Source organism: Peromyscus eremicus, chromosome 8a (assembly GCF_949786415.1).
Source record: "Peromyscus eremicus chromosome 8a, PerEre_H2_v1, whole genome shotgun sequence".
Lineage (NCBI taxonomy): Eukaryota > Metazoa > Chordata > Mammalia > Rodentia > Cricetidae > Peromyscus > Peromyscus eremicus.
The window spans coordinates 66,354,855-66,426,534 of NC_081423.1; the positions used below are offsets into that span (position 1 = coordinate 66,354,855).

At 43.1% G+C, this 71,680-nt stretch overlaps 3 protein-coding genes and 1 pseudogene across 3 annotated transcripts; all 4 read right to left on the reverse strand.

Moving 5' to 3' along the window:
• Nucleotides 1-4,378: 4,378 nt before the first annotated feature.
• On the reverse strand, nt 4,379-10,047 carry LOC131917045 (schlafen family member 2-like). Its single transcript, XM_059270686.1, has 3 exons — nt 9,946-10,047; nt 7,484-8,489; nt 4,379-4,938 (listed from the first exon to the last, which is right to left on the reverse strand). Exons 1-3 carry the CDS (start codon nt 10,045-10,047, stop codon nt 4,379-4,381), a joined length of 1,668 nt encoding a protein of 555 aa, XP_059126669.1.
• Nucleotides 10,048-46,748: 36,701 nt separating this feature from the next.
• On the reverse strand, nt 46,749-47,831 carry LOC131917046 (schlafen family member 1-like). Its single transcript, XM_059270687.1, has one exon. The coding sequence runs from the start codon at nt 47,829-47,831 to the stop codon at nt 46,749-46,751; it is 1,083 nt and encodes a 360-aa protein (XP_059126670.1).
• A 9,452-nt stretch (nt 47,832-57,283) lies between these two features.
• LOC131917502 (schlafen family member 2-like) lies at nt 57,284-62,749 on the reverse strand. The gene is made up of 2 exons (XM_059271347.1): nt 62,624-62,749; nt 57,284-58,723 (listed from the first exon to the last, which is right to left on the reverse strand). The coding sequence occupies exons 1-2, from the start codon at nt 62,671-62,673 to the stop codon at nt 57,646-57,648; spliced, it is 1,128 nt and encodes a 375-aa protein (XP_059127330.1). The 5' UTR covers nt 62,674-62,749; the 3' UTR covers nt 57,284-57,645.
• A 24-nt stretch (nt 62,750-62,773) lies between these two features.
• Nucleotides 62,774-71,680, reverse strand: part of LOC131917047 (E3 ubiquitin-protein ligase RBBP6-like) — a 13,868-nt pseudogene continuing 4,961 nt past the window's right edge.

The window sequence follows — 71,680 nt, forward strand, 5'->3', positions numbered from 1 at the left end:
CTGGGTTCGCATCCATGGTCTCTTAGTGTCTGCATAACATCTGTCCAGGACCTTCTGGCTTTTAGAGTCTCCATTGAGAAGTCAGGTGTTATTCTTATGGGTCTGCCTTTATATGTTACTTGGCCTTTTTCCTTTGCAGCTCTTAATATTTTTTCTTTATTCTGTATGTTTAGTGGTTTGAATATTATGTGGCGAGGGGACTTTTTTTTTGGATCCAGTCTATTTGGTGTTCTGTAACCTTCTTGTATCTTTATAGGCATTTCCTTCTTTAGGTTGGGAAAGTTTTCTTCTCTGATTTTGTTGAATATATTTTCTGTGCCTTTGAGTTGGTATTCTTCTCCTTCTTCTATTCCTATTATTCTTAGGTTTGGTCTTTTCATGGTGTTCCAAATTTCCTGGACATTTTGGGTCATGACTTTGTTGGCTTTAGTGTTTTCTTTGACTGATGAATCTATTTTCTCTATCATATCTTCAGTGTCAGAGATTCGCTCTTCCATCTCTTGCATTTTGTTGGTTACTTGCATCTGTAGTTCCTGTTCCTTTACTGAGATTTTCCACTTCCAGTATTCCCTCAGTTTGTGTCTTCTTTATTGTCTCCACTGGCGTCCACCCATCTCTTTCTCCACTTGGTGCAAGCAGTGTCTGTGTCTGAGGGAGTCACTCTTGGCCTGATTGATACTCTTGGTCCAGTGGGAGCTCTTGTTCTAATTGGTGCTGATGGACTCTTTGTCTCACGGAGCAGATCTTAGTCCAATTGGTGCTTGTGGGCTCTGTCTCAGGGAGTAGCTACAATCTTGGTGCATGGGTGGGTTGGGAAGGTTGGGGCTTGTGGGTTACAGGGTCTGGTGGGGGATGGTGGTAGTCTGACCTGTCTGCAGGAGGTCTGCCTGCCAAGTGGCCTGTAACTGGGACTGCAATGGGTGGTGGTGTGGGGGCACAGGATTGTGGCCCTGGGCCCAAAGCCTAGGGGCTGGGGTGTTCTGGTATGAGGATAAAGACTCATCTCTTAGTCCAATTGGGTGCTGGCAGGCTCTGTCTCAGGGAACAGTTGCAGTCTCTCGGAGGGTGGGTGGGATTTGGGGGAGGTGGGGCTTGTGGGTTACTGGTTCTGATGGGGGATGGTGGTAGTCCAACCTGTCTTCAGGAGGCCTGCCTATTGGCTTGAGACTGGGACTGCACTGGGTGGTGGTGTGGGGGCACAGGGTTGTGCCCCTGGGCCCCTCCTAGACAAGACTCACCTCTTAGTCCAATGGGGTGCTGGCAGGCTCTGTCTCAGGAAACAGTAGAAGTTTTGGAGGGTGGGTGGGATTTGGGGGAGGTGGGGCTTTTGGGTTTCAGGGTCTGATAGGGGATGGTGGTAGTCTGACCTGTCTGCAGGAGGTCTGCCTTCCTACTGGCCTGTAACTGGGACTAAAATGGGTGGTGGTGTGGGGGCACAGGGTTGTGCCCCTGGGCCTAAATCCTAGGGGCTGGGGTGTTCTGGTATGAGGATAAAGACTCACCTCTTAGTCCAATTGGGTTCTGGATAGCTCTGTCTCAGGGAACAGTTCCCATGGCTGAATTTTAAATGCTCTTAATGCTTAGCCTAAAAAGTTCTATTAAACTAACCATATATCTTATGAAAACTTCCAGGTCTCCCAACTGTTTTTAAATTTATTTTTGAGACAAGGTCTTACTAGGGACTCCTGGATGGCCACGGTGGCCTTGAACTCACAGAGATCCACTTTCCTCTGTCTCTAAACCGCTGAGGTTAAAGTTATGTGCTTTTATTCTTTTTATTTATTATTTTATTTATTTGAGACAGGGTCTCTCTATGTTGTCCCAGCTGTCCTGGAACTCACTTTGTGGATCAGGCTGGCCTGGAACTCAAAGATCTATCTGCCTCTGCCCCTGGGCTTAGATTCAAGGCCACCATTCCCTGTGTGCTGTTGTGCTTAACTGACATACAATAACTGCACAATTTGGGGTTTAATGTGATATTTCAGTGTATGAATATAATGTATAACAATCAGTAATTATCTTTTTCATCACTTTGAACCTCAGGTTGGAACCTTCAAAATCCTTTTGTACCCAGCTATTTTGAAATGCTTACTAAACTGTTCAGGGCATCCACAAGTGCTACAGAAAACTAGAACTTCTTCCCAACAAAGTCTCCGTACTCCACACCCATCTTTTTTCTATCCTTCTTCCCCATACTTCCAGATTCTATAGACTCAATTCTCTTCCCTACTTCTGTGAGGTATGTTTTCAGTTTCCACTCATCAGTGGAAGGATTTCCAAGGATTCTGCTTTAATGTATGACAAAATAAGGTGGTAGGGTTGTCAGCATATTCCAACCCTATTCTCTTTGTTTTGTTTGAGTAATTTTTATGTGTTCATTTTTTTTTATTGTGTTCTATACAGCACATGCTAGCCTTAAACTCATTATGTAGCTAAGCCTGGCCTTGAAATCCAATCCCACTTTTATCTCCTAGGTGCCAGAATTGCAGCTGTGCACCACCACATTTGAACCTATTTCTTTTTTTAAAATACATCTATTTTTTTTTCATTTGAGTGTGTATTCAAATACCCATGTGTGTGCCATGGCATACACCGAGGCCAGAGAACAAGTTGGAGGAGTCAGTGTTCTCCTTATACCATGTGAGTCTCAGGAATCAAATTCAATCATCAGGCTTGACTGTAAGCTCCTTTACCCACTGAGCAATCTGGCTGGCCCTATTCATTCTTTATATTAAAATGAGAGGAAAAGACCAAACCATGGCTTCATGCTAACATGTCCTCTTACTTCCTTGGTCTTCAAAGCTTTGAGCCACAGTTTGGAAAACCATAATCCCAAATAATCAAAACCACTAAAAACTAAAGCCTGGTCATATTATTCTGGGAAAAATAATTATTTAAAAGACATCGGTGATGTTTTGAAATGATCACTTAGTATAGAAATATAAAAAAATGGCAGAACATTTTGTTGGCACCCAAACTTTTTTTAAGTATAACTTTCCAGGTATAACAATGAAGCTTCATGAAAGAAAGATGTAAGCAGAATTGTAGTCAGAAAAAATGAAGATCTAAGAAAAAAAACAGATGACAAATGAAGTAGATTTGAACAAAAAATTGTATTGATTTAGAAACAGATGAGACAGAAAACATGGCTTAGGATGACTGGCATCTATGAGTCCTCAGCCCAAAGCCCGTGATGTAGGAATTCTCGTGATGGTCAACCTGATGAGCTCCATAAAAAGTTACAACAGGTTACCACTACATAGCTAATCACCCCTAGGATCCAAATGTTGAGAAACTTTATCCTTCACAAAGGAAGATGTACAAGGAGAACATAACTTCCTTTATGAAGGAAACATCAACATTTCAAATTATTGCATAATACTTGAGTATAAACTCAATGCTGTAAACATTTTACAGGTGTTAATCTACAGCACTCGAATATAAAACATACACACATCGAACCATAAAAGAACAATATCCACCTCATAAAACCATGTGAACAAGATTTCAAAAGGGAACATTTATGTTACAAATAGAAACTGGGGCACATGCTTTAGAGAGTACTTTCATGGCCTAATTCCTGACACCTGTTGACATTCTAAAGTCTTTAATCAACAGAAACATTGTTTTTCTTTAAGACAGAATGAAAAATTTTATTCCTGTTCTATGTGTCTTTGACCTTTTTGGAAACTTGCCGTATTTAATATATGCTGCTGTAAGCAGTCTCCATTTATTTTGCGCATAAAATGAGCCTTGCCTTTGTGACTTGGACATGTAGAAAGTCCTTACTGGGGTTGTCACATAAAAATCACAGATTTAACAGCAATAACACACACAGCTGAGCAGCAACACTGTGACAAAATGTTGCCCTATACTGCCTTCTTCATCATTTCTTCACTAACATCTCTAGGAAGAGTGTCTTCCATGATTAAAGGCATCATACATTTCCTTGGCAAGAAGGATGACTACGCAGATTGGGACACGTTTTTGTCCTTTCATTATTTACTTATTTATTTATTTTGAGGCATGGCCTCTCTTCACAGCCCTGGTTGTCCGGGAACTCTTTATGTAGACTAAGATGACCAGCTTTTCTCCAAGAGCTGGAATTAAGGGCATGGCCCACATCCCTGGCTCAGGGACACATTTTTAAAGCGCATTTTACCGTTGCCTTCTTTAGCGGCCAATCCCTTTCCTAGAATTTGTTCACTACCTTGTGAAGTTTTTCAAAGAAGCATTTTCTACATTTTTATAGACTCATAGAACATTACTAGCTATGTAAAGAGAAATATCATTGTACCATAGTCCATTTTCCATGTCAAGCAGTCTCAAAAATGATTTAGGACATTCCTTGAAAAGTAAAGTATCTGATTTCACGTATTTAAAATTTCAGTGGTAAACTGATCAGTACAGTTTTACCTTGGTACGCTGCCCCTAAGTCTTGAGCAAGAGCCTTCACTAGGTCCCTTGCTGTCTTGGTTGTTAGATAATAGTTTCTGGGGTAACTTATTATCGAACTAGAATCATATAGAGACACTGCCCTATGACCCAAGTACGTTATCTTTATCGCAAAACCTATGTTCCCGGTGTAACCACCAAGATTTACGAGCATCTGCTTTAAAGTTAGCGCAGTTTGTTTACAATAGTTCTTTAACTTAGCACCTAGATCTGTCAGAACAGCGCTGTCGCCTTCTATCTCCTCATCTCCCCGGACAAAGCTGTGCAGGGTCAAGAGACTGTCCTGAGAAATGTGAAGCACATCCAAGATGACTTCTTGCTTCTCTGGCAAGTCAATACCCAAAGCCCAGCTCTTAGAGATGACCAGCGTTCCTTGACGAAGAGAGCCCACCTCTGTATGAAGTAACTTCCCATATCTTTCATGTTCTGAGAAGAATTCCATGAAGAGGGCTTCTGGAGAGCATGTCACTTTTTTAGACACCACTAGAAAAATAAATAAATAAAAATACAAATTAAAAAGAAAAATGCCAGGAATGTACTGTGTGAGCCATCACCAAGCAGCTAGTAAGTCCCATACTGCTTCACAACCCAGAAGGTGAACACACAGATACGAAACAATAATTCAAGAACTGGAGGGCGGCAGGTGCAAGGGAGACTGAGAAACTCAGGCTCTGCCAAGAGACAGCCTTGGAAGGGGCTACACACGCACACCCCTGCCTTTTCCATAACATGGTGCATCAGAAGCTTGCTGTCGGCAAGACCATGAATGAGAAGAGTCAGAGGAGCAAGGGACAGATCTAATGCTGAAGAGTGGAAAAGTCAGACATCAGGAAGCACCAAAGAGGTGATGAGACAGGGGGAAAGCATGGAGAAAAAGGAAGGCTCCACAGAGCAAAGGAGGGAGCAGAGCACGTTCCTGGAGCTCCAGGGATCGGGAGAGAATACCTCAGAGGAGACCACAAGGCAGGCCAGGCTTCCCTGGTGAGCATAGACTGGCAATCACAGCTAGAGTGTAAACCCATGGTTCTTGAAAGTCTTGTATCCAGTACAGGAATTTGAAGTGACACTGTCACCTTCTATTTGGAAGGTTAGCATTGGAGAGAAAGTCTGTTTTGTCTGTCCTCCTGTGTCAGAATGTTATATGTAGACTGGTGCTATCTCACTGTTGTGCGCAGGCATGTGCTGGAATAATGGTGTGGGGTGGCTTTTGCTTGAGACAAAGTTAATCTAGGGACCTGAAAACAAGCATCAATCCCAGTGCAGGAACCCTGGAGACAGATTTCAACACTGAGCCCTGTTCAAGCAAGAAGGCTTGAACATAGTCATAACAACCAATGCAGGGAGCCACAGTGAACCTACCTGGGAGGTGATCACTCTGTTGCTGAATCCCTGGAATGTCATCAGCATACCAGCTACAGGGACGGAGGGGTGGGATGCTTGATTGAAGGGCCCATTTATCTTTTCGCCTGGAAAAACCTGAGAAGACAAAAGGTAACTTTAAATTTCACCTAGGCCATACTATTCACGAACTAGTGCAATGTGTAATAAAAGTCTCAGTTGAACTGTGATTTCCTAAGAGAAAATGGGGTTAGATATTCAGGTTAGATTTTGAGGTCCAATACAATCTCCAAATTAAGCTTTGATGATACTGAACGGCTCTAAACTACACTTACAGAAAACCTAACAGAAAAAGTGCACTAATAGTAATTGAATGCACTAATAACTAAATAGGTCTGTTTAACTTTGTGCTTTTCAAAATTGAGACAGGGTTTCACATAGACCATGCTCTTCACATACCCACTATGTGGACCATGGGCCACAAGTGCACCACCATGCCCAGTTTTATGATTTTACAAAAGAGATGCGATTGAAGCCAGGGCTTCTTGGATGCTAGGCAAGCATCCATCACCTGAGAAATATCTGCAGATTTGGTTGCTTTTAAAAGCAGTTAAATCCAGAAGGAATGAAGGTTGGTAAAAAAAAGTGAGTTTGTAAAGAGATGAGGAAGATCACATTTTTAGACTGTATAAGTTTCTGATGCTCATTTCAACTGAGGTGTTTCTATTCTAAAGGAGATAAAATGCCAGCATTTTTCTCCCCGAGAAAAATTTAGGGTTCTATTTTGTATAAAATGTGAGATGAAGCAGAAGGTTTTAAGGCAGAGGGGGGAATGGGAATAAAGAGGTAAAGAAGGACAAAGGAGCAGATCAGATGGTGGAGTTTCTGAAATGAACACAGGTAACCACAGGCTCCAAAGCAATGGAGACAATACATGGTGGGCTAGCACATGGAAATGCCCCAAGAAAGGAACGTTCTCTTTTCCTAGCTTCATTTTCTAATGTATTTGTCACTGTATGAAAGATTGTTGACAGAGAAATTCGACAATGAGAAATGAGATCAGTGCTGTGGGTACCTGGGATGGGCTACAGAAGCCTTTGCAATAGGAGAGATTTGGACAAGCAAGCTAGACATAGTCTGGAAAGAGGATAGGCAACTCTGGGTGGGTGCACAGAAGTTCAGAATGCAGATAGGACAGTGTCCATGAAAGGCTCTCCTGATCAGCTCTCTGATGGAAATGGGCATGCCGGTGAGGCTAGGACTGGGGACCACTTTCACTGTTCCTTGAAATAGTTGGGCTGCATTTTGCCCATGGCCTGCAACTAGGCAAGGATCTCATCTTAACCTCCTGTGGGAGGTGAGAAGACCCTTGAAGGGAATTATGAGTCCTGGCCCCTTCCTCTTCTTACTTCAGTCCTGGCCACTGGAGAAGCAGGCTGTATCACACTTGGTCATTGACAAGGAAATAGCTCATAGTGTCAATGGAAACAGCTAACATACTTTCCATAGAGAATCTGCCAAGTGGATAGAAGAAAAAAAAACCAGAAAGATTTGAACTCTGGATTGTATCTAGCAGAGATCAGTAAATTAGCTGTTGAGACATGAGGAGTTTTGATGTTGCCCAAATCCCAGAAAGCATTCCAACACCCTGAGCCAAATGTAAAATGATTGTTAATCCCCCTTCTTCAACCTGGTGGGGTGTCCATCTGGAGCTTGACCCATTCCTCTGTGGTAAACCTCTTCACACAGCCGTCTTCCACATGCCAGGAATCAGGCCCTGCAGCGAACACAGCACAGCAGAATCTCTCCACTCTCAGTGCACAGACATAGGAACACACAGCTCCAGGTCTGTGGACCTGGATGAATTTGCATGTGTACTTTATCTTCTCCTGCTCCTCACAGAAGTGAGTGACAGGCAGCTGTTGGATGCACTTCTGTATTTCACTCTTTAGATGATCAAGATCGCTCTTCTCTGCTTCAAAACCAATGATTTGCTGTTTTTCCCCATCTAAGCCAATGAACAAATATCCCCCATCAGTGTTTGCAAATGCAGACACAATTTTAGGGAGAATCTCTATAATCTTTTCTTTAGGGGACATTTTAACTTCAGCAAGTTTGGATTTAGTGAAACAGAATGTCTCCTTGTAAGTCAATTCTTCCTTGTTAAAAAATGTGGCAAGAATTTCATCAGAGTCCAATTTTCCAGGCAAACTTTGTCTTAAACATGATTTCAGTTCAGAATTCTTCATGATTTTGAGGAATTTCACTGCATCAGGCATTTTCAGTTCAACTGAGAATGAAAAGCTTCTCACATAAAAATTAGTTTTCAAGGTGAGGACATGCTGACCAAAGATATTCCCGATCCATGGTTTCACAAAAATTAAAAAGTAGTCTTTCTTCTGCATGTAGTTTAAGTATTTATGAGGAAATGGAAGAATATCACCAAAAGATTTTTCCAAATCCATCCCTATTCCATCTCTGGTGAAGCTGTAATTGGAATTCTTAATGTGAGCCTTGACCACGCCCCCTCCAGAATTCAGCAGAGTACACACAGCCTGTGAGATATTTTGGGCTTCTCTTCTTCTCGGTTGAGCGTCTTTCATTAACTTCCTATTCTTCTCTCCAAGTGTGATTTCTCCTACAGATAGAACCAGTTCTGCATAGTCCATTTCTTGATCTACGCTGATGCTCATTTTTCAATCACTCCGTGTCCCAGATGATATTCTTTCCTGTAAAACAGACAGAGCCATTACAGTAGGACCTGACCAGTGAGAACCAGCTCTGCTTTACAAGACACACAGCACAACCACCTGAGCTGCTCTACATGAGTAAGTGTGAAGGTCAGATGTGATGTTTTGTTTAGTTATTGTTGGACCCATTTTGAACAGAATACAATAACTTGTGAACTTGGCAAATTTTCAAATTTGTTGTCACGACTGTTTATATATTTTTTTCTGATTGTCTGGAATTAAGAAACTTCATTATGCTGGGCAATGGTGTTGCATGGCTTTAATCTCAGAATTTGGAAGGCATAGGCAGGTGGATCACTGTGAGTTTGAGACCAGCCTGGTCTAAAAAGTGAGTTCCAGGACATCCAGGGATGTTACACAGAGACACCCTGTCATGAAAAAACAAACAAATAAAAGAAAGAAAGGGAGAGAGAGAGAGAGAGAGAGAGAAAGAGAGAGACAGACAGACAGAGAGAGACAGACAGACACAGAGAGAGATAGAGAGACAGAGAAGGAAACTTCATTGTGCCTATTCTTCATTCACTGCCCTTTTTATTAATGGAACTTTAAAAGTCTGTAGTCTTACTTATTTTATTACATTGTGTGTATGAGTGTCCTGCCTGCATGTATGTATATGTACCATTGGTGTGCCTGGTGCTCATAGAAGTCGGAGAAGGGTGTTGGATCCCTGATACTGGACTTATTAATGGTTGTGAACCCTCTATGAGTGCTGGGAATCAGATCCAAGTCCTCTGCAAGAGGAACAAGGGCTTTTAGGCACTGAGCCAACTCTCCGGCCCCTACAGAAGGATATTTAATATAAATGAATACTCCACACTGAGTATGTTCTCCTGACTGAGCTTTCTTTGATGTCCCCATCTCAACTGTCCATGGTGTCCCCTTATACAATTTCACCTCTAAGTTCATATCTTATACACACAAGTGGTTTTATGGATGTATAATCTATACACTTTTGGAACCACAACTGAGAGAAAATGTATGAGATTTGTCTTTCTGGGACTGGCTTGATTCACTGAGTGTGAGCATATCCCATGATATCCATTCCCTGCAGTGGTTGGGATGACACTCAGGGCTTTGCATTTGTCATTAAGCATTCTCCAGGAGGCACAGCACAGCCCCTTTCTCCTGTAATGTAGGTGTCCCCCACTCTAAATCTCCCTTCCTGGTGTGGCTTTTATGTTCTGGTGTCTTGATTTTCTCTTCTCATTTCTTGGGACATTATTTTCTAATCATATGAAGTCTTATTTGTGCCATTGTTTAGGAATTGCTCTCTTCCCATCCCAGGACCCTCTGTGCTCCTGACTTTCCCTCTGGCCTGCTTCCTAGTTTCTTCCCACTATGATACAGCAATTAGTTCCCATATATGAGTCTTTCAAATGTCCTGGCTTGGCATGCAGTCTACTCCGGAGAATAGAATGTTCCTTGGACACTTGAGTTGACCAGAGGGCTCTGTGAACATTTGTCTATTCACATCTTTCACCAACACTGCGGTGTTTCCAGCCATTATTTCTTCAAATAATTTCTCCACTCCTCTCTGACTTCAGGTTTTGGGGACAGAAACAATTACCATGCTAGTTTGGGTGATGGTGATCCACACAATGTTGGGCTCTGTGTGTTTTCTTCAGTCCCTTTGCATGCTCCCTGACTTAATGGTTTCATTGGTCTTTTCTTCAATTTATAGGTTTGTTCTTCTGTCTACTCAGCCTGATATCAGACATTTCCAAATATTTTTAAAAATTCTAGTAGTGTAGCCTTAATAATCCTGTTTGGTTTCTTTATAGGATACTTAATTTATTTATTTTCCAAAGTTACCTTCCTGTTTTCCATCTATCCTTAGACTAGTCCTCAGAATCCTAGCCAGGGTAACTTCATCTTGTAGTAGAGCTTACCTTTTCTTGTTCAACATGACAGACTACAGGAAAAGCAGCCATCCTTCCACACTAGGACAGTGAGTGCTGATGTCAGCAGAACCCAACAGGGCTGGAGAGATGGCTTTGCAGTTAAGAGCACTGGCTGCTCTTCTAGAAGACCCATGTTCAATACCCAGCATCCACATGGTGGCTCAGACATGTGGTGCAAAGACAGACAGGCAGGCAAAGCACCAATACATACATACAAACAAATAAATAAAGATAATAATTATTTTAAACACAACTTTCCTGTGATGGTTATATACTTGGATTACTGCTACACCCAACCTTGTCCTAAAGAGCTTCTCTCTACAGTGGACAGTGGTTAATACAGAGACTCATCACTGTTCCACGTGTTGGGAATAATTGACTACTGAGAGCTCTTCCTTAAACGGAACATAAATCTGGCCTGCCCTGTCAAGATCTGGGAACCATGTAGAAGACAGTACATGAAGAATGTCAGAGCTGAGAGCTGGAGGCTGGAGAAATAGGTTGTGTCTAAGAGAATTTGCTGTTCTTCTAGAGGACTCAGGTTTGCTTCACTGTACTGACCTGGCAGCTCACTACCATCTGCAACTCCAGGTCCAGGGATTAGAATCGTCTCCTGACCTCTGTGGGCACCAAGCACACACCTTGGCAAAAAACATATACACATACAACCAAAATAAATACATCCTTAAAAATGTTATAAAAGTGGGAGGACCAAGAAATGCTGTGTTTGGATATGAAAAGGCTACCCAGTCATGACCTCTCTGTAGTGTCAGTACTCGCACAAGATCAAGCCAACAAAGCCACTCATTCTCCAACAGGCAGCATGCACTAGACCCAGTGGGTCACAATTAATTAATGAGAGAGAGAAGATAAGGCAGGAAAGAACAAGGAATGGACAAGGGGCGGGGAGGTATATACAATCAGAATACATTGTTACACACATGTAAACAATCCAGCTTACTACATCCTCAGTCTACACTGAGGGTTTAGTCATCCATAAGGATGAATGAAATGTATCATTGCAGGAAAATGGGAGTAACTGAGGATTATAAGTGGAGTGACACAGAAAGACAAACATTGTGTGTTTACTCTCAGAAGCAGAACACAGACTCTAAAAGGTACTAAAGTACAAGGGAGACTATGTGGGAAGAGGAGCAGGAGTGGGACGGGGAGAAGAGAGAGTACAGAGAGGTTCCCATGGTCAAGGACATCTCGTGGGTGGTAATATCATAGTGAAAACCCTTATTTGGTAAAAATTAATACCGATTAATAGTGTGAGTGGAAAACATCACCACCAACAACAAATCCGTTTTCTGAGTCTAACTTTCTGTCTGAGGTGTTTTGAACTGCAGCTGACTTTGCTGTTTGGACACTAGGGGACACTCACACACACAAAATGACAGGAGAGACAGCCTATAAGAGAGGAGTTCTAGAGATGTGGGAGGATAATAAGATGGGGCCTTTCAGTGACTGGGCCAATATCAAGTAAATGCAACTTTCCATGCCTGTCCACTGTTGTGGGATAACTCACCTCCGTTGAACTCATTTTTCTCTAGGGAACTGAATTTGTGTGAGTCTCTTGTGCTGTCCTGGCCACCTTAATGTGGATGCTCAGGATACTTTTGGCACTGTTGATTTTTAGCTCTTTGGACATATGTAGGGTACTGTGTGTGTGGTGGTGTTTTTAATTTTTTATATGGATTTTTTTAGTTGTGTGTATGTCTGTGAACCACATGCTTGCCTGTGGAGGCCAGAAGATGACATCAGAATATCTGAACTACAGGAACAGATGGCTGTGAGCTGCCCTGTGGGTGCTGGCGATGGACCCCAGCTCCTCTAGAAGAGCAGCCAGTGTTCAGAATTGCTGCGTTATCTCTCTAGCCCTTGCCTGCCTGCATTCCTTTCCTTCTTTCCTTCCTTCTTTCTTTCAATTTTAACTAATATAAATGCTGTGGGTTCAGAGTGCAGAACACACACTATGAAACATGTACATATTATTAGATGGCTAAATCAAGTTAATTGACATGTGGATTACTTCATACAAAAATAATAAAGTTGTCAATATTGTGTGAAGAACACTAAACACCTACTTCTAGAGCTAGGTCTGGTGGTGCATCCTGTAATCCCAGTACCCAGGAGGCAGAGGCAGAAAGTTCACAAGTTCATAGCCAGCTTGGAATAGAGTAAGTTCAAGGCCAGCCTGAGTAACTAAGCAAAACTCGTTCTCCAAATAAAAAATAATCAGAGGACTTGAGACAGAGTTCAAAAGCAGAGCACTTGCCCAGCGAGTCCTCTGCCCTAGCTTCTACCTTCAGCACCACAAAGAGGAAGTCTCATTTTGGTAGCTTTCAAAGTAGAACATAGTGCTGTTTGCTGTAGGCACCCTGTTCTGCAATGCTCCTCTTACCTGACAGACATGTTATAGTCTTTCAGTAACAGCTCCCAACACACAAGCCCACTCCCTGATCACTGCTACCCTAACTTCTACATCGTATCAGGTTTTTTTTATTCCTCACGTAGGTGAATTCACACAGGATTAGCTTTCTGTGCCTGGCTTATTTTACATGACATACTGCCATTCAGGTTCTTCCACATGTTCACAGATGACTATGTTTCCTTCCTTTTAAGACGCCATATCAGTTTACTGTGTGTGTACTCCATCTTCTGTATCTCTCATCCCTCTGTGTATCTTAGGTTGATTTCATATTTAGACTTTTGCAAAAATACAGCAACAACCAGTGACATGCATCTGTCTCTCTGGCATAAAGATTTCACTTTCCTTGTCCATGTCTAGTAGTGTTTCTCACTTCTTGAGACGGCACCATGTTTTTCAAGATATCCACTTTAACTCACACTTTCACCCATGCTGTACTGGGAACCCTTTACTCCATATCCTTGACAACATCGATCTTTTATCTTCTTGATAGCAGTCATTGCAGGAGCTGGGGAGAGACTCCGTGGTTATGAGCACCTGTTGCTCTTGCAGAAGGCTCAAGTTCCATTCCCAGAATGTATGTCATAGAGTTCACAACCACCCAGACTGCAGACTCAGGGGCTAGGACACCCTTTTCTAGCATGTACAGGTACCTCCATCAATGTGCACATGTGCACATACACACACAAAACACACATACACAAACATAAACTAAAATTAGACTTTCAAAATCAAGTCATGACACCGAAGGGATAACTCAGCAGTGAAGAGCACTGGCTCCTCTCCAGAGGACCCAGGTTCAGTTCCCAGGACCCACATGATGACCTAGAGCCTTCTATAACTCCAGTTCCAGGGAATCTGTCACCCTCTTTATCTTTGTAGGCACCAGGAACACACATGGTGTACATATATATATTCAAGGACAACATCCATATTCATAAAATAAAAATAAAAAGAATAAATGAACCAGTCATTGTGACAAGAGTGCTCAGGGCTTCTGGGGCTTCTGCTCTTTCAGCACTCCAACTGTGGGACCTGAAATTTATCTCTAGTCCATTTTTAGTTGGGTTGTATCTTCAGTATGAGATCAAATTTCATTCTTCTCTGTGTAGAGATCATTCGTCAGTTTCAGGTTTTAGGGTCAGGTCTCTAAGAGGATGGGAGATCCTCAAAAGGCTCTGGAGATCTACACAAACCCCTCTTCCCCTGCCTCACCAGCCAGACCTAGACCAATCATAATTGGACAGTTCACGGAGCTACCAAGATTAAACTTCATCTTTGTGGCCCTAAGGGCTAAACCCAGGTCTGAGGAACTCTGTTATTGACCAGGCATAATTCAGCATTCCTAACCTCTCCAAATCCTCCAAACAGAGGAAAGCACTTGCTTTCACCAGACTCCTAGTTCCTCAGCAGCCTGTACTTTGGGAGAAGAGGCTGTGGAGATGCCAAGGAGCCAAAGATACTAGGAGGGCCAGAAACTATCCAGGGTTTACCTGAGAGGGTGGGTTGAACCATTAACTCTTATTCATCCCAGAACATTAAATAGGACCTGCTGTTGGGGCAGACAGAACCTGCTGTTGGGGTAGGTACAGAAGAGAAAGAAAATGGGTCTACAGGATCCTGGTACCAACCTGGCTCACACTGCCTTGTCCTGGAATGTGAGTTACTAGAAGTCCCTTGTGCCCAAAAGAGTGAACTTCAGGTTGTACAGCCTCTTCCAGAGCACGAACTTTGCAAGGATGAGAGTTCCTTCAGTGCTGAATGTGTCGTTTCCTGGAGGAATATTTAACCTCTTTGAGTTATGGTTGTGGGGGGGCTGTTGTTGTTGTTGTTGTTGTTCATTTCTTTCTTTCTTTTTATGGAAGAGATAAAGTACTTTTGTTCCTTCCTCTTTTCTCTCTCTTTCCAGGGCTAACTGAGTTCTGGCCTCCAGCCTTCTTCCCACCTCAGCCACCCAAATACCTATGATTATGGACACACCCATCTCTCTGCTGTCATTTATGGTCAGAATTCAATCTGTTAACATTTGAGCCAAGGTTCTGAATCAATGATGTTCTTCAAAGCATCATTGTTGATGTTGGTGTCAGTTTACAACAGAGTCATGAAATGAGTGGGAAGCACTGGGCCACATCTCAGTGACAAAGCTCTGCCCTGACATGTGGACTGTTCTTCATAAAACTGCTGTGTAGCACATACATTAAATTACAACTAAAGGAATGGCCATTTCACTGACATGATGAGCTTTATTTCCACCATGGCAGAGTTCATCATGGTCTGCCATCTGGCAGAAATCGAAGTAGAAAGTTCAGTATCTTATTTGATATTGCCATCACATATCATTTACAATTAGTTTGTAAAATAATGATTACCAGTTTCTGTAAAAACCCTGAAAATTGCAGCTTTGTAAATGAATGTTTTGCCTCATGCATGTATATGTACCACACATTTGTCTGGTGCCCACAGAGTTCTGAGGAGGGATCCCCTGGAACTGTAGTTAGGAATGTTGCTGAGCCACCATGCTGAGAACTAAACCTAGGTCTGGTGCAAGAGCAACAAGTGCTCTAAACATCTTCACCATCCCCAGTTCCTGTAAACTGCTACTTAATTTCATATTCTTATTAATGTACCAGTTCTTAGTAATATCAGGACAGCTGAGGTGAGAAATGGCTTCTGAATGGTTAGGGTAACATACATGAAGGTCAGGCATCATTCTGACTGAAGCTTGAGAATACTAATCACGTCTACAGATTATTTATTTATATTTTATTTTTATTACTTTTCTTTATGCTTTTTGAGACAGGGTCTTGCTATGTAGCTTTGTCTGGCCTGGAACCCACTATGTAGAGCAGACTGGCCTGGAACTCACAGAGATCCACCTGCCTGTACATTCCAACTGTTGGACATAAAGACATGTGCCATCACTCCTGGCCACAGCTACTGATTTTTATTAGGCACATAAGTTCTCTCATAAATTCCCTCAATTCCACACATAGATGTAGTTCAGGCATATAAAGATCTGTTAGAATGGAAGGTGGGAATCCTGAGAAGATAAACAAAATCTAATTAAGTTGCAGAAGGGAAAAATAGAATACTGAAGAAAAATCTTACGGAAACCAGTTTGACTCTAGGAATCCAATACAGATGAAAACATGAGCATGTACCTGATTTATGACTCCTTATACAAGGAGGTGCTGCCTAGAGGGGGGCAGTTTCCTTTCTTCCCAGTTAGAAGCCTCAGCCCCACCCTGTTCTACGCACTCCTGAGCAGTCTCAGGTCCTCATTCCTTCCCAGGACTTCCTGTCTAGCCCCCTCCTTAGGCCCTGACCTAAGCCAGCACCCCTGGGTAACTCTCCACAAGGAAAGGGGACAGAAGTCACATCTCATACCAAAGTGCAAAAGGAAATTGCCCCTGGGATTATTAAAACTAAAGGGTGCTACTCTGCAGGCACATTTTGTTGTGGAATATTAGTTTGACTAGGCAAAGATGTGTTATATGTGTTTATGATGTGGAATATTACTTTAACTGAGTAAAGCTGTATTACATTTGTTTATTCTGCATATGTTTAATTGTGTAAAGATGTGTTGCTGTTTCACCTTGCCTGCCTAACACACCTGATTGATCTAATAAAAAGTTGAATGTCCAATAGCTAGGTAGGTAAGTGATATGTGGGGATGGCAAGCATAGAGAATAAGCATAAGCCCCCCCATATCTATTTGGTTAAGAACAGGGGGCCTCAGATCTGTATTGGGGGTGGAGAGCCCCTCATCTGTTTGTGGTCAACTAACACTGTTTCCTTGGGAAATTTGTTTGCCTTTCTGTAGAAATGTCCTGCCTGTGTGCATGTGTGAATGTGTGAGAAGTGTGGCCACAGTATACATGTTTTATGCCTAGGCTTGTGTGTGAGTTGTGATTCCTGTGGACATCCTATGGGGCTGGATGGCACAGAGAAGGGACAGAAGGCCCTTTTGGTTGAACTGGGGCAGACTAAGATACTCCCCCATTGCTTCCTTGCTCTCTGACCGGGAGCACAGGCAGCAGCAAGCAGGGGAGCCCACAGCTGTGGTGTGGCCAGTCAGGTGGGCATGGCCGGGGCAGCCCAGGGGCTACTGTGTAGACCCAGGGTGTCACCAAGAGGCTGGGAGCTAGGGCAGGCCAGTAACACCATGGCTTACACATGGCAGGTTCCAGGCTGGCCCCTGAATGGGGAGCCATGCAGTGGAGTCACATGAGTGCAGCACAGATTATGTGACAGACAGGGAGGCCCAGATGCTACCATGGGGACTAGGCATGGCCAGATGCTAGGGTAGGCCATGAGCACCTCAGGCCTGGACATGGCAGGTTCAGGGCCAGGCCCTGAGTGAGAGGCTTCAGGGTGGAGCAGTAGGGGCCTCGAGTAGTTGGGAGCACTTGACCTAGACATGCTGTGGGACTTGGAGCTGATAGAGAACTGCCCCAATGAGGTCACAGCTCTGGAGGGGCACGGGAAGGGCACAGAGTCCCTCCCAGGCTGCCGTTCTCATGCACTTGAGAATCTGGGGTTAACAACCATCTTTTGTCCCCATGCTTTGTGCTGTCCCCTTCCTCTCCCATGCTGATGGATGGGGCTCCCAAGGCCTTCCCTGGGGCTGCCACCAAATCTGTCTGAGGTTTGGCACCAAGGGCAAAATGGAATGTCACTGCTTATGGTTGCTAAGCTATGGTGGCTATGTTATAATGCTGTAGCCAGGGCTGCCTTGATCATTCAGATCCAGTAGATTCTACATGCCAGTACAGAGTTGATGCAAATTTAGAGTTATTCTTGCTATGGTATATGCATGTATTTCTACTATTATTTAAAATATTGTAGCTTTACAATATATTCTAGACTACTGAGGGAAATCACAAGAAAGACTTTGGTAAGAGTTTTTGTGTTTGAAAAAGGAAGAGAGAAATTTGTCTGAAGTAAATGTCTGAGGAATCAAAGGAACAGACTGAGGGTACATGGAAGGTTGTAGAAGGTCAGGGGGGATGTGATGTGAACTATGTTGTGGTTTCTTATATGGAAGGTTATAGAAGGTCAAAGGGGATATGAACTATGTTTGTTGTGGTTTCTTATACCTGAAAATACTGGATTTAAATGTTAATTATGGTTGGTTTTAATTTCAAAATTAGCTGATGATTCTGTAAACTGTTTATGATAAAAAATATATATATATGTATATGTATATATGGACATGTATGTGACTTGGATTTAACTACATGGGTGAATGTAAGCTAGCTTTAAATGTATGTATGTGTATGTAACTTGGATCCAACCGTGCATATGTGTGCAAGTAACTATTGTTTACAAAGACATGTTTTAAACAGCAACCACGTGTTTTTCCTAAATTTTGACTGGTGACCTCATCATGATGTAGGCAACCATGTGGCTGGTAGCCATCTTTTGCTGAAGTTACAAAGATCTATTCAGATTAACAAAAAGCTAACTTAGAGATTTACACCTAAGTACTTATGTCTTTGCCAAATGTTCAACAGCAAGCTTCTAGAGAATTTAAATAGATGGCTACATGTGTTTAATAAATAAGGTATTTGATAAATATTAAAGCTTCACCTCAATGCATTTATACACAAGAATGTACCCTGCTCTGGCAGCTAAATTTTGTAATCTAAGTGACACCCAGGTGATAGTCACCAGAAGCTGGGATATTCTTTTCTTGTGATGTAACAAGACAATGACCTAGGCAAAGGCCTTGGAGAAACTTCTGACTCCATGAGTCTCAACACTTTGGGGGTTGAAAAACCTTTTTACAGGGGTAGCCTAGTGCCACCTGTATGTCAGATTGAGATTCAACAATGGCAAAACTGCAGTTATGAAATAGCATTAAGAAAGTTAAGAACCAGTGACTTGGAGAATGCTTGTTCTTACTCAAGGTCTATTCAGGCTTAAGAATGTATGCCTAGCCTCCTTGTCTTTGCTAAATTTGTTAAGCTTAAGCTTTTTGGATAAACTGAGTCATATAAATGTTTTATATTGATATTTTGTTTTGGTTTCTTTACTGAACCCATATATGATACTAGAAGAGCTTTAATTTAAAATCATTTTTTAAGGCTACTTTATTGTAGACTGTTGGAGAACATAAGTAAATAGTCAGTCATCTTATAAATGATCAAGTTTTTTCATTGTAGTCATGCTAAGTACAAATGTAATTAGTTACAGGGATAAGCTTTACTCAGTCCCTTGCATATGTTTTCAGGATTGAGCTTAAAACAAGTAACTAGAAACAAAGTTTGTCTATTCAGATATACCTGGACAGCCCTCATACTTCAAAGACCTGAAGAATATGGCATTTAAAATGTTGATCTAAAAGCTTATTATATCAGACAGACTTCCAGCTCCTAGCAGTGACCTAAGGTCTCCAAAGAAGATTATGAATGGGGCACCACAACGTCTCCACCTGGATTATGGCAATGCTGACTACAGGGTAAGATGCCCCAATGCAATGCCTGCCACTAGGATCTGGCCCAGACTGTGGACATGCAGCAGGACACTGGAAATTGATTGTACCTTTTCCTAGATAAAGTAAGATCAGTCTTCCCTGGGTCCCTCTTCTACATAAAATAAAACAACTGCCTTATGGGCCTGATGGCCAAAGAAGATCGATGCTATTCTAATACTTGTGCCTGCAATGCTATGGAGACCTGGGTATGGACTGGTCCCTGTCATTTATAGAATCAGAAGCTGCTTGGTCTGCACTCAGATATAATTTATCCTTCTCAGATCTCTGAGTACTGACAGCTAAGCTAGCTATAAATTTGTCAGCTTGGCAGCATCAGACAACCAGATCCTTCCACAAAGCTATAGTCAGCTTTTTAGCTCCTTTTTGAGAAAATGTCTTAAGATATATAAAGATCTGAGGATATAAAAGCTTATAAGCTTTGAGGGTCTCAGAAAATGATTTAAGATATAAATGCAAGTTGTAAAAAGATAAATAAATGATTTACATTATGAGAAATGTTTCAAATTGCTCTCCCCTTCTATGATATAACAGTTCAGAGCTTAACATCTAGTAGAGTTCTGATAAGCTGGTAGAACAATGACTACTTACTGTTCAGTCACAAGCTCAACATTTTAGATTGATTTTGGTTGTCATCTAAATATAAACTTAAAAGTGCTTCTCATCGGGCCAAAAAAAATCTCTGTTCAATTTATACCTGGCTCTCTGGATAGAAGGAAAAAATATTTTTAACCTGTAGTTCTTCCTAGGACTCAAAGGTATGAGTCCACTTCTGATGTTTTACAGATGCCCATCACCTGCTTTGTCTATGATGTGGATTTTGATGTAGATTGGTAATACTAAGGTATCTAAAACTTTTATGTCATTTTATAAGATAGATTGTCTAGGCCTCAGAGGATTAAAGGGGTCATAAAACCTAGATCCACTTCACAGGGGTTGGAAGGACTCCAGATAAGTACAGCTTAAATTTACCCCACTTGTCCATTCCTAAGGATTGTATTTTTTCTCTCTCCTAGTCTTGGGACTCCTGCTCTAACCAGTTACTAAGAATATGAGTCTAAGGGTTCCAAATAAGTTCATAATTTTTAACTTCTGTTCCTAGTTTAAATTTGTCTCAACAGATTTCCACTTGGCCGGCAGACACCTCCAAGCTTCAGTTGCTGACCACATTGCTCCAGATGATTATGAGCTCTGGACTTGCTAAAATCTGACGTGGACCAGTCCAGCCAATGTGATAGTTCCCTGTCTCTACAGCTGGGTCAGATGGCCACATGCTGCTGACAAATGCCCCATTGTCCAGCCTATGACCAGCCTTTGAACCTTTTGGGGGGCCCTGACAACAATGCCCCAATGCCAGCTCAAAGCAGTCCCAGGAGAGATTACATTATCCCATGTTCCCTGTTGTAGAATAAGGCTGAAATACTGGGTCAAAAGGAAACTCCCTGGCATAGGGGCAAGATAGCCAACTATAAAGCTCATTGACATACCAGGAAAACACATTTAGAGTTGTCAACAGATAAATTTATTAACTAAAATGGTTCTGCAATAAGATAAGACACTTGAACTTCTTTGTGCAGATCCAAAGAGGTATTATATAAGATCACCATCTGGTTGTACTCAAAGATCAGAACTCCAGGGCCTTAAGAATCACAATAGGTATTGATGTTGCTACCCTACAAAAATCTGTTAGCTGATGGTTCTTATGTCCCAATACTTTTGAACCTCTGGACAGGTAGGACTCATGGTTGAGTCCTGTCATTGAAACTTGTGAAAAGGGGAAATGAAGGCAATATAAAGGCCTAGACTTGACTTTACATACTCTGTCTTAGGGAAGAGTCACCATCTTAGATCACCTGGTGACCAGGGCTTCTACTTAGTTCCAGGAAGAACCTCAGGAATGTGCCATGACAACTGAAACAGATACCCTAGAAGCAGCCAATTAAGAAACAGGACAGTAAAGGATCTTAATAAGATCCAGATGCTCCTGCAGACATCCTTTTGGAGGTTTATGGCCCTTGAAGATATCCCGATAATCCTGTCAGTAGGTGTGGTTCCCTGCCAAAAATCTAGCCCAATAGTTTCAAATGTGGTTTCATGCTGAAAGTCTAGACCAATAGTTTCAAAAAATCGCCTTGCCCCATATCTCTTCTACCCAATCCCAGAAACTGCCAAGGCATGTAATTCCTGGCTTGTAGTTTCTTCCTTTAAAAACCCTCTAACCCCTGAGCCTGGGGCCACTGCATTTCCCTCCATCTGTCAGGCAGTGGCCCAAGTACAAACCCGACAATAAAAAGACCCTTGTGTGTTTGCAACAGAAACCAGGTCCTTGGTGGTCTCTAGTGGTTTTGGGGACACAGGTACAACATTTTCTGTGGAACAAGAGAAAACAACCCAAGCCTAGACCACTCTTCCTCTCCTGGGTTGGAAATTTGCATTTCTCATGGGAAAGCAAAGTTGTCATCTTCTAAATTACAACCTTCCCAAGGGGCTGACTTATTTTCTGGCTTTAGAGTAGGCACTTCCTCCCCTTTTAGGAGCCAGGTTTTCTTACCAGACAACATGGTCATTGCTCTAAGAGAATACAGAACCCTCAAGGGACTCTGGAAATTCACACAAGCTTGCAATACATACCCCTCCATGAACTCTCTCTTCCTGCCTCACTAGCCAGTCACAGAACAAGCATAAAGAACTCCCTCCCAGCAACTTTAAGCACCCCCTCCATCTCAAAGAGAGGAAGAGGAAGGTATTTGCTCTTACCACAGCTTCAGTGACTCCCAAGTCCTCAGCAGCCTGTGCTTTGATAGAAGAGGCTCTGAAGACGCCAAGGGGCCAAGATTCCTACAAGGAAAGCAGGTTGGCTTTACCTGAGAAGGATGGTTGTGCTGGCACCCCCCCACACACACATCCCCCCAGGATCAGTAAGCAGGGAGGACCTGACATTAGGTGGGGACAGAAAGAGACAGACAATGGGGTCCAGGATGCTGAAATGGACCTGGCTCACTTTCTCTGGGTCCTGGCGGGGGTGGGGGTGGGGGTGGGGCGCACACTAAGGAGTTTTAAGCCTCCTAACACTTTGTTTTCTTTGTGCCTCTTTTATACTAAATGCATCAATGCATATTTTTCTAGTACTTTGCCTCTATGTGCAACATCAGAAAAACACTGGGTTTTTTATTTCTTTGTTTTTAGTTTAGGTTTTTTTTGTTTTGTTTTGTTTTGTTTTTTGAGGGTGAGACATGATTTAGTTCATACATATTTTACAAACATTGTGTTTTCTTGTGACGTTTTCCTAAATGCAAATGGCATGTTTGGTCATACTCATCCTCTTCAGACACTCTCACTTCCAGGGCCCACAGAGACCTCAGAATTGAGTACACAGAGACCTAAATGCTGAGCTCACTGAGCACTTTGTGGGGTGCATTGTTTAGTCTGGGGAGCTCCACCCAAGCCCCACTCCTGGCTCAACTCCCTGCTGGTGGAAGTGCAGCCTAGACTCTCATTACAGGTACAGTTTGGGGGCTGCCTATGTAAGAAAATGAAGGAGTGTGCTCCAAGTCACTGTTATGGTAGAATTGCAGACATTCACCAATGTAGCAAGTCTTTCTCTGTCCCAACAGCCAGCTCTCAAATAATGACCTGGAGACGACTTCTTCTTCTTCTTCTTCTTCTTCTTCTTCTTCTTCTTCTTCTTCTTCTTCTTCTTCTTCTTCTTCTTCTAGACTTCTTATTAATAATGAAAGCTTGGCCTTAGCTTAGGCTTGTTTCTAATTAGCTCTTATAACTTAAACTAACCCATTTCTAGTCATCCATGTGCTGCCACATGGCTTGTGGCTTTTCATCTCATCCTGCATGTCCTGCTTCCTCTGTTTGAGGAAGGTGACTCCCTCTTTCTTCTTCCCAGAGCTCTTTCTGTCTGGAAGTCCCACCTATACTTCCTGCCTACCTATTAGCCTTTTATTACTAGCATTTTATTAAACCAATCACAGTGATATATCTTTACACAGTGTAATCAAATACCTCACAACATAACAACTCCTTGCTTGCTGAATTATTTGTAATTATATATGAATCTGTTTCCCATCTCAAAGAGTATTTGAGCAACCAACTTGCCCAGGGAATTATAAAAAAAAAATCCACAGTGTTTGGATATTGAAAGAGGAGAAGGTTCTAGAAGCCCTGATTTATTCAAGACTTGGACACTGGGTGATGCAAGCCTAAGGCTTGAGAAGGACACAGCTCTATTCTGTCTCTGTGAGGTAATGCAGAAGAACCACTAAATCCCTTGCAGAGCAACTTGGGAAAACATTTTGATGAACACTAGACTGCATTCATCTATTTCTTTTGTGGTGAGACAGGGTCTCATGCAGCCCTGGCTGTCCTTGGACTGGCTGTGTTACCAGCAAGGATATGGGACTGCTGATCCTTCTGCCACCCAACCCCACCAAGTGTTTGGATCATAAGCCTGTGCGTGTGCCTTTAAGTCTGGCTGGTTTTATATCATTGATGCTTTGTAGTTAATTAATGTTCACAATAAAGGGATGCTTCTGCCATTTTCACACATGTATGACTTTGTACCTTGCCCCATTACCCTCCCTTATGTCTGTGCCCTCCCCGACTAGTCTCCTAATTAACATCCTTCTTCCCTCACATCCTACATGCCAATCTACATTTCATACATGAGAAATCTGTGAGTTGCTTTTCCCCTTCTGTATTCCTCACCCTCCTCTTCCCCTTTCCTCGTGTATATAAGTGTGTGTGTGTGTGTGTGTGTGTGTGTGTGTGTGTTTTGTGTGATCTGACTCTCTCTGTGTGTTTGTACATTTCATGTTAAGCACAAATTCTACCACTATACTTTATAGCTCCATCTCTCAAGTAATTTTTACTTTGCTTCCACACACAGTTAAATTTAATGTCTACACATGCCAGTCTTGATTTGCTACTTTGTAAATATTTCATTTCCTCATTTCTTAACTTCATCATTTTCCAATGGAATCTGCTAAGAATATATCAAAAACGTTCTGCTCAGGGTAAGGATGGAGTTCAGAAGTAGAAGATTTACCTAGTATGTGTGAAGTTTAGTGTCATTTCAAAACACACACACACAGAGAGAGAGAGAGAGAGAGAGAGAGAGAGAGAGAGAGAGAGAGAGAGAGAGAGAGACTGACACAGACTGAGAGATCTGGTTCTTTCCTGTGACTTTCATGAATTTGGTTGTGGGTGTGAACCACAGCCTCCCCTGGACCTGTCTCTGTTTTCTTCTTGACCCTTTTGTAACGTCACAATGGGGGAAATTACTCATCTTTCATCTTGTTCTAGATCAGCAGAGCTTAGGTTTGTAACCACTGAGAACATTCTCTCTAGTATCTAGCAGCCAGTGAGAGCAAGTGCTGTGACATGAATTCTAAAAGGTCTTACTAATAAAAAAGCCAGAGCCAGATATTAGGGTAAAAGCTGAAAGATCAGAGAGGCAAAGAGCAAGCCACTAGTTCTTACCGCCACGAAATCCTCCGTCGAAAGAGAGTGAGCTCTTGCTCTACCCTGCCTTATAACTTCCTCTTTCCGTCCAGCTCTATCACTTCCTGTCTGTCCTGTACAGACCTCCAGGGCTCTCTGGTTAACTAGTGGCTAGCTCCTCCTTCTGAGTTTCAGGCAAGCTCTATTTGTTAGAGCACAAATAAAATATCACCACAAAGTGCTGACTTGTGGAGTGGCCAAATGGCTTCAAGACATAGTGACAAGCAGTTCTCTCCTAGTCTCAATGCCAGGTCTAGAGGATGTGTCTTCAGGAGCCATCTGTTACTCAAGTTTCTTTAGGTCTTATAGTAAAAACCTGGGATTAAAGGTGTATGTCACCACAGCCTGTCTCTGTTTCTCTCCTAGACTGAATCAATCTCATGTAATCAATGGTGGCTTTGAACTCACAGAGCTCCAGACTGATCTCTGCCTCTCAAGTGCTAGGATTAAAGGCATGCACCTCCACACCATAGCCCAGCCTCTATGTTTAACCTAGTGGCTTATTCTGTTCTCTGATCTTCAAGCAAATTTGATTAGGGTACACAATATATCATCACAGCCATCCCAGTCCATATGGGCTTTGTCACCATCACTTTCATTATCTAGATATATGTGTGTTAATCTCTAGTGCTCATGTTTTCTTCCCCCAGGTACCACAAGCCAGTGAGTCTGCGACTCTTGGAGAAATTTCACATTCCCTTAGAATAGTGGTTCTTAAGCTCTGGTTCAGGACCCCTTTGAGGAGTTGCCTAAGACCATCTGAAAACACAGATATTTACATTATAATTCATAGCAGTAGCAAAACTGCACTTATGAAGTAGTAATGAATATAATTTTATGCATGGGGTCACCACACCATGAGGAACTGTATTAAAGTTTCACAGGGTTAGGAAGGTTGAGAACCACTGCATCAGAAGATTATGTCTTTATAAACATTATCCTGATAACTGGTAACAATGATCTTTAGTCTCAGTGTGTCTCTGTTTCCCCTTCATGCCTCTGTTTAAAAAATTCAAGTTCACAGCAATTCTCCTGCCACATGTTTTAGAGTGCTGGGATTCAAGCATGAGCCAGCATACAGTGCACAGCCTCAGCTTTCATTCACTAATTCTGGAAGAGAACTTCCTGAATCTTGTCAGGGCTGCATGGTCCTCAGCTTGTCCACCCTGTGGGTGCTTCTCACATCTGTGGTCAAGCATTAAGAGCTAATTTTGTGGGTTGGAGAGATGGCTCAGCTGAGAGGAGGGCTGTGTCCTCTTCCAGAGTGCCTGGGTTCAACTCCTAGCACCCACATAGAAGCTCACAACTGTCTGTAACTCCAGTTCCAGGTGACCTGACACCCTCACACAGACATATAAGCAGGCAAAACACCAATGCACATGAAATGAAACTAAGCAAATCATTGAATTTTTATTTTAAAAAACCTAGTTTTGTTGTTTTGTGTGTGTGTGTTTGTCTCTTTCTTTCTTTCTTTCTTTCTTTCTTTCTTTCTTTCTTTCTTATTTATTTATTTCCTTATTCATTTGTCTTTTCCTCTCCTTCTTTTTTAAGGAAGGGTTTCTCTCTATAGCCCTGGCTCTGCTAGAACTCATCACGTAGATGAACCTGGCCTCAAAACCCAAAGAGATCTGCCTCCCTGCCAAATGCTAGGATTAATGGCAAGAGCCACCATACCAGGCAAAGAGATCATTTTTAATCCATAATAAAACTTACTGACACCCTCACACAGAAATACATACAGGCAAAACACCAATAAATATTTAAAAAAAACTAAATAAATCATTGAAAATTTTATTTTAAAAAAGTACTAGTTTTGTCGTTTGGTGGGTTTTTTGTTGTTCTTTTTTAATCTGTAAAAAAAAAACATTTATTTTGAGATACAATTAAAACAAATTTATCTGTGAAGAATTGAGCTTTTAAAGTAGAAAGATTTGAGGAGCACTGGGGCTCAGAAAGAACCCTAAGCCCTCACATATGTTCAGAACTCACTCTAACTGAGCCACACCTCAAGCCACTGCAGGGACTATTTACAAATTCTAAAGGAAGGCCTTAGTGTCACCAGTGGGGAGGAAGATTGAAAGAGAAAACATTATGCAGGATCGCTTGGCTCGGCCAGGGAGGAGGGGACTGGACCTACCTGGACTGAGTCTACCAGGTTGATCTCACGGGAGGCTTCACCCTGGAGGAGGTGGAAATGGGGGGTGGGCTGGGGGGAAGGTGAGGGGGGCTGGAAGGGGGGAGAACAAGGGAATCTGTGGCTGATATGTAGAACTGAATTGTATTGCAAAATAAAAATAAAATAAAAATTAAAAAAAAAACCTCAAAAAAAAGAAAAGAGAAAAAAAAAGAAAGAGAAAATATTCATAAAGAAAGTGAACACCGCCACTTCCATGAGTAGGTTCTGTACCTGCATTTCCATCAGCCTCGTGATGACAACTGGAAATGAGTAGCAAATGCTCTCTGTTCAGTACTCTGCAAATGTGTGATGTCTATGGGACATTTGGAAGATCTTGCAGCAGCATCTGACAGTAGGAGTCACGTGTATCAGGGAGACAGCCTGGGAACTGCTCTTTTACAAAGCAGCCAGAAGATTCTGACAGGTAGCTGAGGCTGGGAACCAACCTGCTTCTTGGCAGGTCTGACCCAGCTCCCATGATACACCACACATTTGTCCTGCCTTACAAATAGATTATTAATCTATTCTGGAGTACTTCTCTCCATCTCTAAAGACGGAAACCAAAAGGCATAAGAGAATGGAGAGCAGTGTGTCTGTGGAGGGAGAAGCAGGTCACTGTGGCCAGTGGCAGAGACTCACAGTGACGCCACAGCATTAAGAGCCACACGGGTAACTGGAAGTCCAGCGGGCACTTCAGCTGGGCTCCAGTTGCTGCTCTCAGGGTCATGAGGCTACTAGAAACCTTAAGTAGAAGGTCGAGGAGATGGACTGACTGATTCTCTGGGTGGCTCCAGCAGTTTTGTCCCCTCTTCTTAGTACTGCTTTGTTTCCTTTACCTTTCCTATTTCCGAATGAAAAGCACTTCTTGAACAACTCAGAATTATTGGACATTTAAGGTTAACCCCCACCCATCCTGGTGTGGTGGCTCTCTCCTTCAGTCTCAGCAGTCGGGGAGGCTAGGGTAAGGGGATTGTTACACATTGAAGGCCATTCTGGGTTCATCATGAGTTTAAGGTTAGCCTGACCTACATAGTGAGTCATTGTCTGAAAACATTTTAAAATCTCCCCTCCCAGCTCTGTGAAATGCCATTTCTGGACATAACAGGGTTGCTGTACTCATGAATTCACAGCAGCTGTAAGCACCTGCACAAGACTTGCTCAAGATCAGGCCAGTCAGTACTCCAGCGTAGATGGGAGAGAGTCATGAGGCTCCACCCTAGAGAAGCTATTGGCAACTGATGGCTGTTGGAGAGGTGGTGCCTTGGTTAGGTGCCTCCCTATTACTGTGTTTAAACACCATGACCAAAGCAAATTAGGGAGGAAAGGGCTTATTTGACTTACAATTCCACATTGTAATCCATAATTGAAGGAATCTAGGACAGGAACTCAAACAGGTCAGGAACCTGGAGGCAGGAGCTGATGTAGAGGTCATCAAGGAGTGCTGCTTACTGGCTTACTCCCCATGGCTAGCTCAGACTGCTTTCTTATAGAACCCAGGTCTTATAGAACCCAGGTGGTCTTATAGAACCCAGGACCACCAGCCCAGGGATGGTCCCACTCACAATGGGCTGGCCCTCCCTCATCAATCATGACTTAAGAATATGTGCTGTAGGATAACTTACAGCCTAATCTTATGGAGACTTTTTTTAATTGAGGTTCCCCCTTCTCAGATGACTAGCTGGTGTCAGGTTGACATAAAACTGTAGTGATATTGTATCCCCTAATATATTGTTCACCCTAATAAACTTATCAGGAGTCAGAAAACGGAACAGCTACTAGATAGCCATAGAGGCCAGAAAAATGGTGGCACACACACCTGTGGGGCATTTACCCAACCACCCCCACAGTTCCCCAGAGTTTTCTTGAGTGCGAGCAGCAGGAAATATTAGATAGAAGGATTTATTGCGGAGAATATCACAGAGATAAACAGATAGAAAATAAAGGATAGCTTCGAGAGGGCCTGGAACCTATTCCAACGGGCCCCGACTGTCTCTGCCCCAGGGTTTTTATAGAGATGCCAAGGGGTGGAGCAAAAGACCTCCTCCCCCAGCACAGCCAAGTGCAGACCATCTCAGACACCTGCACTCAGGCCCGTGGTCTAATCATCCTCTATGAGGACCTGCTGGGTAAAGCCACGAGGAACCCGAGAATGGGCTCCCACAGGTCCCCCTTTCTTAATATATAAAAAATAACTAATAATGGCTTACAGCAATCTCCATAGCTGTTACACCTCCCAGTATGGGAGTAGAGGATGATAAAGATGGCATTTCTCTTTTGAATTAGGTCCAAGGTGACTACAGCAGTCTTAGCTGCCTCAAGCCCTTTCTAAGCCAAAAACTCTTAAGGCAACTACAAACTTAAAGAATCTTTTAGCTTCATCATTACCATTAACAGGTTAACATAAACATTGCTATACATAGCCACAATTCTCTCAGTCTTACAACTCAAAGCAAACTCTTAACAGAACCATTTGAATTAGCATATATGGTGCTATATATAGTTAACAATTTTCTCCGTCTTACAACTTTAACTCTTAATCATTTTAATTTTCTTGCTGACAGAACATAGGAAAAACTTCAATGTATTCACATCAAACTTAAATATTTCTTTAACTCCACAAAACCAGGGTGCATTAATATCAATAGGGTAAATATAATTTCTGCAAACAATTCAACCTCATAACTCCTCCTTTTCTTTATAATTTTTTAAACAAAATCTCAAACCTAGTTAGAAGAAACTCATACAATTCCTACAAACCCATATTGAAAAGCAGTCTTCTCAATCTAACCATTAACACTTTGAAAACTTAGCAAAACATCCAAAAGCAGTTTCTTAATAAAACTCTTTACACTTTAAAAGTAGTCTCTTAATATACCCCATTTGCATTTTTTACTAACAAAAACATGACATTAATCCCTCAAACAACTTTTGAAATTAGACTAAGGAATATTAACTCTTCCCCTTTTCTTTATAATTTAAGCAAAATCTCAAGCCTAGTTAGAAAACCCAAACTTTTCAATTTAAACAGTTCCGTTTGTAACACAAAACCAGTTCTGTATGTAATTCCATTTTTACATAAACAGTTCCACAAAACAATTGCATTTTTAACACAGAATACATGAATCACCAATTAATAAAGCATATATGCATACACATCTTGACTCTAGGTAGAAATAATAAATTTCTTCATTTAAACAGTTCCATTTTTAACCCAATTCCAGAAAACAGTTCCTAGGTCATTACTATAAGTAAATTCAAAATTGTCCCATTGCAATGAAATCTCTACTATTCATTTCATTTCTTAAGTCCCAAAATTCAAATGATAAATTCTGGTACGAGCCTTCCAAATATGAAGAAATACATGACCAAAATCTTTTTGTAGTTTTATCTCATTTTAAGTTCAAAAAGTTCAAACAAATAAACTCTGGTATTAGGCTTTCACTTCAAAATATGAAGAGACGTTTTTCAACCAAAACTTTTTGCAGTTAACAATTTTTGTTCAAACAAGCGTCTCTGAACTTACTCTTTTTTAGGTACAGTAGTATTCTAAACCGCACCGTTTTTGATGTTAGCTCAGGTTTTTCTGTGTTGCGTCAATTTTCCACGGATCTCAGCTGCAGATGCCTTGTGCTGGTTCTCGCGTCTGCCGTTCTTAGCTTCTTAGCGGCTTCTGGAGCTTTTGAAACCATTCAGACTGCCTACTTTGCAGTCTACTAGGACACTAACCTTCTGTGTCTCGGGTTCTTTCACCATATACATTAGGAATAGATTCATATTTAACATTTACACTTTTTTTTTACAAATTCACATATAACATTAACATCTACTTATTTATACTCTTTAAGGGAACTATAGAACTACTTTAGCAAATATATTTCTTATTACTTCTTATATACTTCTTATCTTATTTCTTATTTAAACTTACATTTACAACTAGTATCTTCACTTCTTACAAGCTTATTACTACATGTCTTAAGACTACCTTAGATATTTCTTGCAAGCTTATATTCTTAAAATGAACTCTATAGATCTATTTTACAAACTTATATAGGGCTACCATTAGCATATATTTAACTTAGCAAACACCCAAAGATTTCTTAACACAGATCTAACAAGACAGAATTTTTACAAACTCACATATCTTATTTTCATCTTTTTCTATTTCTTACTCTTAATTATTATTACTATCTCTATTAGAAAGATTTTCTTAACTAGACAGGAAGTATGTACATCATTGCTAAAGTTTAAAGTTTATAGTCAGCTTTGCTATAAAACACTGGGATTTAGTGAGTGTTGTTGTTATAGAATTGTGATAGTTGTTGCTAGGGGACTATAACCTTCCCAGGATGATGCCACACTCCAAAGTTGCCAGTTCTCTCAGCCGTTCTGGACCGGCAGAGATGCACTGTCAGCGGTAAACAGTTTTTAACTAGAGGCTGTCCCTTCACCCAAATTCATAATAGTTCCCCTAAGTGCTTCAATTCAGACAAACGTTTCTATTACAGCAGTACTTTTGGTTTGTTCTACGGAAAAACTTCACTTCACACTGAGGGTGAAATTACCGTATTTAGCTGCTGTAAGGTCTTTGCCAAATACCGCACAGCTATTAGGTGATATAAAGTATTTTTCCAAAGGAGCTAGTAAAGCCAAAAGCGGCACAGCTCTGAACTCTGTTTCCTCACTGCCTGCATCAACCAGTGACAAAACCCCAGAAACACTAATTGAGCCACTTTCATTCTGGTTCCTTTGTAGGAACGTCATTGGAGCTGACCCTTCCTTAGTTCCACGCTCCTTACCAAACGCTCCGGTAACCACCGAGCTTCATTCTCCTCTTGTGAAAAGACACAAACATGTCCTTGACCCCATATTAACACAGGATCGGGACCCTTCCATAATCCCGAGCAAGGATCTTTCCATTTCTCATTACCCTCAGCTAAAGGACCAGGAAGATTGGAGTGAACTCTAATATGGCCCACAAAGCATGGCAGCTTTCTTTTGTGGATAGCATAAGTTTCCTTCATATCTAAGACAACGTTCAGTGTATAAACTGCTTTCCCTTGTTTTCTTAACGATTTTAAAGTGGCTTGTTTGCTCTTAAAGGTAGCTTTTTGTCATCCAACTACCATAAAAAAAATTTGCGCAGCTATTAGGGTAAATAAGGCATTTAACCAATGGAGCCCCAAACTGAAGCACCTAGTTCAGTACTTAAACTCTTAGATGATTTTCCTCCTTATTCTTTTAAAAGCTGTATTTTAAGTTTACCATGAACGTATTTTCGAGCTGACAAAAGTGTTTCAGGGCAATGTCGCCATCTTTAGCGGAAAAACTACCTTTCCCAGAATGCATTTCCCTTATATCAGTCCATAATAATATCAGTCCCTTATATCATTTTCCCATCGGTCATTTCCCATAGTTCTTTTCGGGTCTGAGAGTCAACTGGTTCTCTTTTACCAGACTTGCTTACAAATTCTTGCCCGGGAGGTTTGAACAAAGTTTTTTGCTTTTGCAATGGGAGATTTGAACAAGCATTTTACATTTTCAGCTATGGCACATTGGGAGATTTCTATTCTCTCCTCAACTGGCTTCAACAGGTGTCTCTCCTTCATTTGACACTGGCCCCCAAATCAGAACTGCACCTGCCCCGTTAGCGCGCATTGAGGTGGGCAATTTCTGATAGCAACTTTCCTAGGGGGCTTGTGTTTGTCTTAGCCAGTCAGTGAAAAACAAGATCATTTACAACAGCTTTTCCATAGCTCCTTCAGAGAGATTTTCTCCCACTGATTTATCTCATTTTGCTTGTTCCTCCCCCCCCCCCCAGATGCAGAGCTTCAGGTATCTGTCTGCGGCTCTGTACCTCTGCTAGCTGCCTTTGGAGGTAGGGGCTTTTTTTTCTCCCCCCGAATCTGCCTCAAATTCTAGCAGCTTTTTCAGGTCATATTTTTCTGGGGAGGATTATGTCCCTTCTGTTTCTTCAGAGTCTTTTCCCCAGACAGTTCCCAGTTTGGTCTCAATTTATCCCCTCTACCCCAGAAACAGTTTCCGACACTACAGTGGCGGCTTTCCCTGCTACTGAAGGTAGGGCTTTTTGTCGGTTTCTGTTTTCGGGGTCTGTGTGGTTTGCGTACAGACTGAAAATCTAACAAGGGAGGTTTTTGCCATCTCTAAACTCCCATTAGGACAAGTGTTTTGCCTCATCAGGCCTTCACCTGGCCCAGTCTCCCAGTGGGTTGCATTTGCTTGTCTGGGTGCTCAAGGACAGAGCTTATGCCAGAGGCAATCACCCCTTAGGGCTACACTCCCCCTCATCTCACGGGAGTCAGTTGAAACAAAGCTTTTCTCAAAGAGGTGTTTTCTCTGACAAAAGAAAGCTTTACTCCTGGATAGTTCTGTTCTGCCCTGGCTGGGCTCTTTTCCCAGACAGCGTTCTGACTCAGCAGCACAACTGCTTCAGACACAGTTCAGCTTTACTGTTTTCCCAGAAAGGTCCTTTCTCTGATAGGAAAGCTTTTTCTCATTTCTTTTTGCAGCTGTGGACCTATAAACCCAGGACTTGTAGGAAAGTGGATAACTGTGCCGTTCCCACCGGCTTTAGCTTTGTCTGTTCATTAGCAATCTTCCCCTGGGTCCTGCACCTTCCTGCCTCAGCTCTGTGCTCCAGGAAGTTTACCACTGCAGGAACCCTAGTATCCCCGAAATGCATTCCAACTCAGAGACGCTGGTCAGTTGCCCCTGGGTTTTTGGTCAGAAGCTAGGATACAATGCTTCAGGGGATCCTTGAGTTAGGAAGATTAGGAGCACCTTTTCTTTCTGAAACGCTCAAACAAAACCCTTGATGCCTCAGCTTGGCTTTTTTGCTTTTCCCAGTAAAGTTTTCTGCCCTTTGGGCTCTCTGTAGCTTTTCACCCACACTCTTCCAGCGTTTCCCTCAGGATACTCTGACCCACTGTCTTTTACTAGCTTGAAGAGACAGAGCTTAGAAGAGGTTTTTAGGAACTTGTCCCTGCCTCCTGCATTGCAGGGAGGATTGTTAAAGCTTGAAAGAACTTGGAGAGGTTTTGCTGTCTTAAGAGGTTTGTTGTTTTCCCTTAGAGCTAATCACAGGTAGTCCCCATACTAATATCCTCAGGTGATTCTTAATTTTTGTCCTTCTGAGAAAGTTAAAGGCTTTAGTTTTTAAGTTTGAGAGCTTTTAGTTTAAGATTAAGGCTTTTTAGAGAGATTTTCCCCAAAAATTTTCCAGGAAAAGCTTTAGTTTGAGAAAGATTTTTTCTTCCCCCCAGGAGAAAGACCAACTTTTCCCAAAACTTTCCAACTTCAAATTTTTTGGCTTTTTACACCCCCATTATTGCCTCAGGGATAAGTTACCTTCTCCTGCTGCTTGGACTTAGCATTTCAGCTGTCCCCAGGTCAAAAGCTTCCATAGGAAACTTTTTCTTCCCCATAAGCTCAAAGAAGAGCTTTTTTTACTACTCGTAAAGCCCAAAGAAAGATTTTTTTCCCAGTTTGCATTCATAGCCCCCAAAATTAGAAAATTGAAGAGTCTTTCTGTCTAGTTGCCTTACTTATTTTTTCCTACACAATCTTACACTTCTAAGTTTTTCCTTCACTATATTACTGTCCTATGCCTTATACTTTTTCACAGATAGAAATTGAGAAAGGGATAGAAGATAGAAAATTTTGACAGAATTTTGCTGCAGCATCGGACATCCTTCCAGTCCGCTTTCCTTTTCTCTCGAGGATAAAACCCCTGCCTCTCAATATATATAAAAAATATATATATTTTCCATAACACCGGCATGCCTCATCCACTGGCAGGGCTGAACTCAGCACTTTCGCCAAAATCTCTGTAATAAAACTATTATTTTCCTTTATCTTTAGTCCCTATTACTTTGTCTTTAGTCCCCCCTTTTTTTTAGTCCCCCCTTTTTTTCTTTAGTCCCTTTTTTTTTCTTTTTTCTTTAGTCCCTGTTCATGGCGCCATTCTGTGGGGCGTTTACCCAACCACCCCCACAGTTCCCCAGAGTTTTCTTGAGTGCTAGCAGCAGGAAATATTAGATAGAAGGACTTATTGCGGAGAATATCACGGAGATAAACAGATAGAAAATAAAGGATAGCTTCAAGAGGGCCTGGAACCTATTCCAATGGCCCCCGACTGTCTCTGCCCCAGGGTTTTTATAGAGATGCCAAGGGGTGGAGCAAAAGACCTCCTCCCCCAGCACAGCCAAGTGCAGACCATCTCAGACACCTGCACTCAGGCCCGTGGTCTAATCATCCTCTATGAGGACCTGCTGGGTAAAGCCACGAGAAACCTGAGAACGGGCTCCCACACACACCTTTAATTCTATCACTTGGGAGGCAGAGATCCATATCTCCTGAGTTCAAGGCTACCCTGGAAACAACCAGGTATGGTAACACAGCTTTAATCCCAGGAAGTGATGGCAGAAAGCAGAAAAGTATATAAGGTGTGAGGACCAGGAACTAGAAGCTTTTTTAGGTCTTTTAAGCTTTTAGGCTTTTAGCAGCATTTCAGTTGAGGTACATTTGGATGAGGACTCAGAGGCTTCCAGTTTGAGAAAACAGGATTGACTGAGAAGTTGGCAAGGTAAGGTTAGCTGTGACTTGTTCTGCTTTTCTGATCTTTCAGAATTCATCCCAAAGGACTACCGATTCTTGCCAAGACAAGTGTGGTTGTGGCTTTATCAAAAGGCATCTTCTGAGGCCAGGACAATATGGCACCATTCCTAAAGTGGCCTTTGCAATCTGGAAAAGGTACAGTGCCCTTTTCTTCGAAGGCAGCTGAACAGGCAGTGGGCCGATGGCTTCTGGTGTGCAGTGGAACAGCAGCTGAAACAGTTATTCTTGAAGAGTAACTAAGCTCACACCTCTCAATGGTACACTGGCATTTAATAGAGGGATGTAGAGAAGAATGGGATGCCGAGATGAAGACACACATACACACACACACACACACACACACACACACACACACACACAGCCAAGAAGAATGGAGAACTGAATTCAAAAAACATCAACAATTTCCAGAATTTAAAATCTTGAATCATGACATGACACTAGTGGAATTCAGGTGTTTCTGGTACATGGACTGCTCTCACCAAATGTGAGGTTGAACTGTTGACCTTGTGTAATCCTACTTCACAAATGAGTCTGTCAGATACGCTAAGCCTATAGGCTGAAGATGATGCCCCAACACTGCGGAGAAACCTCGGGTGACTGTCCAGGCAGCTGGCTGTTTCTGAAAACTCACTTTTTTTTTTTTTGGAAGCTGCTTGCATGCACTTCCTGTTTTTATTTTTTATTAGGTAATATTATTTCCTTCTTGGGTGTCTGAGGGAGTTGAAGAGTAGTTAGTTATAGTTGAAGATCAGATAGTTATAGTTGTAGTTTTCCTTGTTAAGAATTTCAGAAAAGAAACTCACTAAAGAGGTGTAAGTGTATAAATTTGAAAGACGTTATAAGATAGTTCTGTTAGTAACATAAGTTAGGATAGAAAGTGAATCAGGTAAATTTTGGACTTATCAAAATAGGACAGATAATGGAATTATTTTCTCTGAATTTGTCAAATGCAAATGGACGAGACATTGTTTAGGTATTTATGCTCGTATATATGATATATAGTTATTGTACTTTTGTATATGTTTTTCTTATATTAGTTATAACTTGTTTTTTATTTATCTCCTTGTTTTTTATTTAATAAGACCATTTAGAAATTTGTCTACATCTGGCACCCAACGTTATGGCACAAATTCACAAAAAAAGCTGCTTGCCTGTGGCCTTTCAGTTCCCAAGTCAGGCCCAAACTGCACACGGCCAGTTGTGGTGGAACACACCGGTAGGATTTGCTGAAGGAGACCAAGGCAGGAGGATCCTGAGTTCAAGGCTAGCCTGGGGGGCTTGCTGAGGAGAAGCTGCAAGCTGGGGCTGGGCTAGGCCATAAATGGTAGCAGCGGGACCATAGAGGTGGCAGCTGCTGCTCCAAGGTGCCTGCTGTTTCTCACTGTGTTGGTGGCTGTGGTGATGCTGCTACTGGGGACTAAGTGTTTACCGCTGCTTGTTCAGAGAGCAATTGCCAGGACTATCGTGTTATAAGAAAGCGTTGTCAAAGGTCAGTTTGGAGAAGTTTGGTGAGGCAAGTGGTAGGGAAAAGAAGTTGCTGTGAAGATATTCTCTTCTAGGGAAGAATGTTCGTGGTTCCAAGAGGCAGACATTTATCAGACTGTGATTGCTCCAAACCACAGAGTAGACACACACAACACACAAATTCTGCTGGGAACCATGACCATGCCTAACAGTGACTTCGAAATCTTCCAAAAAGATGCTGGGACCCCACAATGATGATTCCACAGGGAGAGTAATAATACCACTAAGCTGACAAACATCACCCAAAGATCAGCTTTGAACTACAAACTGCTCAGGACAGTTTTGAGATGCCTAGCTGAGATGATCCAGCCTCACAGACTGTTCGAGCAAGGACTTGAGATAAGCCCTACAACTTTGCCTTATGCAGAGACTAGACAACAAATGATACAGCTACCTCTCCCAGGACTTGACAACTAACCCAAAGTTTTTCTTTTCAGGTTTCCCTAAAGGTGTTTTTGCCCACAGAGAGCAAGAAGTAATTTTACAAACATGACACCCACATTCCCAACAGGTGGGGTGGGTGGGTTTTGGTCATTTAATTAGTTATAGATATTGTCATTGTTTACGATGGTTGGTTACAAGTTATTAATTGTTAATGGTAAAAAAAAAAAGCTAAACAAAGGATATTAGATTCAGGGTTCTTGTTCAAAAACAGAAAAAGAAAAAACAGGATATAGATAACAGGTAGATTATTGAACCTACTCTAAAAAAAGAGATATAGAAGTAATAGAATAAATGGGTAGATTATTGAAACTACTCTAAAAAGAAAACAGGGAAGATATAAAAATGATAAAAGGTAGATTATTGAATGTACTCTGTAAAAAGAGAGAATATGAATATGATATGATAAAAAGGTAGATTATTGAATCTACTTTAAAAAGGAACAACTTGTTTTAAATATTTTACATTAGATTGGATTTTTGTATATTATATACAATTTTGGACTCACCAAAATAGAATAAATAATGAATTTTTTTTCTCAATCAGTCAAATATTAATGGACTGGCCATTGTTAATATATATAAAATGGAGTTTTTTGTCTGAATCTGTCAAATGTTAATGGACTAGACATTGTTAAAGTAATTCTTGATGGTGTATAATATATATATTTACTGAATATAGTTTTTCTTATATTAGTTATGAGCTTCTTTTATTATTTTAGACAAAAAGGGGAAATGTGGTGATATTATGTCCCCTAATATATTGTGCACCCTAATAAACATATCTGGGGTCAGAAAACAGAGCAGTGACTAGATAGCCATAGAGGCCAGAAAACAGTGGCACACACACCTTTAATCCTATCACTTGGGAGGCAGAGACCCATCCGGATCTCTGTGAGTTCAAGGCCACACCAGAAACAGCCAGGCATGGTGACATACACCTTTAATCCTGGGAAGTGATGGCAAGAAGCAGAAAAGTATATAAGGTATGAGGACCAGGAACTAGAGGCTTTTTAGGCTTTTAAGCTTCTAGGCTTTTAACAACATTTCAGCTGAGATCCATTCAGATCAGGACTCAGAGGCTTCAGTTTGAGGAAACAGGATCAACTGAGAAGTTGACAAGGTGAGGTTAGCTGTGGCTTATTCTGCTTCTCTGATCTTTCAGAATTCACCCCAATTTCTGCCTCCTTGTTTTTTATTTAATAAGACCATTTGGAAATTCATCTACACAAAACTATCCAGCACAAGGGGTAACCATTTTTGTTCAGAAATGTGGCTTCTGGTAGCTTGCCCATGCTTAAGTAGGCAGCACTTATTGGTCTCAGTGGGTTATGTTTTAAAGAGATGTCATGAAGATGGGAAGGATACATCTCAAAGGAATTTGGAATTTGATATCAGCAAGATACATTGTTCATATGTATAAAATTGTCAAGAAAGATAAAAATTATTTTCGAAAGTACTAGAATAACAACAACAAGAGAAATCTTCCTGTCTCCATCTGCTTGCCCTGGTCCATTCCCTAAAGGATAATAACAGTTTACTAATTTGCAAATGAGTCTATTCATGAAACAAAACTGTGTGGTGATTACTGGAAAAACAAAAAACCTACCACAGGATGCATCTGCACTATTCCTGTGTCAAAGCCTGTAGGAATCCAACAGATGACAGGGATACTGGCACATCCATGTCACCTGGAGAATTGTTCACAATAGACCAGATGTGGAAATAGGACCATTGCCCATCAACAGAGGAATAGATAAAGAAACTGTGACATATGTTCACAATGAGGGTTTACTTAACCACAGAGAAAATGAAATGATGCTGTCTTTCCCAGGAGAGATACTGTAACTTGAGATCATTGTGTTGATTGAAATAAGACAGTCCTGGAATGAGAAAAATGGATGATTTTCTCTCATGAAGAATACAGATTTATTTGGAAGGAAGAACAACAGGACCAAAGGGAAAGGAGGGAGAGAGAATAAGAGGAGGAGAAAAAAAGGATGTGGGAAAGGAGAATATGAAGACAGGGGAATAGAGAGAATGGGGTAAGAGAGGGAATATAAATAAGAAAGCCTGTTTCTGCAGAATGCTTTCCCTGAGATCCCCACAGAAGCATGTTTCTTTGCTACAAGGAGTGCACCTTGCACATGGGAGTTTTCCTCTCCTGTTTCCAGGAGGAGAAAGAATTAGATTGTCTCTCTCGAATCTTCAGTTTTTTTCAGTTGCCTTGAATCAAATAAAACAGCATGTATTGGGGTGGCACATGCTACCTCTGTGATGTAACATTTGGGTAAGCAGGGATCTGCTTACAGACCTGGATTCTGTACTGGGCAACTGCTACTCTCCATGAAAGACACAATTATCACCCATGCCATCTTCTCACAGTGACCTGTGAGGGAAATGAGGGGAGATGAATGCTTCTCTCTTGTGTCGCTCTGTGGTCTAGTAACCTGGAATGTTGAAGCCCTCCCTTGCCCTGGGTTTTAGGATCTTCATGAAATGAAGTGCTAACCCGTCACACTCTTCCTTTCCCACAGGCCTGACTGAGCTCAGGCTGCAGGAAACCAGCATTGCCAGGCCCTCCCTGCTCAAAAGCAGCAAGGACCTGCTGTGGGATGTTCTTTATGTCAAATGTGTTGCTGATTAGTCAATAAATAAAACACTGATTGGCCATTGGCTAGGCAGGAAGTGTAGGCGGGACAAGGAGGAGAATAAAGCTGGGAAGTGGAAGGCTGAGTCAGAGAGACACTGCCAGCCACCATGATGAGAAACAGCATGTGAAGATGCCGGTAAGCCACGAGCCATGTGACAAGGTATAGATTAATGGAAATGGATTAATTTAAGCTGTAAGAACAGTTAGCAAGAAGCCTGCCATGGCCATACAGTTTGTAACCAATGTAAGTCTCTGTGTTTACTTGGTCGGGTCTGAGGCTGTGGGACTGGCAGGTGATAGAGATTTGTCCTGACTGTGGGCCAGGCAGGAAAACTCTAGCTACAAATGGCGCCCAACGTGGAGCAAGAGTTTCCACCTAAAAACTGAGAAAAAAGATTCTAAAACGGATCTAAAAACAGTTCCTAATTGTCTTTCTCAAATGAGCGGCAGCTGCAGGTTTGAGCTACTTGTGGGTTCCTAGCGTGCATGCTCGACCTGCAGTATGGCGGGAATGAGTCCTCTGCAAGTGGCACATTAAGCTGCGTGGTGGATTTAGCCTTTGCTAGTACAAAACAAAAAAAAAGGTTTCTGGGCTACACGCTGCTTGGATAAAAGCATAGACCCATGATAGCTCCCAGAGCTGGTGGTAAAGTACCACGGTCATGTTGGGAAGCTGAGGTGGGCGGAGCTAGCAGCCACAGCTGCTGTAGTTTAAAGCAATAGATTTACAATAAGACAGATTCGGATGTAATAGTTTACAATGTGTGTAAAATATATGTAGGCTTAAAAGAGACAAAAAAGGTGATATATACAGTTATATAAAGAAATAAATAGTTTTAAAAAATACAGTCTTTAAAGAGACAGTAAAATTAATATAAAAAATAAGCCATGTGAAGATGAATATTACACAGAGAATCTGGATTGTGTTGTCTTTGGGATTTTTAACTGCAGAAAAACATTTGATTGTAAAAGCTGTTGAGTTATGCCAAAATGTATATTTTAAAGATACCTTGACTTCAAAATTTGGATGTAAGAATGTTTTGCTTTGGAAAGGAGACTCTGCTTTTGTTCCCACAGAAAGCCAGAGGCTATGGATTTGTTCCAGATTAAGATACATCAGGTTTGACCAGCCAAGACCCCCTGAAACGTCTCCGATGACACCATGGCCCAGATGATCCAACATTCAGAACCGTTTCAAGGCGACTGGCTCAGACAATACAGCCTCACGAACTACTCCATGATCCTAAAATTTTCTTTGTGTCCCCATAAGATACAGCACCCCCCTCCAGCAGGAAGTAGTAAGAGAAGCTACGCCCAAATTCCCAAATTATATGTAATTTTACTTTGTTAAGGTTAAAACCTTCCTTTAAAAAAAAGGGGGGGGGCGAAGTGCTGTGGGATGTTCTTTATGTCAAATGTGTTGCTGATTAGTCAATAAATAAAACATTGATTGGCCATTGGCTAGGCAGGAAGTGTAGGCGGGACAAGGAGGAGAATAAAGCTGGGAAGTGGAAGGCTGAGTCAGAGAGACACTGCCAGCCACCATGATGAGAAACAGCATGTGAAGATGCCGGTAAGCCACGAGCCATGTGGCAAGGTATAGATTAATGGAAATGGATTAATTTAAGCTGTAAGAACAGTTAGCAAGAAGCCTGCCATGGCCATACAGTTTGTAACCAATATAAGTCTCTGTGTTTACTTGGTCGGGTCTGAGGCTGTGGGACTGGCAGGTGATAGAGATTTGTCCTGACTGTGGGCCAGGCAGGAAAACTCTAGCTACAAGGACCTGCTGTGCCTAGGCTGTGACCTGGGAGATGCTTTGTCTGCCATGTGGGAGACTGCAGAGTGGGAAAGGGCTCTGGAACATCACCCAAGTGGTCAGCAGGTGGAATGTGCCTACGATTACAACTAAGCCAAAGTGGATCTGGATATGGAGACAAATAAAACAACTGTGGATTGTCTTGCTGGAGCTTGGTAGAACAAGAATGGTTTTCCTTTATGGTTCTCTATTTTTTAATCTTCCTGTAGTGAGTGCCTACAACCTTTTTGATGACAATTGTGTTTTAGAATTTCTTAGTGTAGATAATGCATTTCTTGAATCTCTGCTGGGTAAGTCACTTGAGTAAACATTAGGTTTCAGAGAAAAGGTTTTAGTACTTATGAGGAATCAATTTGTTTGATATAACATACTATAAGTATATTCCTTCTTCTCAACATAAATCTGGCAATTACTTGTGGGAGCCCACAGAGGCTCTCTAGTGAAACCTTACTCAGGGTCAGAGAATCTGAGCTTGCTTTACCCAGCAGGGCTGCATAATGTGATGATTTTGCCAGGGGCATGTTTATCAGGTGTTTGGAAGGATCTACACTTGGATATATGGTGTGTTTCGATCTTGCAAGGGGGTGATCTTTTCCCTCTCCCCTTGGCACATTATAAAAAGCCCTTTGGGGGTATTGACCCAGGTCCCTTCCAAAGCTATCCTGTGTCTCTGTCTTTCTTATTGTCTCTTTCTATCTATCATTTCCTCATTCCTCTCTCCTCCACCTAAGAACCCTTCAAAAAGTGTGAGCAGGTTGGGGCTGGACTCCAGCAGACTCCCACATATGGCACCTGAACCTGGAACTTAGGTAAGGAGGATAAAGGGAAGGAACACCGAGAGTTAAGTGGGCATACTCAGAATTAATGAAGTTGAGGCAGTGATATTCTATTCTTCGGGAATGAAATTGTAAATATAAACCAGAATAGTTTAAGTTAGGCTGAAGCAAGTATCTCTCTCTGTCTTTGTTTCTCTCTCACTTTATTTACTAAGTTAGGTTTAAAGTTGTAAAAGAAAAAAAGTTTTGGTGAAGGTTGAGAAATATAGGCTTTAGGTATAGGGATTTGGTGAAGTAGACATTCCCAAGTGCATGACCTGGGATGCAGAAAGCATTGTCCAGGATGGAGCAGCCACTGGGGACTTAGAAGTCCAAGAACAAGCAGTGGCTTCAGAAGCCCCCACTGCAAGCAGCAGCAGCCAAAGTAGCAGCAGCAAGAGCAGTGGCTGTACCAAGCCAGACACTGGCAGCTGAGACTCATGGGGTATCCTCAAAGTGCAGGTGACAGATGCCAAGAGCCAGTACAAGCAGTGGGGTTCTGTGTGCTTTCTTCTGTGAGGTGCTGTGGTGAGGAGGAAGAGAAGAAAGCAGTCAGAGTGCTTGTAAGTGCTGGACTGACATGGCTTGAGGCTATGTTCAACCTTGTCAAGCCAAGCAGAGAGGCAAATGGCACGCACGCAGTGGCAGTCCCTTGGAAAGTGCAGCAGAGACTTTGGACCCCAGCAGCCAGAGCAGGTCTGTCACCTGGAGCCAGAGTCCCTGGCTGCCAGAGTCAATTGAGGGATGCCTGGGAGAGCTCAGGGTTAGGGAGGAGGTGGAGCAGCAACTTGAGCCATGCAGTGCGATGCATGAGAGAGCCCTCGGGACCTCAGGACACAGGGGTCCTGGGCAGACAGCTGATGACGGGAGGCAAAGATGGACCAGCACTGAGTCCCCCAGGCCTTGAGGGGACCACGCTGGGACTCCTGGACCACACATTGCCACTTCCTTCTTGGAGCTGAGCAGTGGTGGTGGGAGCCAAACGGACAGCTGAGACCCACCTGGGTACAGTGGGCAAACCCTACCCTTTGCCTCAGATTCATTGCTAAACATGGGTAAACCAAAACTGAAAAGAAAACGATGCTCTTAGTGCATGGGAATGATTTGCACTATGAGTTTGACAGTTATACAAAGACTTCAAGAGCTGATGAGCCAGGTCCTGATTTCGAGTATTCAGTGGAACATTAAGACTGGTAACAGAACTGACTTTTTGAACTTTTCAGACTTAAGAAATGAGGTGGACAGGAGTGGTTCAGTTGCAATGGGACAATTTTGATTTCACCTATGTACATTATTAGCTGAGTGACTTATAAACTGTTTTGTGTATGCATATGCACTTCATTAACTGTGATTACTCAAGAACTGTTTTGTTTAGAAATAGGGAAATTAGTTTTTTTCTAATTTACCCAAGCTCAAGATGCAGCTTAAAAAATTACAGAGGAAAGGGGGAGTTAATATCCCTCAATCTCTTTAATTTTTTAAATAATATATATTTTTCCCTTGAGTGAATTAATGTTAACTTGTGTTAATATACCCTATGTTTTGTTAGCCCAAAGTGTAAGTAGTTGTATTAAGAGATTGCTTTTGGGTGTTTGCTAAAGTTTGTAAACTATAAATAGTTCTTTTGAGAGTTCGTTTTTGAACGTAAGTTTGTGAGAATTAGTTATGTATAGTAATATTCATGTTAGAATTATGTTTTCCACCTGTCAATGTTAATGGTGATTCTAAGGTATCTTTACTTTTGATAGGGTTGCATCAGGAGTTTACTGATTTATTCAATGCAGTTGCATCAGGAGCTTATTGGTTTAAAAACAAAGACTTGGTGCAGCTAAGAATACTGTACTCATCTTAGACCCATTCTAAAAGGCCATTCCATCTTTATCATCCTCTACTCCTTTACTAGGAGGTATAGCATCCATAAAGAGCAGGTGTATTGCTATGATTATTCCAACAACTTGCAAGTTCTTAGTGGAAACCTGATTCAGAGCTGCATAGAGTTAAGCTCTGTACCCTCACTTAAGATTTATATTATTGAGAAGGGGGATCTGTGGGAGCCCACAGAGGCTCTCTAGTGACACCTTACTCAGGATCAGAGAATCTGAGCTTGCTTTACTCAGCAGGGCTGCATAATGGGATGATTTGGTCGGGGGCGTGGGTACCAGGTGTTTGGAAGGGTCTACACTTGGTTGTATGGTGTGTATTGATCTTGCAAGGGGGAGGTCGTTTGCCTCTCCCCTTGAAATATAATAAAAAGTTCTTTTGAATAAAGCTCTGGGCAACAAGGTATTGACCCAGGGCCCTCCCAAAGCTATTCTGTTTCTGTGTCTTTCTTATCATGTCTTTCTATCTATCTATCATTTCCTCATTCCTCTCTCCTCCACTCAAGAACTCTTTGGCACGTTGGAGCTCAACTCTGACAGACTCCCACGATTACTGTCAACATGGAGTTGCATGTCACTTATTGTGCTGTCCAGGGAGGCAGAGAGATACACAGGTTGACATGGACTTTGGAGTCGGGCAGCCTTGGCTTTGGACCCTGGAGTTGGAATGTACTAGTCCATTTTTCCATAGGAAGTTTTTCATTTTAAGTCAAAACTTTCTCAGTCAAAACTAGAGCTATTGGGGGCCCAAATCTATGGAGAGTTTCTCACAAAGAAGATTGTTTATGGTGAGCACATTGCTGAGGTTTTTATTTGTTTCTCAATCTGTTTATTGAAAAACCTCTGGAAAACATAAGGTAGGAGGCTGATGAAGCAGCGTGAGTTTGGGAGGAGCTGCTGGGAACTTTGCAGACTCAGAGTTGCTGGTGCTGGTCTGGCCTCATTACAGGCTTTTCTGTTGCAAACCTGGCACACCAGTGTTGTTGGAAATTTCCCCACACTGAGATGCCAATATGTTAATGGTTGTTTTTGCTCTTTTCGGGGGCCAACCACCCTGCTCCCAAATGAATCACACATGGAGTCTTATTCTTACTTACAAATGGCCTGCCTTAGCTTGCCTTATTTCTTGCCAGCCTTTTTAAACTTTAAATTAGCCCATCTACCTTTCAGCTCTGGGCTTTTACTTTTCTCTTACTTTTGTAAATCTTACTTTCACTCTTACTCTGTGGCTGGCAGGGTGGCTGGCCCCTAGTGTCCTCTTCTACTTGTTCTCTTGCTCCTCCTCTTCATTTCCTCTCATATTTCTCCTTCTATTTATTCTATCAGCCTGCAAGCCCAGCCTATCTTTTCTCCTGCCTTGCTATTGGCCTCTCAGCTCTTTATTAGACCATCAGGTGTTTTAGATAGGTAAAGTTACACAGCTTCTCAGTGTTAAGCAAATGCAAGATAAAAGAATGCAACACAACGTTCATCATTAAATAAATATTCCACAGCATGAACAAATGTAACACGTCTTAAAATAATATTCTACACAGAGCAAGGCACTTTAGTCATCATAGACTCTAAGGCTGTATATAGTCTAGTAACTATAGAAAGGGAAGAAGGTTCAGGGAGAGAAGTCAGTGGAAAGGGGTGGAGAGTGAAACAGCAAACAATTGAGGGAAAGGTTGCTGAAAGAAATGCCTATGGCCTGAAAAGGAGCTCAAGTGGGGAGATGCTGGAGTTTACTCTACAGGAGAAGAGGTAGTTGGGGTAATCTCCAGGGTGAGAGGGACTCTCTGCCCCAGGTAGGTGGCAGAAGCAGGTGAGACTTCAGGGCTCCATTCTCGATCACTGAGTAAAATCAGGAGTAAAATCAGGACTGAGGAACTTGCCCCAAATCCCAAAGAGAAACTCTTCCAACTTCCCTAGCTAAATGTGTTCTAATTGCTAATTTCCCTTCCTGACCCTGGCATGCTATCCATCAGGACCTTGACCCATTTCTTTAAGGTAAACCTCTTCACACAGCTGTCTTCCACGTGCCAGGAATCAGGCTCTGCAGCAAACACAGCACAGCAGAATCTCTCCACTCTGAGTGCACAGACATAGAAACACTCATCTTCTGATTTGCTGACTGGGATAAATTTGCATGTGTACTTTATCTCCTGCTTCTCCTCACAGAAGTGAGTGACAGGCAGCTGTTGGATGCACTCTTCTATTTCACACTTTAGCCCACTAAGTTTGTTCTCATCTGCTTTAAAACCAGTAATTTGCTTTTTTTTTTCATCCAAACCAATGAACAAATATCCTCCGTCAGTGTTGGCAAATGCAGAAACAGTTCGAGGGAGAACCTCTTTAACTCGTTGTACCAACTTATTTGTTTCAAATGATTTATATTCAACATTTTTTGATTCACTAAAGGAGAATTCTGTCATTTTTGTGAGTTCTGTCTGGTCAAAAAAAGCAGCAGCCTGCTCTTGCAAGTGGAGATCTTCTTGCACACGGAGTTCTTCTTGCATGTTCTCACCAGGCCTTTCATCCAGCAACCTTGGTTTTTTTGGAGATCTTACTCTAGGGTTGTCTATGTCTTTGAAGAATTGCAGAGCAGTACGCAAGTCCATTTTAATACAGGAGGCCCCATTTCTCATGTACAAATTGGTGGCAATGGTGATAGGGTGCAAATCAGAGATATCCAGACTCCTTGATTCCACAGAGATGATAAGAGAGCATCCTTCCTGCTTGAATTCTAAGCAGTTCTGAACAAGTGGCAGAATAGTCATAAAAGAAGTATCTAAATCTTCTCCTATTCCATGTTGGGTGATGTTATAGCCTTCATTTTCAATATGAGCCTTGACCACGCCCCCTCTAGAATTCAGCAGAGCACACACAGCCCTTAAAATGTTTGTATTCTGTTGTATCCTATGCCTTTTCTCCATTTTCTTCCTACTTTCTATCCCAAGAGTGACTTCTCCTACATTTAGAACCAGTTTAGCAGAGGTACTTTCTGGATCAACAGTGATGTTCATTTTCTCAGCAGCCCTTCCTTTGCAAGCTGACATTCTTTCCTGTAAGACAGACATAGATTAGAGTAAGGTTGAAGGGGATAGAGCAAATTCCATACTGGGGAGCAAACAGCAAAATTGTCTGCTGGATGTGTTCCATGGGACTGGTTATTATGCAGGTGGGGGAAATGGTTATTTGGGGATAGATATTTATACCATGATAACATATATCAGTAGTGAATTCTCAGATATTTTGCGATACTTCATTATGATCCTTCTTTATTTTAACCTCAGTCATTTACTTCCTTCCTAATATTCAATATGGTGTAACTTGAATTCAGTGCCTTTTCTTTCAATAAACTGCAAGGTCAATTTACCTATGTTTTGGGGGATTTATATCAAGCAAATTTTTGTTACAAAACCATGTATGCTTTTTTTTTAAGTAATTTCTGATGAGATTTCATCAGTTATCTGCTTCCATGGAGAGTCCCTTAGCAAAATTGCCCCTAGTGATCTAGGCACATAGAATAACAGAGCAGGTGAATTATCTTCCTTCTTTTGGAGAGTAAATTTGATTTGTAAACTTTGGCCATTGATTTTGAAGAGCATGGACTGAGTTGTGGTCCTCTCTTCCTATTAGACACCCACATATTTCCATTGAGGTGGGGTTCTTACGGTTACAACAGAATCACTATGCTCCAATGCTTCTTTCTTTTCAAAATTCATGTTGTGATTCCTCACTCTTATGATGATGAGGCCTCTGGGGGGTTAGTAGGTCACGAAAGTAGAGTCATCTAAATGGACCCAGCGTTCTGATAAAAGGTACTCCAGACAGCTAAGCTCACCCTATACTACATCATGTCACAGTGAGACACTGGCAGTCTTCAAAGAAAAGACAATTGTCACTAGATCCTGAGCATGATGGCATCTTCATTTTGCACATCTGCCCTCTACACTGCAAGAAAAGAAGGTCTATTATTCATAACCCACCAAGCTTGTGTCACTTGGTTATATCAGGCTGAATGACATAAAGTGGCCAGCCTCAGTCTCTGTGCATCTCACCCACAGGTGTTATCCTTTTAAGACCCATCGAGACCTGCAGACTGAGACCTAAAATGATTTGGCATTTGTCAACTCATTTTTGTTGTTGCTGTTGGCTTAAGACCTTAATTATTTTTATTCTAGGCATATGGGTGTTTTGGCGACATGCCTCTCTGTTACTGTGCATGTGGTACTCACAGAGGCTGGAAGACAGCATCAGATCCTCTGGGACTGGATGTTAGCCTGCAGGTGGGTACTGTAAACAGATCTCTGGTCCCCTGCAAGAGCAGCCAATGCTCTTAACCACTGAGCCATCTTTCTAGCCTGAGATCTCCCAGTTTTGAATATGGCTTTTTCTTGATTGGGCATACATGTGGTTACCATCAACTTCTGACTTTTAGTTCAGTGGAGTTCTGTTTTTTTAATGTTTCTGTAGGAGAAAGAGAACTCAGGAGTGCTCTCCTTCTTTCTTCCTGTCTAGTGTGGACTCTAACTCCTAAGCAATCATCCTGCTTCAGTCTCCTGAATAACTGTGGCCACAAAAATGTCCTACTACTCTGTTACTGCAGCACTCAAGTTAATTTACGGGTATTTGTTTTAAAATTTGCGTCTATGAGGTTTGAGGTTCTTCCACCTATGGTTATGGGTGAATAATTGTGTAGAGTGTAACAGCATCAAAAAATGATTCCAGAGGATGAGTGAGGGCCTGGGACATGGGGACCTCAGTGAAAGGACATTCACCTGATGTGTACTGCGCCCTGGGTTAAACCTCAACCTATACAGAAAGTCAAATATTAAATGGATTCAACATTTTATGGACATGAACTCATCTTGGTTTTGCATCCTACCAGAAATTGAAGGAGAAAATTTAGATTCTTGCTTTTCCATGGGATCACATATTATTCACAAGCAGTTTTGTATCATTATCATTAACTGTTAAAAAAAAAAAAAAGACTTTAACCTGCTGCATTATCCCATATGTGGCATTAACATGTTAAAGAGTCCCCTGTTACTGTAACTATACTAGTACTATGGCTCAGTGTGACTGAGGCTTGGGTATGCTAAACACATTGATTTTCACTAAGCCCAAGAGTTCCCTCATGGAGTCCCTAATCCTATACACAGTATGGTTCAGGCGTCTATAAAGATCTGCTGGAATGGTGAATGCCTGTCATCTCAGCTTGCAAAGCTGAGTTTGAAGACAGCTTGGGCTATATTTTAGAAGATTCTGTCTGTTTGCAGGGTAGGCACTGGGGTGGGGGGATAGGAAGGAAGGAGATACAGACACCAAACAAAAACAAAACTGAAGGTCTACTAAGGCACGGGAAAAACAGTTTCATTTCTGCTCAGTTAGAAGATGCAGCCTCACCCTGTTATGTGTACTGCTGAGAAATATCTGTTCCTCATTTCCTCCCAACCCCTCCCATTCAGCACCCCCTCATTCAGACCCTGTCCTAAGCCAGCACACCTGGTTCACCCCCAATGTGGAAAGGGAAGAGGAACCACATCTCACCCCAAAGTGCTGAAGGAGGATGCTCATGTCCATGGCACATTTGGGACTCAAGGGAATTGTAGTGGAATCATCTTATAGAGAGTCTGTGAGCTAGCCTGGGACCTTGGCTATCTCATTTCAACACCTGTGGCTGTAATAAATTTCTATGATTTAACCTCTCTGCCCCGAGGCATCTATCTGGAAAACAGTCCTTAACTACTAAGCTGGACTCTGGAGCCCACCAATTCTGGTCCCTTAATAAAACTCACTAATCTCCCACAAGCCTTGAGTTTGATTTAAACACTAGTTGGTTCTTTTAAAATTCATTAGAGTGTTCACTGGAGAAAATTCTCTCAGAGCTGCCTTGACTGTTGTCATCTTTAGCAGGAAATGGGTGGCATTCAGACAGATGTCCCTAGTTCCCCAAGCAGTGCAGGTTGGCAGGAAGGCACAGAACGGGGGAGCACAGGAGTGGAAGGAGCTGCCTCTTGGGAAACAAATAATCCTGGAGCATTCCCTGCTAGGATGATGCTTTGCCTCTCACTTGGGAGGGCAATGCTCTCATTCTAGATAAAAACCCTCCAGGACTCTCATGGTCTTCGATCTCTTTAATGCTAGGATGGCAAATTTCCCCCAACTTCCCACAGAGTTGGGTCTCCAAAAAGACGAAGCACCCTCAGAGGGGCTTGGAGACCTGGATAAGCCTGGCCTGTGCATAAACTCTTCCCCCTGCTTCACTGGCCCCTACTCACCCCTCTCAGAACCCAGGCTCCCTCTATCAGGGATCTGTAAGTACCCCAACCCTAGCAGACCAAGGATTTTGCTCTCATCCCATGCTCCCAAAGCTTGCAAGCTCTCAGCAGCTGTGAAGGAGGCTGTGAAGGTGCCAAGGGACCAAAGTTCCCAGAAAGGAGACAAAGCTACAAGGATCTTCTCTATGGCTCTGGGGTGCACTGGAAGTCCCCCACCTCATCCCAGAGCCATCAGAGTGAACTCTGGGTGGGTATGGGGGAAAGAGGACTGAAGATGTTGAGATGGAGGATGCTGCCATGGAGTGTGGCTCACTTACCTAAAAGATGCTCCAACAAAGCTCACTCAGCTTCTTGAAGTCTACAGTGACTTGGCTGTGCTGTGGACACCTGCTGACCTAACAGGAAAGTTCAAACCTGGGACAGACTCTCACAGCAGAGACTTGGTGGCTGTCACCAGATTTCCTCAGCAACTGGGTTGGAGAATGCCAAGCTAGTGTGCTGTGGTCGCTCTAATGTTTCCTTTGTGGTGTGGACCGATTCCTCCACTCTCAGTGCTGATTTCAGTTTTGGAGAACTCGTGTTTTATTGGTCAGTGTCAATCCAGGAAGTTTGGTAACTCTCTGTAAGCTCTTTGATCCCTTTCTGTGACTGTCATTCGACCTGTCAGAATTGAAGAACTGGGTTCCTTGACTTGGTAACTCAGCCTTCACAACTTCACCCAAATCCCCAGGGTAAAGCTACTGTCTCTGCCCTCAGACAGAGCAGGAGACACTAGGACATCAAGAACACCTGTCACAGCCTTGCAGGGAAAGCACATGGAGATGGAGGGCTGAGCCAGGCGTGGCAGAGGAGGAAGCCGGCTAATAGGGTGCAAGCTGCATCTCCTACCTCTTTGGGAAGATGGGTTTCTGTGGGAGGCTCCAAGGGCTACCCTAGACAAACAAGACTCATCTGCCTCTTTTTCTTTGTGCCCTCTCTTATGATAATTATGGTCATGCAAGTTTCTCTGACTCACAACATTTAAGATCCACAAACCAGGTGTGAGGAGGAAGGTGAGGCTGTAGAGTTGAGAGGAGCGGTGAGATGTAAAAAAACAGAGTGAGAAGGGAGGAAGAGGCTAGGCCAAGGTGAGAGGAGAGGGAAGGCCAGGGGGCTGGAGAGAGGGTCCTCAGAAACCCCAGATGTGGGTGCCTCTACACCATCAAGCTCAGGTAGATAAAAGAGCCTGTGGGTGACTCGAGCACACTTGCTCAAGACATCCCAGTTGAAGGCAGATGGATCAGAAGAAACAAGGCTTCTGCATTCTGCCCCATGCCCCTCCCCCCACCTAAACCCCTGTAAGTAGAACAAATGTTAACTTCCTGTAGCCGGCTTTGGATCATTTGTTACATCCCTGTAGTTACTGCAAGAATGCTGCATGCATTCTGTTGTCTTCTGGCCTTTCCATCACTGTTATGTTCCTGAGCTGCTGGGTCCTCAGAAATGGTGTCCAAGGCCTTGAACTATCAACACAAAGTTGTGTCCAGGTGCCCATGTGCACCTGATGGACAGGCTTTCCAACACTTGACATTTTCACAGTTTCTCATTTTCCTGAATCATTGAAATTTCATTTGCATCTCACTTGTTGCTAAATATTTATTGTTATATATATCATATGTCTGTAATTTATGTATACTCATATATGCATTAGGAAATGTCATTCAGATGTAAAGAGAAATGTAATTATGTCATTTACATGAAGGAAAACAGAAAGGACTAGAAAAAAATTCATCATGGTGAATAAAGTAAGTCAGACCCGGAACTGCAAATACTGTTAATTTTCTCAACTATGCGGAACTTCACTTTATGTTGACTGAGGACAGTGTCTGAGATGGGAGGATGGGAAACAAGAGAAGATGGTGTAGGCCAAAGAAGGACCAATGTTACATGTTTTCTCTCATTTGCAGAATCCAGTTCTGTATGTACACACACATATGGACACCACAGGGGGACTGTGGGACTAGTAAGGTGACCATAAAGAGAGAAGAGGAGGAAGGAGGGAGGATAATGGGGAGATGAATGTGAGTGAAGTACAATGGTGTATATGTGTGAAGATATAATGAGGTACATTATGTTGTATGTTGGCTAAAGAATAATTTAATCAGAAACAAACATGGCTATTCCAGCTCCTCCAGATATGTCTATTCAACAGGAGGAGGCAAGTCTCAGAGCTCAGAAGGATCACTTTGTTACCTTGGAAAACATCTGCCAGAGCAGACAACAGCCCCATCCTGAAGACCAGTAGATCTTGACTGGAAAGCATTGCGGGTGATTGTCAACTCCACGTTGTCAGTAAGGATGGTGGGTCTCGTGCCACATTAGGTATATTGGGTGCCTGCAGCACCACTGTGGTCCCTGGGCATCTTTGCAGGAGCAACCAGCTCCAAAGTCAGCATCTAATCATGCATGGATTAGGATCTGAAGCACTACCTCATGAGATCCAAGAGATCTGAGAATCCAGGGCCAGCCAGGAGAATCCTAGGAGACTCCCAAGGAACATTAGCAGAGGGACTATTCCTTAATAATGCACCACTTATTGGAGGGTGATAAAGGTCTGAAGATTAGAAGAAAAACCAAGTGACCTCATAAGAACTTTACCAGAATGCAATCCTGGATGTTATGCAGAAGTTGGCTGGCATATAGATCACACACTGATCTTAAGCATGGGTTGAAACATCCAGCAGACCATGGAGTCAAGCCAACTCCGTGCCTCCAGATGGAACAGCAGCAGAAAGTGGCTCAAAGGGCCGAGGAATGGCACTGCTCAGAATATTCCACATTCTTTTGGCTTTCCCATCATTCCTCTTGTCTCTGTACCCTTGGTAGCCAACTACATGGTACCACTCATGAAGACTCACAACAGAATGCTCAGCATCTGTTCCTTGTGGCTATCATTGCCTTTCTAGAATCCCAGAGTGACTCTCTTCAGCTGCATGATATGCTTCTTCTCATTGTCCATATGGTACTGACAAAGCAAGCCATTGTCCAAATGTCACCGTGTTCTTGCATTGGGAGTTAGCAATGTAATTACTTAAGATTTTCTACTACAAAGTGCCGAGAGAGGGTTTGCATCTAGAATAATCACCTTTTCTCCAAGAGTTGCAATGGAGGCAGTATTTTTTTAATCTAGAAAATTTTTTCACAAAAATTTCAGATAGTTTTTATGTGACATGATTTTCCTTGGTGTGGAAATCTTAAATAGACCCCAACACAAACCAACAATCTGCAGCACGCTGAAGGGAATGCTAGACTGTAGTTTGAAGGAGAGCCATACACCACACACACATACACATTCTCTCACACACAAATAAATACATTTAATTTGAACAACCTTAAGAGTTTCTGGTTTCTTAGTTCTAGAGGTTAACAACCTTGGGGCTAGCACATGCTAATTGCTTTTTGCCACTAAGCTACATCTTGAGCCTAGATTGACATAGCAAAGTCAGTCAGTGTGTTTAATTAGAAGAATAACCATAGTGCTATATCCCTAGTGTTGCAGTAGGGAGATACCACAGACTGAGTGGCTTAAAAGTTCCTGTGTTTAGGGAGTCCAAGACTAAGATTGAAGCAGAGCAGAGTTCATTTAGGGGCCTCTCTACTCAGCTGCCTGTCTTTGTGTTCTCCCATGGCCACGTGCTCATAAGGACAGAGGAAGCAGGCTCTCTGGCATGTCACCTCATAAGGACACTAGTTCTGTGATGTTTCACCCTTAGGACTTTATTAACCCTTGCTCACCTCCTTAATGGCCCCATTTCCACATTAGGCCTTCAACATACAAAGGTGGTGGGTGAAGATGCCACCCTGGGTTTATAACACTGACCCACGAGACTATAACAGAAGGAGGGAAATTAACAATTTAAGAATAACTTATTGAAACTGATAAGATGATGATTATGCTTAGAAGTTTCTAGGAAACACATCTCTGCTCTGGTCAGTGAGAAAGTTTCTACAAATTTTAGCTAGGAGGGAAGACCCACCCTGATATGGGGTCTTTACCCCATGATCTGGTGTTCTGGGCTGAATAAACAGGGGAAGGGTACCAGAAAACTAGCATTCACTTCTGTCAGCTTCCTTAATTTGTACACAGTCGGACCTGTCACCTCCCACGCCATCTTTCATGACTAGAGGTCCTCTGCCCACAACTCCATCCCTGCCATGATGGACTCTGCCCTGAGGATGTTGTCATAGCAACCAGAAATGTAAACAATGCTGTATGTCAGAGGGCAACAAGTACCACTAAGCTGTAAACATATGATACACATTGATTGGCTTTGGGGGGCCAGAGTGATTCATAGGGGTCGAACCCAGGTCATCTAAGTTATGCCCTCAGCAAACACTTTTATATTTTGTTTACTTGTTTAAGACAAGATTTTGGATGTAGCTTAGCCTGACTAGGCCACCTTATATAGCTTCTTATCAAGTTCATAATTCTACCGCATTTCCTCCTAGGGCTATAGGCATGTGTCATCAAACCCTGCTGAAATTGATTTAAAAACAGTTAGATTCATCTGTTTTATTTCATGTGTATGAGTGTTTTCCTTGCGTGCATGTCTGTGTGCCCCTTGTGTGTGTGGTTCCTGCAGAGGTCAGAAGAGGACATTATATCTCATGTAACTGAAATTGCAGATAGTTTTAAAGCACCATGTGAGTCTGGGAAATGAACCTGGGTTTTCTATAAGAAAACAGTAGACAAATCACATCTGCGTTTCAAAACTGTAATAGGTGCTTCCCACCATTGTGCCCTGCACTTCTGCAACCATGGCCTTTGCCTTGGCTTTCAGTATCAGATATAAGCTCCCTCCCAAAGAGGTACAAGGAGGACAGGTGTGGTGGGGTGATATGACCTTAAATCTAATTAGAAATTGAGTGAATCCATTATAGTCATGCCATTATCACACCAGATGGCACATTTTCATTTTCTGTGGTAACTGTAAGTACAATAGTTGGCTTTTATTTTTATTTCTATGTCTGATTATACATTTAATGTTTCTTCGCCTGTTCTGAGTGATACTGGGATTGAGCACATAGGGTTCTTACTAAGGAAACCCACAGATACAATAGGGATAAAATATGCCTTCCTTAGGCCAGTGGTGGTGGCACACACTTTTAATCCCTGAACTCAGATGGCAGAGGCAGGCAGATCTCTGAGTTTGAGGCCAGCCTGGGTGCAGAGTGAGGACCAGGACAGACAGGGCTACACAGAGAAACCCTGTCTCAACGAACAAACAAACAAAACACCTGTTCCTGTCAGTCTGTCCCACTCCCCCACACCCATGGCCTCACCCACCCCATGATACCACCCTCCAACCCCACCACCAAGAGCACTGCCAGTGGGCTGCAGTAAGAATTTACTCACAGCCTTATACTAAGCAGGTGTCTTAGTTGGGGTTTCTATTGCTGCATTGACACACCATGACCAAAAAGCAAGTTGTGGAGGAACGGGTTTATTTGGCTTACATTTCCACAGTGTAGTCAGCATTGAAGGAAGCCTGGAAAAGAACTCGAACAGTGCAGGAACTAGGATGCAGGAGTTGATGCAGATGCTGGGCTCTCCCACATCAATCTGCTTTAGAAAATGTCCCATGCAGCTCTTCTGGGCAGCAGAGCCTGAAAGGTAGCCCCGCCCTTTGCCAGCTGTGGCACTCAGGTGAGCTGGCCCTACCCCTCACAAGGGCAGTGCTGGAGAGCTGGCCCTGGTGCACAGGTGCAGGAGAGTGGGTGGGCTGACCATCTCAGCTACCACCCAGGCCGAGGTCCAGGGTTTCAAGTTGGCTCACCCCAGTATCTACCCCAGAGATGAACTGCTGGAAGATGAGAGGGGCTGATCTTTAGAAGCATAGTTGCAGGATGTCCATGACACAGGACTACAATAAATAGGATGTCTGAAAGGGGTACAGAGGAGGATCCAGTATTGATAGTGTAGTAGAAGGCGGTACACTCGAACCCGACCAATAACTCACTGCAACAAACATTTGTAAGTAAAGATGTCTGAACTAAAGGGTATACTGTGTGACACACCACAGCTCCCATGGTAAGATTTTTTTTTAATGTTTATTTAGATTTTTGGGTTTTTTTTTTTTTTGGTTGTTGCTGTTGTTTTCTTTTGCAAGGAAGGTTGCAAGGGCAGAGAGCAGTTAGGGAGGGATGGGAAGATGATGTGAATTGGGGTGTAATTTACAAAGAACCAATAAAAAGTTAAACAAAAAAAAAGAAAAAAAAAATGTCCAGCAGACTTGGCTAAAGCCTGAACTATGAAAGACTTTTATTTTCTCAACTGAAGTCCACAGCAAGGAATGGTTGGTTGACAGCAGACCTCTACTGAGGAATCTTCACCAGTTAGATAGCTTCAGGGATGGGCAGGCTTGACCCACTTGTGGCCATGAAATGCTTCAGCTGTGACAGGCCAGAAGGATGGCATTGTTGAAGGCTCCAGGTGTTCCTTGAGAGCATCAGCTAATACATGACCAGTCAGTGGGCATGTGTGAACTCATTCACCAATGGTGCCAGAGCCTAGTTAGCCATCCATCAGGCCCTTGACCCATTCTTCTGTGGTAAACCTCTTCACACAGCTGTCTTCAACATGCCAGGAATCAGGCTCTGCAGCGAACACAGCACAGCAGAATCTCTCCACTCTGAGTGCACAGACATAGGAACACACAGCTCCAGGTCTGTGGACCTGGATGAATTTGCATGTGTACTTTATCTTCTCCTGCCCCTCACAGAAGTGAGTGACAGGCAGCTGTTGGATGCATTTGTCTATTTCACTCTCTAGATGATCAAGATCGCTCTTCTCTGCTTCAAAACCAATGATTTGCTGTTTGTTTCCATCCAAACCAATGAACAAATATCCCCCGTCAGTGTTTGCAAATGCAGAAACATGTCGAGGCATGAGCTCTTTAATGCGCTTCTGCAGCTGTTTCACTGAAAGCAGTGTAACTTCAACAAAAGTGGATCTGGAGAAGGGGAAGTCTTCCTGGTGCTGAAATTGTGTCTTGTTAAAAACTGCAGCAGCCAGGTCCTCCACGTGACTCTCTTCTTTTACTCCAGGGCAGACTCTGTGTTCAGGCAGCTCTGGTCCCACACAGGATCTCCCTCCAGTTTCTTTCAGGTCTTGGAGGAACTGGAGAGCAGCAGCAGCATTCACTTCAACCGAAGATGACATGCTTCTGGTGTACAAATTGGTTCTCAGCGTGCCAATCGGCAGCCCAAAGACGTCCAGGCTCCACGATTTTACAAAGATATAAAGGTAGCCTCCATGCTCCGTGAGGTCTAGGTGCCAATTAACAGATGGCAGACATTTACAAAGAGAGGCTTCCAAATCCAGTCCCAGTCCATCCCTGGTGAGGTTATAATCTTCATTTTCAATTTTAACCTTGATCAACCCACCTCCAGAGTTGAGGAGAGCACACACAGCTTGAGAGATGTTTTCATTCTCCCGTTTTCTGAGATGACGGCTCTTCATTTTCTTTCTATTCTTCTCCCCAAGTGTGAGTGCTCCTACATCTAGAACCAGTTGAGCACAGTCTGTTTCCAGATCAACAGTGATGGCCATTCCTCCAGCAGCCTTTGCGATTTCAAGCTGAATTTCTTTCCTGTAAAACAGACAGAGCCTTTAGAATGAGACCTAACCAGGAGAGAGCAAATCTATACTGTGGAGCCAACAGCACAATCTTTGGCTACATATGTTCCACAGGACCGGTCACCATGCATGTGGAGAAACAGTCCTTTTTCAGAGACTTTGCACTCATTAGCTGAACTTATATGCCTACAGGTTTTTCAGATGTGATGTTACAAGTGTAGTTAAGCCCTTTGAATTTTCAATCCCATTTTAATCTTCACTTATATCTTTTCGTCTTTGATATAGTATTCAGCCTCCTCTAAATAAACCCCAGTGGAATCTGTGTGACTTTCATCTTTTATGAAATATAGGCTTTAGTTATGCAATTTATTAGGATTTATTTATTTTTAGGTCTACTGATGTTTTACCTGCATGTCTGTCTTATGGACCATGTGCATGTAGTAGCCCTGGAGGCCAAAAGAGGGAATCAGATCCCTTGGAACAAGAGTTACAGGTGGTTGTAAGGGCCATGTGGGTGCTGGTATTGAAATCTTGTGTTCTGGAAGAGCAGTCGGTGCTCCTAATCACTGAGCCATCTTTCTAGCTCAGCTTTCAAATTATTCATAATTAGTATCCATTCTGTCTCTTTTGTAATTAGGCTATTTGTTTACCTTTGGCTGAGTGCATTATCTTCTTGGATATTAACCCTTTATCAGACTGTGCATTACAAATCTTTTCTCCCTCTGTAAATTGTCAGTGTTTTTTCATTGCTGTGCAAGAACAATCTAGTTTGATGGAATCACAGGTCTACCTTGATTTTTTTTTTTCTTGTGCTTTAGGAAACATCAGGACAAGTTTCTTCTCTGTTGCTGTGACAAATATCTCGACCAAAAGCAACTTTGGGTTGGAATAGGTTTAATTCCAGATCACCATCCACCACTGAGGAATGTCAAAGCAGGAAGTGGAAGGCAGGCCTACTTGCTATTCCACACAACATTACCTGTGACCAAAGAACTCACTTCCCGGCCAAAGAAATGTCCCAGGAACCATGGAGGATGTTGCTGGCTGGCTAGCTTCCTTCTGCTGTTCAGTTTTCCCTGCCTTGGGACTGGAGCTGCCCAAAGTGGTCTGGACCCTCCTACATCATTTAACAATCAGGACAGTCTCACACACGGACCAATCAGTTATAGGTAATCCCTCAACTGATGTACTCTTCCCAGATAATTCTAGGTTGGGTCCAGTTGACAGTAGAGCCGATCAAGGCCAAACAACCTTTTCCAAAACTTTGGCATAGAACTTTTCTTCTGTGTCTTTTCTTAGTAGTTTTTCTGTTTCTTACTCCCCCCCCCCCGCCCCTGGTCTTACATTTATATGTTTAATTCATTTTGTATTCAGCTTGTGTAATACGGTATAGGAAAAGGTCAAATCTCATTCTCTGCAAGTGAACATCACCTCAAGTTTCTGAACAACTTTGTCTACTGTCTAGGGTCTTGCCTTTCTCTGGAAGGAGATCCTGTTTATTTGCTTCCTGGTTTTGCATGGGCCTTGATTTCCTATTGTTCATAAGCCTTGTTGGTTTAGATTAAAACTGGCCAGTTAAGAAAGTAACTAGCTCTGCTAATCTTTCCAGGGCACCTCCATGCCTGTCTTTACTAATTAGCTGGGCATGCCCTCATCCTCAGCCTCAGCATGAAGTCAGCCTTAAGGTCTCTGTGGCTAGGGAGGTGGCTCTGTAGGTGTCGGGCCCCACAAGGCCCTGGCTAGAGGCCTAGTGTAACTTCCCAAGCCTAGCTTGAGTTTGGCGACCTGTCCTGGGACATGACTTCCTCATGAGTGACTCAGCACTACCACCTGACCTAGAATCGCCTCTGTCTAGTAACTGCTGAGGTGGCATCATCTCATTGGCCCGCTATCCTCACCCCATCCCCCCCATCACCCCAACCTATATAAGTTCATCCTGATGCAATAAAGTGAGTTCCTACTTCAACAAGACTCCAGGCCCAGTGTGTTTCTCTCTGGTGGACAGGAGGGGGACCGCTCGACACTCACCATCCCGCTCAGCCCCAGGGAGAGACCGGCTGTCCTGGTCCACCCTACCTGTCCCTCAGACTGACATGTAGGGAAAGTGTTTGTTGTGCAGCATGAGGACCTGAGTTTGGATTCCCAGCACCCACCTAAACAGCTGAGAATGACTGCATGTGCCTAACACCCCAATGTTGGTATCAAAGACAAGGGTCCCTGGGTCTAATTAACCAGGTAGTTCTTTCTTCTCAAATTATAGCACTGACTCTGGGGGAAATTCTTTCAGAAGGAAACTGGGGATTCGGGGTGTCTAGTCAGCTATGTTTGACAGGAAAGAGGATGACTTTCTTACTCTGCCACAATTGCAGGTTGGTAAGAAATAACAGAAAAGAGGGGACTGAGGTGGTTGAGCCATCCAGATGTGAGTCCATTTTCCTTAATACCCTGCCAGAGATCATCATTTCCAACTAAAAGGCTGCAAGGAACCTAGCATGATGTTGGTCATGGGAGGCTGATGTGGGCATTGTGAGCTTGAGGCATGCAGAACATATACAGTGAGTTAGAGGCCAGCCTGGGGTAAACACCAAGACCCTGTCTGCCTCCCTCCTCTCTAAAATACTAAACCAAAACCACAACCAAAGTAAAATGGAACTGAAGCAGCCTGTAGTGCCCAGAAGGGAACAGTTTCAGTTCTGCCCAGTTAGAAGCTGCAGACCCGCCCTGTTCCATGCACTGCTGAGCAGTCTCAGTTCCTCATTCTCTCCCAGCCCCTCCTCTCCAGCACCCTCCTTATCAGGACCTGTGCTAAGCCAACATCCCTGGGTCACTTTCCACATGGATAAGAGAACAAGCCACATCTCACACCAAAGTGCCAAAGGACAATACTCGTGTCCCCGGGAAATATGGAACTCAAGGGGGATGCAATACAGTCATAGTTAATGGAGTTCTGGGCTAGTCTGGGACACTGGCCTTCTCACTCCAAAACCTGTGACTAGGTTAAATTTTCAATGGTTCAAAATTCACTTCTTTTAAGCATGTTTCTGGGACACAATCCTTCAAAAACAAACAGGACCGTAAGCCACAAATCCAGGCATGTAAATTCATTAACCTCTTTGTAACTTTAGGTCTGGTTTACAAAACAGATTCCCTGTCCCCACTCCGAAATTGTAGTGTTGACTGGAGACAATTCTCTGAGACTTTGACTTGGGATTTAAGGTGTCTTGTTAGCTGTCTTCAGAAGGAAAGAACATGGCACTCAGATGCCAGGGCTCAGACTGGCAGGAAAACACACTGGGACAGGAGCAGGAGCTGCCTCTTGGAGAAGAATGAGACATGCTCCTCTGTGCTCCTCTGAGGTGCTTTGCATTTGGTCTGGAGAGCCTTGTAAGCTTTCTGGGCTCTAGTACACTTACTTGCTTTCTCATCTAGAACACTGTTCCTGCCTGCCTGGTGGACACGTTTACCCAACTTCCCACAGGATCAGGAAAATCCATGAGAAATGGGAAGCCTCAAGGGGCTCTGGAGAGCAGGAGGAGCCTGATCCACTCACACCATCTCCTGTCTGCCTCACTAGTACAGGCTCAGACCAAGCAGAACCTGAGCTCTCTTCCTGGACTCTTAAGCCCTCCTGCCTCCTCCCCCAGCAAACAAAGGCATTTGCTGGCACCCACAGCTCACCAGGTGCCCTAGTCCTCCACAGCCTGGACTTTGTCAAAATGGTCTATGAAGACTCCAAGGGGCCAAGATTCCTAATAGAAACCTAAACTAACCAAGTTCCCCTGAGAGACAATGTTTGTACTGATGTCCCCTTATAATCCCAGAGACACTAGACTGTACCCGGGGATGGAAGTGAAGGACAGAAAGGGCAGGAGGGGTTGAAGCTTGAGGAGGCTGGAATGAAGTGGTCACTTACCCATGAGCACTGAGGTTGTCTAGCTGCTTTGTTTGAAGTGCAAGGCTCATGCCTGCTCCCAGTCAGCCCCCTGTTGAGCAGACTGCTTCTGTCTCAGCTCTGGTGTCCTACTGCAAACTTGAGAACTGCTTGTCTTTCACCAGCCCACCCTCAGTCCAGGAAGTGAAACTGCATAGTGGAAGCCAGAAGGCGCCCAAGGCGTTTTCTATTGGTCAGAATGAAACACAGGCTCATAGCCGAGTAACCAGACCTTTTCATAGCCATTGCAACTGGCATTCCCAGAGCAGCAGGGCTGTCCCTTTACTCAAAAGAGCAGGTGGCCCTGTTAATGCCCCTGGAGTCACTTCAGCCCAGGGTTTAAGACATTCAGTACTGCTCCACCGGAAATGTAAATAGGTGAGACGCCCTGTTGGTGCTGCCCATCTGGGGAGACAAGTTTCTATGGGATTCCCAGGGCTATGTAATGTGATCACCCCTCCTGACATTTTGTTATAGTAATACTTCCCAAATTTGTTATATCGAAAACCGGCCTGAAGAAACTGATTGTGGTTTTGAGCACATATGAACTGGGCAAAATATTCAGGTTTTTTGATACATTTTCCTAATGTGCTATGCTCATGCTCTGCCCACCTGCAGCCTCTCCTACCCTATTTTTCCTAAGAAACAACAGCCTTGGAAAGGCAAGGGCCCCAGAAATGTTCAGCTTACTGAGGCATCTCTGCTGTGAATCGCTTTGTCTGGGAGCGCCCCAAACCCCACTCTTGACTCTACTGCCTATTAAAAGTGCAGCCCAGAATCCCACTGTCCTTCCAGCCTAGTCCTCCAGAACCAGGGCTCATCCACATGTGCTGAGCTTCATCTCCTGTCACCACCAGGCCAGATCTGAGGACATTGCTTCACAGGCCTTAAGAGTCTTTTCTTTAATCTCTAATTTAAGAAAGAACAGGAAGGTGGGGCTTTCCCAGGGAGGCAAAAAGCAATTATGAAGAAACCATGTGCAGAGCATGAGGGAGGATATTTTGATCTATACCCAGAGAGTGAGCAAAGACAGAAATCCCCCTCTGTGCTCAGGGTGTCAGGAGGTGGGGAGGAGGTAGCTAAGGAGAGTGAGTCAGTGAACCCAGCCAGTGAGCCTCCTCCACACCAAGTCAGAGCCTTGTGAGCACAAATGCACCCTCCCCCTTCCTAGGAAAGGAAAGTCCTAGGGTCAGCACTAGGGCCAGGGCAAGCCAATGATGAGGGCTTTGGGATTCTCAGGGAGGAAGGGAAGAGGGTGGAAACACTGGCAGAACCAGGGAGGAGCGGCCTCTAGAGGAAGCAGCTGGAAAAAGAGGTGCCAGTGCTTGTGGTGTGTGTGCCTCAAATCTCTCCAGTGAAGCCTTCTCCTTCTTCTCTCCTTCCCTTCCCCTCATCCCTCTCCCCTGTCCCCCTAGCTTCTCCTCAATCATTCCTCAGAGTCCAGGTCACAAAGTCAGAAAAAAGAACTCCACAGCTCAGGGGGTGGAAGAGACTTCAGATTAGAGCTGCAGGAAACTGTAGAAGAGCCTGATGAAGTCCAGAGTGTGATGCCCAGGCTCAAGGACGTACCCAGTCAGTCATGAGAGCTCGAAGGCAGAACAAACTCTGCCAACCATTGTTTCAGAATAGACCAATAGTCATCTCCAAGCCCCCGGATGTCAGCCATCTACAAGTGTCCGCACTGGATCAGGTAGGGGAGAAGAGATGACAGGTGATCTCACCAGAAACAAAGCTACAGAAATTGGATTATCAAAGCCATGTTACATTGTTTCAAAAATAAAATTCTCTCTGAAGACTTGAATCTGAATCCCTGTGAGTCCACATGTATTGTCCATGGAAATCCAAAGGAAATCTGGAAGGGATGTGAGGAAGAGTGCAAGTCAAACAGAGCAAAGAGACCAGGGAGAGGCAGAGTGAACATCTGGAGAGCTGCTCCAGGGTTTAGACCACTCCCATGCAGGTGCACCTGAGACAGAAGGGTTCGTTGAAGATGGTGTTTGGCCTAAGACCCTGAGGAACTCCTAGGTTCCTGATGTGGATGATGAGGGGTGTGAAATAGAAGATGAGGAGGAGGATGGAGGATGGAGAGATGAGGATGAGGGTAAAGAAGAAGAGGATGGAGAAGATAAGCTGTAGGAAAGAAGGCTGATGGATTCCCACCTTCTTTATTGTTTTGTGTTTTTCTTACTCCCTTGGAACAAGTTACAGCCTCTGCCTCACCCCATAGTGCTCATGGTTGTTCAGTCTCAAACCTGGCTAACTGAGGTACCTATTAGCACATTAAAGCTGGCCTCCAGGTTCTTCCAACATCCCTCAGTCCCTACCTATTACAGGGTCCTGGCTGGAATACCCTGCCACTACTCCAATATTCTCCAACCCAGGTTTCTGGGCTGGGCTTCCTTTCCCCCAGCTTCTCTAATTCCTGTGTAACCCAGCCATGCTGGCTATTCCAGCCCTTTTGCCCTTTTGGCCTCTTGGTAATCTGACCTCCTGGCTGCTTGCCTCCTGGCTCTCCTAGCTCAGTCTGCCAGTCATGTCCTCTCTGGACCCTTCCAGATGCTTCTGGCTTTTTTCTCCCTCCCATCTACTGTAAACCTTCTCTTCCACCATACCTAGGAGCAGTCATGTCCGCTTCTAAGTTCTTTTTTTCATTCACCAAACCTGTCTTTAGATCTTTCCTCTCTTTTCAAGGTTTATCCACTTACTTTGTAGAGGAATACTTTGAGCAGAATCCAGTGTCGACAGTACCTCCACACTTGTCTATTACTAATTCATTTTTACCCTTTTTTTCCTTGGGGTGGAGGCCTGAACAGAATATACATCACTTGGCTCTTGAGGGATTAACAAGGACATAACATTCTGGTCCACTCTCTGTTGAAAACTGGAGAGTGTTGGGCCCCTGTGTATTTGTCGTGTACAGTGTTAGGTTCAAAGGAAACTTCAGTTCCCCACACTCCAAAAGCCACTCCAAATAGTGAGAAATGAGCTCAACCTAGACTATAGAAGGATTTCTGGCAATTAGATAAAAGCCAGCATTCCTGGGAAATTGGTGAAGTCAGTTTCTGTGAACCAAAGGCTAGTTTCAAAAAAAACTGATGACAACTTATGTTGGAGAGGATGTGGAGCAAGGGGAACACTCCTGCACTGCTGGTGGAAGTACAAACTTGTAGAGCCACTTTGGAAATCAGTATGGTGACTCCTTAGAAAATTGGGAATCCATCTACCTCAAGATCCAATGATACCACTCTTGGGCATACACCCAAGAGATGCTCAATGATACCACAAGGACACTTATTCAGCTATGTTCATAGCAGCATTATTTGTAATAGCCAGAACCTGGAAAAAACCTAGATGCCCCACAACCAAAGAATGAATAAAGAAAATGTGGTACATACACACAATGGAGTATTACCCAGCTGTAAAAAACAATGGCACCCCATGGGGAGTCACCAGAGCTCAGCACACTGAGCCTAGGCAGGTCCAAGCCCCTTCCCACTGCACCAAGGCTGTGCAAGGGAATGTGGGGATGCAGGGTGGCTTGGGAAAGAGGGCTAGGGGTGGGAGGAAGGAGGAGTGGGCATCTGTGGATAGTATGTGGAGTGAGTAGAAAATTGCTTAATAAAGAAAAATTTATAAAAACGGCATCATGTAATTTGCAGGCAAATGGATGGAACCAGAAAATATCATCCTGAGTGAGCTAACCCAGACTCAGAAAGACAAACATGGTACGTTCTCACTCATAAGTAGGTACTAGATGTAAAGCAAAGGATAATCAGACTACAACTCCCAACTCCAGAAGAGCTAGGAAACAAGGAAGACCATAAGAGGGATGCATGGATTGATTTGGGAAGGGGAAACAGAAGAGATCTCCATGAATAAACTGAGGATGGGGTGGGGGAAGAGGAGAGATGATGGAGGATGAGAACATGAGGGAACATCATGGTTGGTCTGGGGGAGAGTCAGAATGGAAGAGCAAGGAAAGAGATATCTTGATAGAGGGAGACATTATGGGGTAAGGGAGAAACCTGGTGCTAGGAAAATTCCCAGAAATCCACGAGGATGACCACAGATAGAGTTCTAGAAATGATGAAGAGGGTGCCTGAGCTGGCCTACACTGGTAATCAGGTTGGTGAATACCCTAACTGTCATCATAGAGCCTTCATCCAGTAACTGGGGGGAGCAGATGCAGAGATTCACAGGCAACCACGAGGAGGAGGTCTGGGTATTGAGTCGAAGAGAGCGAAAAGGGATTATTTCAGCAAAGTGTGGGGAGTTTGGGGGGGGGGGTGTCAAGATCATGATGAGGACATCTACAGAGACAACTGAACCTAGCTCATAGGAACTCACGAACTTTAGACCAACAGCTCTGGAACCTACATGGGATCAGACTAGGCCTTCTGAATATAGGAGACAGTTGTAGAGTTTGGTCTGTTTGAGGTGCCCCTGGCAGTGGGATCATTGTGCATGAGTTGACTTTCTGGAGCCTATTACCTATGGTCAGAGGCCTTGCTTAACCTTGATACAGGAGGAATAGACTAGGTCCTGCCTTAACTGTGTATACCAGGCTTTTCTGCCCCGCCATGGGAGGCCTTAATTTGTTGGAGTTCAGCATGGGGGAACGGTCAAGGAAGGGAAGGCTGGGAGGGAACAGGAGGAGGGATGAGAGGGAGAATCCATGGTTTGTATGTTAAATGAATAAAAGTATTTTTTAAGGCCGGGCGGTGGTGGCGCACGCCTTTAATCCCAGCACTTGGGAGACAGAGGCAGGCGGATCTCTGTGAGTTTGAGGCCAGCCTGGTTTCCAAAGCGAGTTCCAGGAAAGGCGCAAAGCTACACAGAGAAACCCTGTCTCAAAAAACCAAAAAAAAAAAATTATTTTTTAATAAAAAAGAAGAAATAAAATTAAACACCTCATCCTAACACAGGGTTCCCCCTCCCCTTTACCTTTATAAACCATTTGCCTATGTACCATGTGTTTCTGCCCTCTATCCAGAGGATGTCCCTTGTTTCTCCTGGACAAATACCTCTCCACCTTTTCCTTTTCTCCTTCCTTTATTCTCCATTGTCCCCTATCTCCTTCACCAGTGCATCCTAGCCCATTCTAATACAGATCTAAATCTAAATCTAAATCTAAATCCAAGTCTCTCTTTTCCTCCTCCTAAAAGTTACCCATGAATACTGGGGTGGGGGGGTGCAAGCCTTTAATCCCAGCACTCTGGAGGCACAGCAAGGCGGATCTCTGTGAGTTCGAGGCCAGCCTGGTCTACAGAGGGAGATCCAAGACAGGCACTAAAACTACAAGGAGAAACTCTGTCTCAAAAAAAAAAAAAAAATTACTCCTGCAAGGTGATTTGCTGCACTTTTCTGCCTGAGTCAGAAATCAGTCACTGTAACTTAACTTTTCTGCCCCCACTTAAGAAAGGATCTCTGAGTGAAAACAGGTGTTTGGCTGTGGTTTATGCCTAATCTGGAGTCCGAGTTTCAGAGAAAAAATTCAATCTACTTCAAAAAGTGTTACAGTAGAGGTCTTTAGTATAGTACATCTTTTCAAGCATTCACAGTGGCTATATGTTGATTCCTCAAAGCCAGTTTCTCTCCAAGACTTGCCTTGGCAGGTACTGTAAAGAGCTGGTTCTCACTGGTTAGGTCCTACTGTATTGGCTCTGTTTGTTCTAAAGGAAAGAATTAATATGGGACACAGAGCGAGGGCTTGGAAAATGAGCATTGTTGTTGATCAGGAGATGGACTATGCAGAACTGGTTCTCTCTGCAGGAGAAATGACACTAGGAGAGAAGAATAGGAAGTCAATGAAAGACCCTCAAATGAGAAGAAGACAGGCCCAAAATATCTCACAGGCTGTGTGTATACTACTGAATTCGGGAGGGGGTGTGGTCAAGGCTCACCTTAAGAATTCCAATTACAGCTTGACCAGAAAAGAATAGAGCTGGATTTGGAAAACTCTTTTGGTGATATTCTTCCATTTCCTCATAAATACCTACACTACAGGCAGAACAAAGGCTACTTTTTTATATTTGTGAGACCATGGATCCGCAATATCTCTGGTCAGCGTGACCTTACATTAAAAATAAATTTTTATATGAGAAGTTTGCCATCCTCATTTGAACTGTAAGCACCTGATGTAGTTTGGTTCCTCAAAGCCATGAAGGATGCTGAACTGAGGTCAAGTTCAAGACAATGTTTGCATGGATCATTTGACTCTGAGAAATTAAAACTAGGACATCTTGATACGCTTTTTAACAAGGAAAAGTTGACCCTGGAGGAGCCATTCTATTTCCCTAAATCAAAACATACAGAGGTTAAAATGTCCCCTAAAGAAAAAGATTATAGAGATTCTCCCTAAAACTGTTTCTGCACTTGCAAACACTGCCAGGGGATATTTGTTCATTGGTTTACATGGGGAAAAACAGCAAATCATTGGTTTTGAAGCAGAGAAGAGCGATCTTGTGCATCTAGAGCGTGTAATAGAGAAGTGCATCCAACAGCTGCCTGCCATTCACTTCTGTGAGGAGCAGGAGAAGATAAAGTACACATGCAAATTCATCCAGGTCCACAGACCTGGAGCTGTGTGTTCCTATGTCTGTGCACTGAGAGTGGAGAGATTCTGCTGTGCTGTGTTCACTGCAGAGCCCGATTCCTGGCATGTAGAAGACAGCTGTGTGAAGAGGCTTACTTCAGAGGAATGGGTCAAGCTCCAGGTGGATTCCGCACCATTTTGAGGAAAGAGGAAGGGGATTAGCAATCACTTGTCATTTACTCTGGAGGTTGGAAGATGGCTTTCTGGGATTTTAGTAACATCAACACTCCTCATGTCAGGGTTTCTCTCTGTGTAGCCCTGGCTGTCCTAGAACTTATGACCAGACTGGCCTCATATTCACAGAGATCTGCCTCCTTTTCCTCCCAAGTGCTAAGATTAAAGACATGAGACACCATCTTGTAATAAAAATGACAATCTTACCAAAAGCAACCTGTGTGTGTGTTTGTGTTTGTATTTTTTTGCGACGTTAAGTTCATTTGTTTGTAATCGAGTCTTACTCTGTAGCTCAGACGGGCATGGAACTTACTATGTAGTTCAGCAGGCTGGCCTTAAATTTGTGGCTTTTTTCCTGCATCATTTCCCAAGTGCTGCTAATTCCAACAGTTTCTCATCTCTTTTTCTTTTCCATATTCAATAATCTGACCTGGGTTCTAGGAAATGTAGCTTCATGTGTGCACTGGAATATCAGGTAAATAAACCTCTTCTCCTCCAACCTTCCTTCATTTGGTGCCACTTAGCAACAAGTGCTCTTTGGGCTGTAAGATAGGGACTTTCACTGGACTCCTGTTTGTGCCACCCAGTGGCTAGAACTAATAACTGCATCCTGAAAAGCGCAGGGCAATCATGAATAAAGGCATCATGGGTATGTCACAACAAAGGCCAGGTGTATATTACTGCCCAGTAGGAAAATACTTCCTAACAGGCAAAGACGGTTCCACTGTAAGTCTCATTTTCTAAATGACTTTAATAGAAGGGGTGAGGGTATATTCCAAGGGTTACAGCCATGGACTCTGCAGATGGTGTTCTGGAGATTTTCAAGGATCTTCCTCAAGTCGTTCATCCTCACCAGTGTGATGGAAATGAAGTATCAACAGTGCAGGACATAGGTCCTTATAAACCTCTAGAAGATTCCAACACCCTGCTGAGAGGACATTGAAGTAGAGGGCTCATGAACCAGGCCTACAGGAATATTAGTAGTTTCTTATAGGATAACTATGCTTGAGCATGCCTATGTCTAGGACTATGTCAAGAAGGAGTCATAGGTTTTTGGATTTATAGATTCAACTTTACTAGATTGAAAAAGTCTCTCCAGGCTGGTCAGTGGTAGCACATGACTTTAATGCCAGCAGTCAGGTTGCAGAGGCAGATGGATCTATGTGAGTTGGAGGCCAGCCTGGTCTAGAGAGTTCCAGCACAGTCAGGGCTACACAGATAAACCCTGTCTTGAACCCCACCCCAGAGAAAAAGAAAAAAAACACAAAGAAACAGTCTTACTATGTTGACCAGGGAGGGGCCTTAACTCAGTGATCTGCCTGCCACTACTTCCTGGGTGCTGGGACTAAAAAGTGTTTGTCACTAGGCCAGACTTCCCCTTTCTTATCTCCTTTTTTTTTTAAAAGATGTATTTATTTATTTTTTTGTGTAAGATGGCTCTGGGTTTAAAGGTGCCTACCACGAAGCCCAAGACCTGAGTTCCATCCTTCTTTGGGACTTACATGGTACAGACTTGTAACTTCTGTTACAAGTTGTCCTCTGAACTCCACAGCACATAGCATGATTCCCAACCCTACACAAAATAAAAATTTTAAATATAATTTTTAAAGGATTGAATTTTTTAATTTGTGTATATGTGTTTGCCTGCATGAGTTTGTGTGTACTATGTATATGCAAGAACCCCTGGGGGCCAGAAGATACCGTGGAACTGGACTTAGAGATGGTTGTGAGACATCCAGTGGGTGCTGGAACCGAACCCAGGGCCTCTGCAAAAGCATCAAGCACTGCTCACCACCCTCTAGATCCTGGGTCACTGTCTGATGTGCACTTCACTTCTTTTGTTTGTGTGTGTGAGACAAGGTCTCATTTAGCCTGTACCAGCCTCCAAATAACAACAGCCAAGGATGGGCTAGAACTCCTCATCCTCCTGCCTCCACTTCTGGAGTACAAGTTCAAGATCAACTGTCACTCGAATTCTACTTTCTTTTAATAGTAAAAACCCAGAGCCAGATATCAGAGAAAATGCTGAAACATCAGAGAGACAAAGGAGCAAGTCACAGCTAACTTTCCCCTTGCCAACTCCTCAGCTGAAAGGGGGAGATCCTGTTTCTATGAATACTCAGACTGACTGGACTGAGATCCTGTCTCCACCTGCCTCATATTTCTTTCTCCAGCTCTCTAGAGCTGGGATTAAAGGTGTGAACTACCACCACTGCCTAGCTCTGTTTCTCTTTTAGACTGGTTCAATCTCATATAGCCCAGGGTGGCCT

Coding starts and splice junctions, on each gene's coding strand:
- LOC131917045 (XM_059270686.1), bottom strand. CDS start 10,047: ATGGCTGGAAACACCGCAGTGTTGGTGAAAGATGTGAATAGACAAATG. Junction 8,490..9,945: donor GGAACATTCTATTCTCCGGA/GTAGACTGCATG, acceptor CGGAGTGATTGA/AAAATGAGCATCAGCGTAGA. Junction 4,939..7,483: donor CCAGATGGACACCCCACCAG/GTTGAAGAAGGG, acceptor TTATTTTTCTAG/TGGTGTCTAAAAAAGTGACA.
- LOC131917046 (XM_059270687.1), bottom strand. CDS start 47,831: ATGAACATCACTGTTGATCCAGAAAGTACCTCTGCTAAACTGGTTCTA.
- LOC131917502 (XM_059271347.1), bottom strand. CDS start 62,673: ATGAGCCTTGCACTTCAAACAAAGCAGCTAGACAACCTCAGTGCTCAT. Junction 58,724..62,623: donor GACAACCTCAGTGCTCATGG/GTAAGTGACCAC, acceptor TCTGTTTTACAG/GAAAGAAATTCAGCTTGAAA.